The sequence below is a fragment of the Callospermophilus lateralis genome, chromosome 3 (assembly GCF_048772815.1).
Source record: "Callospermophilus lateralis isolate mCalLat2 chromosome 3, mCalLat2.hap1, whole genome shotgun sequence".
Classification (NCBI taxonomy): Eukaryota; Metazoa; Chordata; class Mammalia; order Rodentia; family Sciuridae; genus Callospermophilus; species Callospermophilus lateralis.
In genome coordinates, this window is record NC_135307.1 from 116,400,999 (window position 1) to 116,471,241 (window position 70,243).

At 50.4% G+C, this 70,243-nt stretch overlaps 2 protein-coding genes across 3 annotated transcripts; one reads left to right on the plus strand and one right to left on the minus strand.

Annotated features, from left to right (window-relative positions):
- Positions 1-7,118: 7,118 nt before the first annotated feature.
- Cd276 (CD276 molecule) lies at positions 7,119-34,323 on the plus strand. Its single transcript, XM_076848683.1, is given in 11 exon segments — positions 7,119-7,269; positions 20,171-20,308; positions 23,016-23,196; positions 23,198-23,346; positions 23,487-23,801; positions 24,332-24,670; positions 24,835-25,131; positions 29,225-29,359; positions 30,140-30,181; positions 31,591-31,626; positions 32,916-34,323. Coding segments are annotated over 10 exon segments (1,596 nt in total). The 5' UTR covers positions 7,119-7,269; positions 20,171-20,229; the 3' UTR covers positions 32,939-34,323.
- A 20,387-nt stretch (positions 34,324-54,710) lies between these two features.
- On the minus strand, positions 54,711-66,703 carry Insyn1 (inhibitory synaptic factor 1). 2 transcript variants are annotated; one of them, XM_076848685.1, is made up of 3 exons: positions 65,733-66,703; positions 64,601-65,326; positions 54,711-55,433 (listed from the first exon to the last, which is right to left on the minus strand). In XM_076848685.1, exons 2-3 carry the CDS (start codon positions 64,754-64,756, stop codon positions 54,711-54,713), a joined length of 879 nt encoding a protein of 292 aa, XP_076704800.1. In that variant the 5' UTR covers positions 64,757-65,326; positions 65,733-66,703. The 2 variants fall into 2 exon arrangements, with proteins under 2 accessions (XP_076704800.1, XP_076704801.1); XM_076848686.1 differs by lacking the exons at positions 64,601-65,326; positions 65,733-66,703 and having other exon boundaries at positions 54,711-55,263; positions 55,359-55,425.
- Positions 66,704-70,243: the final 3,540 nt, after the last annotated feature.

The following is a 70,243-nucleotide window of genomic DNA, read 5'->3' on the forward strand; positions in this document are numbered from 1 at the left end:
ATATATTTTGATCTCTGACATCTTGAAAGAAGCACAAACCACAGACTAGGAGAAAATATTTGCAAAATATATATCTGGTAAAGGACTGTTATCCAAAATATATTCTTATAACTCAATAATTAGAAAACAATCCAGTTTAAAAATGGATCAAAGGCCAGGCATGATGGCACACACCTATAATCCAAGCAGCTCAGGAGGCTGAGGTAGGAGAATCTCAAGTTCAAATCCAGCCTCAGCAAAAGTGAGGCACTAAACAACTCAGTGAGACTCTGTCTCTAAAAAAAATACAAAATAGGGCTGGGCATGTGGCTCAGTGGCCGAGTGCCCCTGGGTTTAATCCCTGGCACCCCATTCCCCCCAAAAAGTGGACCAAAGACCTTAACAGACACTTCACCAAGGAAGATATACAGATGGCAAATAAGTACAGGAAAATAAGTTTCACATCCCATGTCATTTCAGCAATACAAATTAAAGCAATGAGATGATACTACACATCTACTAGAATGGCCCAAATCCAGAATTTTGACAATATCAAATGCTGGTGAGGATGTGGAGCAATAGGAAGTCTTATTCATTTCTGGTAGAAAAGCAAAATGGTGCAGACACTTTGGGAGATAGTTTGGAAGTTTCTTACAAAATTAAACATACTATTACCATACAATCCAGAAATCAGCAAAGGGAAGAGTGGTAGGAAATGAGATCAGAGGATAGAAAGGGCCAGATCATGTAGGGCCTTGTAGGTCTCTGCTTTTACCCTGGAGAATTCTGATCAGAGAAATGACAGGATTTGCCTATATTTGAGAGTATTACTCTAGCTTCTATGTAGAAAGTAACTATAGAGTGTGAAAATGGAAGAAGAGAGATCAATTTGGAGGACACTATAGTTAGGGTGATGGTAGTGGAGACAGTGAAGGATTGCTCTCGTTCTTTCAAAGGCCAAGCCAGTAGGATTGCTCCTGTGGATTTTGCAAGAAAGAGAAAAATCAGAGATGACTGTAGAATATTTGCCTGAGCTATTTGAAGAGTGGGATTGTCATCACTTGAGATAGGGGAAAGCTACAGGACCAAACAGTTTGTTGTTTTGTTGGCATTGTGGTGGGGGTGGGATATTAGAGATATGTTGAGTGGAGATGTTGAGTTGGCAGTTGGATGCATCAAATTCAAGAATATGTTCCAAGCTGGAGATTTGAATTGGACAAGTCCCACTCAGCACATAGATGGCATTTAAAGGCATCAGCCTGGATGAGAGGACTAAGGGAATAGGCAAAAGACCCAGGAGGAGAAAGTTCTAAGTACTAAGTCCTGGGGTTCCCAGCATTAAAGGGTTGGGAAAAGGAGGACCTAATAGAGGAGACTAGAAAGAGCGTTCAGTGAGGTGAGAAGAAAAGCAAGAGAGGATAGTGTGGTAGAAGGCAGAAAGTGTTTCAAGAAAGAGAAGGGGTGATTCAGGGGACAGTGACTGAAGCAAAGACCTCCAATGAGTAAGAAAGTAGACCTCTTCAGCTTCACTTCCATCAACCACCAGGAGGGGGCTCAGTAGCAATTGCCCATAGCAACCTTGATGGGAAGCCCTTGGGAAAGGGTAGGCAAGACGGAGGCAAACTGTTAGTCCCTTCCTGGCTTTGCAGGGTGCTTGTCTGTAGGGATACCCTGCTTCATTAGAACTCCTGGTACAGGATGGAAGAGGAGATCCTTCTGGTTCTCTCTGAGAAATAGTCAGTGGCTCAGCGTCTGCTGAGGAGCCTGGGAAGGACTTTTTTGGAGGAGGATATCTGGGTCCAGCACAGTTAACACACTTCCCCAGGCCACACAGCTAGTTCTTGACAGGGCTGGGAGGTAAGCCTTGGTGCCCTGGTCTGCAGCCTGCTGTACTGTCTACATCCCACTTCCATCAGCTAGGGTTAAGGCCTTCCCTCCAGAGTTCAAACTCTCCTATGGTACAACATTGGTGGGGAATGGAAGAGCATGAGGAAGCTCTCAAAATGCTAAGGGAGATATGACACGAATAGCACAGGAGAGCAGAGAACACTGTGGGCAAGGTGCATATTAAAAGTTAAGTTGCCCTGTTTCTTAGAGGAGACTTTGGGCAGTGAGTGGATCTGTCTAGTTAGAGAGGAACCACTCTGATAGAACTGGACCGTGTGAACATTTATGGAGGGGCGTGAGGTGTGGAGGGGATGGACAGAGGCCACACTGTTATGAGGTTGAAAACTTTGCTGCTGCTAAAGTTTCTGTTAGAAAGCCCAAGGGCCACGGCCTGGCACTCCTGCCTGTGGAGTATCAGGTTTCCTATGAGAGACTGGTTGTAAGGATTTCTTAAGAAGTTATACTGTGATGATCTCATCATGGGAAATGAGGGAAGGAGAAGATGTGACAGATATGTTATTGTGCTGAAAGTCCTGTTTCAAGAAAACAAATGCAAGATTGTATTCATTAGCAATCACTAACCACAAAACATGGAAGAAGTAGTTAAGCCAATAAGAAATAATAATCCACATCTGATGTAGTAATCTTGGATGATTTGGGCCCCCCGGGTAGAAAGGATCACTTCTGGTAACAGAAACAGAATGGAAGGGAAATTATAAGAGGACTGACAGGTTCCCCTGACCCCCCATGCTGGGGATGGACCTGTAAACTTGCACATACTAACATGTGTTCTACCATTGAGCTACACCCTGGGCCCCAAGGGCTGGTGGATTCAGAGTGCCCCATTAGAAGAGGATGGGTACATTTCTCTCATCACTGCAGCAACTGAGCATTCTTTTGAGGGCTAAGACTATGGCAAGTTGCCCTGGAGATAACCAGGCAGTGCCGCAAGCCCGTCTGAAAACAAATGCCCAAGAGACCCTGTGACTCTGAAGACAGTAAGATTAGTAGTTAAGGTTCAGTATCTAAATTGAGATTATGATGTCTGGGTTTTATGGGGCTTATTTACTGTTTTCCATAAGGGTGTCAACCCTGCCAGCATCACATGCTGGACTCCCTGTTCTCCAAGCCAGGGCACTTGATCTTATTCTTCTGTCGTAACCCTTCGTCATTCTGATCTGTACTCACTTCTTGGAGCCTGTCATGGTCCAAATCTAAGAGCAGGGCCAGGACTAGAGGAGTGAGGCAGGAAAGGACCCTATGGTGCAAAATTAAGGGAGGTGCTCACTTTCAGGTGAGCACAAGTGTGAAACCTGATTTGAATAATCTAATTATTTGTATATGGGAGCTATTAGTAATCAACAACTCCCAATAAGATGGAAAGTTTACCCTTGTATAATGACATTACCTCCATTTTGATCTGTTGTTTGCCTTTTAACTGTCTCAGACCTCCTATTCGGAGAACACCACTGACTCACTAGCAGTGGGACACAAGCTCCGAGACAGATTCCTGGTATTGGGAATGTTGTCAGCCTGGGCTATGGAGAAGGAATAGGAAAGGGAGAGGAGCTGGGGCGGGGGAGAACAAAATGGGAAAGAGTGAACAATAAGAAGAGGGCACAGTGGGTCAGAAGGAGGCTGCTAATTATACAAGCTTGTTTATAGTTTGTTATTTCGTAGTGTATGGGTTGAAGTTGGGGTGGGGAGTTTCCTGGATGATCCTCCTTGGAGGATCTGTTCCTCTCTCTCTTTATGCTGCTCCTGTTATTTTGCCTGCCAGATGTTTCCAGATGTAAGCATTTGGATCTAGACATGTGAAGCCTATTTTAAGATTCAATTCCCAGGAGTAGGAAGATAGAAAGCAGGAACCTGCAGCGGTCACTGTGTCCCATACACAGCCCTATGCTGGATTCAGTCATCCGGCGGGAAATGTGGTTGCCTTAGACTAGACTGGATGGAATGACTCTGGATGGCAGCTCTGTGAGCCCTAAGTGAGTGGGCAGAGTCAGATGATGGGGGCAGTGGCCTTTGCCAAGATGTCAAGGACTGAAAATGCAAACAACTCAGGAAACCAATGCCAAATTAATTGGTTAAGTGTCAGAGCAACCCTCAAGAAAATGCCCAACTGGGACCTTAAGCCCAGGCATGGCCAAAAATTGATTTTTCTTTCTTAGAGAAGCAGACAAAATTAATAGATTTGAGTATCATTCTTAAGCAAGGCATCCCAATTTCTCTGAGCTGCTTTCTAAAAGATGGGTTGCTTTGCTGCTCTAAACAGTCAGGAATGTCTTTACAGCCCCCACTTTCAAGCTGTTAAGGGATCCAGTTTGTTTAAGTGCATTTAATAGGTGAGGGAAATACTTGTCCTTTTATATGTCAAAGGGAGCAAAGAGAAGTAATTTCTGATTTTTCACAGTAATCTTATAATTTCTGCCCTGATGTATTACTCAGCCTTCTGGTACTGTAAGAAATAAATTAGATAATCCACTTATATAGAGAAAAGTTTGGACTGGGGATGTGGCTCAGTGGTAAAGCATTTGCCTTGTATGAATGAGACCCTAGGTTTTATCTCCAATACTGAGAAAAGAAAGAGAGAAGGTTTATTTATTTATTTATTTATTTTTTCTCCCAACTCTGACCAGTGAGTTTCACTTTCATCTCATTGGCCACTCCAGCTGCAAGGGAATCTGAGAAAGGAAATATTTGCAGCTATGCGTAGAGCTTCTTAGAACAAAACTACTCTGTTGGTAAGGAAGATGAAAATAAATTTTAGGAGACCATTAATCTAAGGACAAATGAGAACAGTGGAAGGGCTTCAAGTGGCAGAGAGACAATATAGGAGGAGTCATAACTTTAGAAAAAGTTCTCTGGCAGCTGTGGACTGAGGAATTAGAAGAATAAGCAATCCTCACAGCAATCCAGTGAGGACTGATAGGACCCCAGATGAGGCTGGGGTGGTAACAGGATATTCAGAGAAGGGATGGTTTCCCAAGATATTCCTGTGCATCCCTTCATGCCAGTTTGGATATTGGCAGTGAAGGAGTAGGAGAAGTGTAGGCTGAATCCTGGTTTGGGGCTTGGGTTCTTCTGAGATATCTAGGAGGAAAAATGGTTTTAGGAGACAGGTGATAGTCCAATTTTGTACATGTTGAATTTAAGGAGACCAGAGGATGCCTATGTAGGGAAAGAAAGTGGGAAAAGGCCTGTCCCAATCTGGGTTTTCTAGTTTTTAACTTCTTTGGGGAAATTGAGGCAAAACTGGAGACAGACTGCTCTGAATCATCCATGTCTGTGCTGGCCTAGGAAGCAGGTGGGGAGAAGGGGGTGGAGGGTTGTCCAAAACAAATTTCCATCCTGAATATCTCTGCTTCTTATGGGAATCTCTGTGAAGCACCCCTACTCCCAATAGGCAACCAGAAAACATTCTGTGAACTAAGGAGACTCCTATGTGCTGGAATGATCATGCTAGCTGTCTATGTCCATGTGTCTGGCCCAGTGTCTGAGTGTCAGATGAGCTAGTCCTACAGACATACCATCGGTGCCTGGTGAAGCTGCTTCTCTTTCCTGAGGGGTGAGAGAGCCCTAAATTCTGTTTCCAGGAATGACAGCTGAGACCCCTTCCCTTCCTTCCTATCCTCTGCTCTCTGTCAGTACAGACTGCCCTTACTGTTCCTTCATTGTCCATCAAGGCTGAGTCACATCTTCCCTGCCAGATTCTAAATCTTCTAGGACAGGACCTGTGTCACTAATGCAGGGCCCAGACTGACTCTTTATGAAAGGAAGGAAAATTCCTTTAGATCAGTTCAAATGCAATCTCTAGGGTTCTGCTGCAGGGTTCTTGGGTCTCTCAGCCCAGGGACACCTCTGCCTGGGATACTTTGCCCCCAGGTTGCTGGGCCTACAGAGGACTACTCATTCTGAAACTTGTGAGGCCTAAGGGACAGTGGGAAGCAGTGTGGATTCATCCACAGTTCCTAGAGGTGATGACCATTATCAAATTCTATTCAGAAATACTTGTGCACATAGACACAAATACAGAGAGTTGCTTGAGTGTGTACACAAATATACACACCTGTGCCTCACTGCCCTACTCACACCTCAGGGATGAAGTTCAGTTTGACCACAGGCACATTTATCAAGGGACAAATCCTGTCTTCTCCCTAAAGAGCTGAGTGTCCTCAAGTAAATTACATAATCTTTGTGTCTGAATCTTCTTATCTGTAAAAATTAGAATAATGGCATTCACCTGAGTTGCCATGAAGATTAAATGAGATAAAATGATGAAGAGCTTAAAATAGTGGCTGACACATCAGACAGACACAACAGTTTCATGTATATTTTCTAAGTGCTCTTCAATATTGCTGCTGTTACTTGATGGCAAGTCTGGCAACAGAGCAAAATTGGAATCACTTCGCCCCTTTGAGCCTCAATTTTCTCATCTGTAAAATGGGAATGACATTATTTTCTTAATGGGGCTGTTTTGAGGATCTAAGAGGTCCAGCACAGAAAACTCCCAGCCTAGACTCTGGCCTACAGCAGTCCCTCTACATTTGAGCCTTTCCTGATTGTGTGAGGAAGAACAGATCCAAACACAGGTGTGGGGGCCAGATGCACAGAGGTAAAATCTGGTAGGGCCTGACTCCCATCTCCTCCCAGGCTGGAGCTGTAAGGGCAAAGCCAAAGGCAGAGGTGTCAGGTCTACTCTTTTGGAGCCTGGGCTGATCAGCAACCTGGCATGGGGTGGGGGGCAGGGCTGGTCTGATAGTCGTGGGTGGAAGGAAAAGAGGAAACCAATTCAGTAGAAATTGCCCTGCGGTTGGCTCAGGAGCCCACGACACTGTATTTATAGAGAGCTCCCAGCAGCTCTTAATTTCTGGCGGTCGAGTTAACCCTTTCCGAGCCGCTGTGCCTGCCTAGAGTCGAGGGAGAATAGAGGACTGGGATCGGACAGCTAGAATCGAGCTCTGCTCTGCCGCCAGCAGCCCGGAGGGTGGGAGTGGTCAACGGCCAGTCACCTGTCCTCTCTCACCGAAAAGAAACTTTGGCTTTTTGAAGCGTGGGATACGGGTGGGGGAAGGGCAGTGAGTAGACCGTAGACCAGCGCCACCTTCCCGGAGTCTTCCCCTCCAGGGTCGCGACTGGGGTCTGGGGCGGGGTCCAGGCCCGCGGCCCTGCCCAGCGGGCGGGCTCGCTCCAGCTTTTGCCCCAAACTGCTGCTGCAGGGCCAATCCGGCCTCTGGGGCTCACCCGGGCCGCCTTCCGGGCCCGCGGCTTCCTCCAGCCCGCTCCGCCCCTCGGACTCTCCGCCGCCCCCGGCCCTCATTCGGGCCGGGCCTCGCGGCGGCTGCGGCACCTCGGCTGCGCTCCGCCGCGTCCCCGAGTCCCGGGAGTCGGCAAAGCGCGGTGAGTGCTTGCGTGGCGCGGCGCGGTGCGGAGCGGCGCGGAGCGGGGTGGGGCGGCCTTTGTCTGCGGCGGGGCCCGGGCTGCGCGGCCTGTGGCAGGGTGGCCGGAGCGCAGCCGGCGCCCCCTCCCCCGCAGCGCCCCGCACCCCAGCGCTCCCCGGCCCCTCCGGCTCCGCACTTGTGAGCGCGCTGAAGCCGGGCCGCCGATCGGGCCCTGGCGCTCGGAGTCAGCTGCCGGCTCCAGGACGCACCGCACCCCTAACCTGGCTTTCCCTTCCCTGGGGCCGAAAGCCGGCTGGGGCACTGTCCGGCCCGCGTAGAGCCGCCGTGGGAGGCTGTGTGGGTGACTGTGATGACTGAAGTCCTGGGTGTGGAGCTGGGATGGGGGCAGATCTTGTCATTGTTGGCGGTTCTGGAAGCTTAACGAAGCGGCTGTCCGGGGCTGGGAGGGAAGCAATCTCTGGGGCCCTGCCGAGGCAAACACTCTGCCTGCCAGCTCTGAGGAGGGGGAGCCGCGGAGGAGCGCGGGTGTTAGGAGGGTCCACCGTGTTTGACCCTGAAGAATGAAGGAGTGGATCATTGAGGGACTTCCACTGGCTGCAGTAGGAATGAGAACAGATTCGGGGAAGGGCTGGTAGGGGCAGCTTAAGAGGACCAAGAATATTAGATGGTGATGCGGGAACGGGATGGGGCAGTTTGGGCTTGGAAAGTCCTAGAGAGATTGGGGTGAGGTAGGATGGAGAGGAGTTGGGGAAGACAGTGGAGGGAAGGTAGGGGTCCAGGGTGGACACACTAGAGCAGAGGGGGTTGAATCTCAGTGCCCCAGGGGCCCTCCATTGCTAAGGTTTACTCACCAGTTGGCCGATTGGGGAGCCTAAGGCAGTGAACTGGCAGAAAAGGGGATTTATTTCTAAGCCAAACCTGCCTAATGAGAAATGTGTGATGGATGACTCAGACATGGGATCTATCATTGAGGGAAAACATTAAGCAAATAGTAAAGCAAAGATTTCTGTGTGTACTTGGTGGGGGTGGGGTGTTTGATTTAATTGAGAAAACCTATTTATCCCCTTTAAAGTGATTGTGGATGATCTGTAAATGAGCCTGATCTCTTCATTGAATTAAGGCCCCAAGTCCTTTTCTTATGAGCATGAGTGTAGTAGTTACTTTCTATATTTGAAAGTAAGGAAGCTGTTTGAACTGTAAGAGAGCTCTTTATTTAGTTGAGCCTCCTCTCTAATTCCCTTGGGCCTCCCAGAAATCCCTAGGAAATCTGATGCTGGGCAGCAGTTTCCTTGTAGCTTGGGGGCCTGCAAATTGATGGGACATTTCTGAAAGCCAGGGAAATGGAAGTCTGTACTTGAAATTGAATTCTAAACCTGTGGGATGGGTTGGGTGGATCTGAGCAGCAGGCAGAGATGGAGGGCCCTGGGGCTGCTGGGTAGGAAGTGGTGGCTCAGGTTTCCAGTTTGCTTGGGAATGGGAGTATTGTGGATGTATGCATTTCCTTGATTGCTGGAGTTTCCCAGCTTAAGCGCTAATCCTTAGTTAACTGTGGGCCATGGGAATCGCCCCCCCCCATGTTGGCTGTGCCACAGTGAGCTTAAAGAGCGTCCTGATGTTAATGAAAAATTTCTACGTGATTTTTGGATCAGCCCTGTGAACATCAGTTTTGGCTCTAAGACATCATGTGGCAAGGAGATTCTTAAGGGAGAAGGCTTTTGCTGGTGCAGTAAGTGGCGTCAGCTGCATCATTTGTCCCATGACTGATCTCCAAAGTTCTATGCGCTCATGGCATCAGTGGGGTCTTCTGCACCCCTGCAGGGAGCTTTCTAATACACTATAGACTCCTGTGCTCTGAGAGATCAGACCATCAAGCTTGTGAGAGGAGAATCCTGAGCTAATGCAGCCTCAATGTGAGAAGAGGTGTTGGGATTTTGACCCAGTTTTCCTCTTGTCCTTGTCCTTTAGCTCTGTCCCCCCCATCTGATGGGGCAGGTTGACTGAATGTCCGAGATGCTCAGATGCCTGACAGCTGGGTTGGGTGCTTTAATGCTTTTGAGGGGAGTTATAGAAGTGGTGTTCTTTCAGAGTACTCCTTTAGGGAGTCTGTGTCATGATCCTAGTGAGGCTGGCTCTGAACCTTCCTGTGGGAATCCCCCTTCCTTAAACACTGGCCTTCTCTGCAGTAGGAAATCTTCATTATTTGGAGTAGGATTTGGATTTGATACTGAAGTGGGCAGTACTATTTGGGGTCAGAGATACAGTGTGATCCTAGAGCCATGAGTTATATTCCATACACTGGAAGAGACTGCTAGGAAGTATTGTACAAATGCCTGTTGCCAGATGATTCTTCGTTGGCATACAGGGCTTGGGCCATCTGCAGAAAAATGACCAAATCCAAGCAACCTCTGAGATTATTACTGCATGGGGGCTGCTGAGCTGTGGTTCTGAGTCACAGGGTCAGGGGAGAAGTAAGAAGGGAAGGATGACATCACTGCCCATTATCCTCTGAGTGGGTAGGACTTTTCATTGCTGTCCTTTTCCCATGTCCCTGGGCAGTAGGGTCAGGGAAGTCCACCAGCTAAAGAGAAGGGTATAGCCAGGACCTGGGGGTGTGATGGGGTCAGAATGGGGTCAGATGGGGTCAGAATGGATCACACTTCCGGGAGGGTCACAGATACTGTTAATGTAACCCTTGCCTGCCACCCTGGTTCAGCCACCCTGTAGTGTGCTGAATTGGAGCATTGGGTTTTCACATTTTGGGGACAGATCTATACTGGGTGTTTAATAGATGTAATCTGATGTGATTATCATAGCAGTCCTATGAGATTAGGGATCCTTAGCACCATTGCACAGACAAGGAAACCCCAGGCCCAGGGAGGGCAAGTCACGTGCCCAAAGACACACAGTTGGCAAATGGTGGAAGTGATCTATTGTCTGCCTAAAAACTGGCTCTTTCTGACACTCTGAAGGCAGCCGCCAGGTTTTATACTCATTTTGGAGCCTAGCAAACAGGTTAAGTAAAGGTCCCCTAGGGTGGAGAAGACTCATCTGGGGAGCTAGGGAGAAGGATGCCCCAACCTGGAGACCCAGAGACTAGTGTTCCTCACAGTGTGGTCAGGGCCATTGCTGCTAGTTCTTGCTGTCCCAGAGGCCTGGTGTTTGTCACAGTGGTGCCTCCAGGAGTCCCTCCTACAACATCTGCTTCTGACTTATGCTACCACCACAGCTGACTCCACCCTCCCTCTCATTCTCTTTGTGATCCAGAGAATAAATGCTCTCTCCACACCCTTAATGTCTTTGGATATCTGTCCTTCCCAGGGGAAATGCTGGAACAGGTGCTTATGGGTAAGACCCTGTCCTGGGAGAGCCAGAGGGGTTTGCAGCTTAAGTGGAGAGATGTCAGCAGAGTCGTTCTGCTAGACTGAGTCTCTTTCTGGGTAGAATCTGTAAGAATTTGGAGGCAGGGAGGCATTGAGCAGAATGTACCTGGGGAAAATGTGCCCTTCCTTGTGTAGAGTCTGGAAAGGCTTCTGAGAGGGGTGGGACTTGAAGGCCTGTTTAGGTGGACACCTGGCAGGGCTCTACAGATGCAGGTGCAGGTGCAGGTGCATGTGCTGAGGCCTGCTGGCATTTGACCTGGGATCTGCCCTCTGGTGTGGTCTCCTGTTCTCTCATCCCTTCTTGTCCCCTCTTGTTGTTCCCCTTGTGGCCATCCTTTCTTCTGGCTGGACCTCCTTTGGTGCTCAGTGTGGCTTTGACTTCTTTCAGGGCTCTGTGCCTTCAGGGGTGTGTGCATCCCTGTGCACATACAGGTCAGCTTCTTAGCCACTGCACAGATCTCTCTTCAAGATGACATCGCACCGGGCATGCCCATAATCCTAGCGGCTCAGGAGGCTAAAGCAGGAGGATTGTGCTTTCAAAGCCAGCCTCAGCAACTTAGTGAGGCCCTCAGCAACTCAGTGAGACCCTATCTCTAAATAAAGTATAGGGGCTGTGGCTGTGGCTCAGTGGTAGAGTGCTTGCCTAGCATGCCTGAGGTACTGGGTTTGATCTTAAGCACCACATAAAAATAAATAAATAAATAAATAAAATAAAGGCATTCTGTCCATCTACAACTACAAAAAAATTTAAAAAAAAATAAATAAAGTATATAAAAGGGCTGGGATGTGGCTCAGTGGTTAAGTTTCTCTGATTCAATCCCCGGTACCAAGGGAAAAAAAAAAAAAAAAAAAGATGGCATCACACTGCCTTGTCAAGTGGCTGTTGGTCCCTAGAAGATGCAAACACATTTTGGGGGAGCCCCCTGGCCAGAAGGGAGTGATGGAGGCAGACTCGCTGCTGTACATGAGTCTCCCCATGTGCTTAGGCCTGCTGAGGCCTATGGTTTTGCCCCCTCCAGGTTCTGAGCCTTGACCTCAGTGTGGAAAAGATGCTTTAGTGAGGACAGTGTGTTTGGGGAGGCCACTCACTCTTTCCAATGCTTGTTCTGTTCCCTTCTCTTCCTTGTGCTTCCTCCAGGCATGGGGGAAGCAGGTGGAGGATGCCAGGAAGACCTTGGGCTACTCTGCCTGGCAGCCCTGATGACAAGAGGCAGTCCTGACTCACACAGAAATCACTTGGAGAGGAAGACTGGATTGCTCTCTTGGGTGGGATCATGGGACTGGGGCGTGGTGCCCAGTGGACAGCCTTGGACAAAAAAGGCCCACACTGATTCAGATTATCAGGAAAAGGGAAGGGCAACAGAGGCGCTTCCCAGGCAACTCTGGAGACCCCACTTCTTTCTCCCCAGGGCCTCCACCCATTTATGGAGCCCCTAGTATTCATTAGGTCTGTTTAGATCTTTTTACTCAGTTGAGTCCTATAATTATCCCCTGAGGATAGGGTTTATTATTCCCATTTTACAAGTGAGCAAAATGAGGATCAGCATATTTCCCTTAAAGCCACCTGACTTTGGAGGTGGCAGTGTGAATTTGAACCTGGCTCTCTGACTCCAAAGTCATCTTCTTAATCAGTAGGGCTCATTTCTTGTGATGTCACCAGCCCAGCTTGTGATTATGATCATAGCAAGGGATGGTGGCTTGAGCTCTTCTTTGATGGTTGAGGGGATGAGGACCCAGAGAGGCCAGGGATTTGTCCTAGGGAATGGAGCAAGTGGGTGGTGGCACCTGGTCTGAAATCCATATAAATCGTCGATGTTGTGTTTTCCTTTTTATTTTTTCTTGTTAATTGCAAAAGAATTACATGTTTACTGCCAAAGTAGAAAGGAAATGTAGGCTCACCCCCACTCCCACATTCCAAGGTTGGGTTCATGGTCAGGTTTCTGGATCCTCTTCCCATATACAAACATCTGTCCATCCATCCGCTCTCCATCTGAACACACATGTACTCCTTCAGTGAGCAATGCACCAAGCTAGAATTAAGGACGTGATAGCTAAATAAAGCAGACACGGTTCCTACTCGGGGAGGTACCAGTATGACATGGGGACCACAAATGGAATGCAGTGGATAACAGGGACCTCCTTTGAGTGGCAGACCTCTGCCTTGGCTTTCCTGTCAAGGGCATCTTCAAGGTAAAGAGGTATTAGCCATGTCAACCTGGATGAAGGATGCATGTTGGCAGAAACCCTGTGAGGTTGGAAAGAGGGTCTTAGGATATAGGAGCTGGAAGCAGATCCCTGTCCATGCAAGGGGCAGGTAGGGAGAAGTGAGTACTGGGGGGTGGACAGGGCCAAGCCAGACCAGGCTCTGTAGAGGCTGAGATTTTAGCCCAAATAAAATGAGCAGCCCAGGGATTAACTGTTGAAGGTGGTTACTTGATGCAGTTTATTATTTTATAGCAGTTACTCTGGCTGCTGTGTAAAGCATAGGTCATATAGGTGGGGGAGACCAGTGAAGAGGCTTTGTAGTCCATCCAGGAAGAAATGATGGTGACTTGGAATAACCAGGAACAGAAGCAGAGGTGGAGAGAAACAAGATATATCCAAATATGTTCAAGGACTCCTAGTCAAATGGCCTTAAGAAAAAGAAAACATGGTACAAGTATTTATTAAATATTTGTGCAGCCTAGTTCAGGTATCAGAGCTTAAATCATGATATTAGGGTTCTGTGTCTCTCAAGTTTTCATCTCTGCCTCTACTTATTTGTTTGGATCTGTTCTTTAAATGTTTGGTACTGAATGGTTACTAACAGCCCCAGACCGTATCTTTCCCAGCAATCAGCAACAAAGAGCCTTTACTTCTGACTCTTGGCTCTTGCAGAAAAGCTCTGGGGAAGTCTCGATTGGGTGCAGCTTGGCTCACAACCCATTCCTGAACCAATCATCGAGAGGGGGTGGGGCAGGGGTTCTCCACTGAGTCAGATCTGGTCACATGCCCACGCTTGCTGCTGGTTGCAGGCTCCCTTTACCTTCCCCCCAGCATCCTATGGACTGGGTTCCTTGCAGGAAGGTGGACCCCTATTATCCAAAGGAGCTAGTCTGGAAGGAAAGGGGCATACTACTATGAAGAATACAGAGGAAAATAATTAATTGTTAAAGACTAGCTGCTAAGACACGGATGATCTGCCTGGCAGCTGTTTTGCTTCTTTGTCAAGGAAGTAAGGAGCAGATATTCAGAAGGAATGGGATGCAGGCCAGGTGGGGAGGTGAGAGTCTATTTTAACTGGATTTGTAATCTAGCCCTTGGGGTTACCTGTCCCAGTGCTGATTGAACTTGGAGATAATATCTGTGATAAGCTGTCAGGGATATTTCAGGACAGTCAGTAGAAAGTGGGAGAGGGGGCGGAGGAGTGGTCACTGCTTCTCACCATTCCTGCTTTTCACCATGTACAGAATCAATCAATCCTTCCAAAATCTTTAACTGACCCCTGAGTACTTCCCTTGCCTCATCTTTGACAGCCCCTCCCAGAGCCCTGTCTTCCTAGAATGTGATGTCATGTCCACTAGTTCATGCCTCTGTGACTGTTCACTTCCACCCTCTGCCAGGCAGCTGAGTGTCCCCCTCTCTGTGCAGTTGTTACCAAGCTTCCCAACTCCAGTGAGTTGCTTTACCCTGTGTGCCCAGATTACCTTGTATAAACCTAAACCTGTGTCAAAGATCTCATCACAGTTCTTTGTTTCCCAAACCCTTTCCCCTATTATTATTATGAAAATTTGGCATTTTAAATATTTATGCCACTTAGCAGCTTTGTACCCTTGAGCAACTTATTAAATCTCTCCATCCCTGAATTTTCTGTAAAATGATATAATAATAGTTCGTAGCATGAATGAATGAATGAATGCTGGAAGGCTTGAAATGGACAAATAACCAGTTTTAGAGGGAAGAAGGCAGATTGCAGGAACAGGAAATGAGTGATCTGTGCTTGATTCCTGGCAAAGTTCTGGAACCAGTTATCAAATAAGCTCTTGAGGAAGAGCCCGTCAGGAGGAGCTGGCAGGGCTTTACTAGGGTTTTGTAAATGAGCCTTTTTCCTTGTTCTACACTGTTTGATTGGTCCCCGGCCAGAAATAGTGAAACCACTCCTGACAGCCTTGGGGATGAGATGGATAGAGGGCACTGGGTGGCAGCACAGGAGGAAACTTCCTCTGTCTCAATGATGAATTGTGGATGGCCATTAATCTGGTGGCAGATAGTGCTTTGGGCCTTTCCTATTTCTGTCCTTTCCCTGAGGATCTTGATGACATATGACACAGCATGGAGGAGAGAACATCGTTTCTGGATGATATTTCTTCTTTTTTTAAAATTTATTCACCAGAAATTATTAAGCATCTTCTGTGCACCGGGAACTATCGAAAACAATACTTCAAAAGCTCAAGGCATGGCTACACACACTGTCTGTGCTTACTGCCACTGAATTGTTTCCTTAAACAAGGTTAAAATTGTAAACTTCATGTTACAGGTATTTTACTACATTAAATAAAGAGATCATGGTATGAAGGGATGGACTTGGTTTATCTGGGTAATTGTAATAATAACAAATGGAACATTCTATAAGCTCCACTCCCTCCCCAATTCTATCAGAGGAGGACAGCAGAGAGGTGAGACAGCAGCAATGAGTGCAGATGACTTCCACTTTGTTTTTTTGCTTTTGTGGTACTTGGGATTGAACCTAGGGCCTTGTGCATACTAGGCAAACTGTCTATCACTGAGCTACATCCCCAGTCCTGCAAATGACTTGTGATTGTAGGCCGCGGATTTTATAGCCTGTTAGTTTGGTGACCCATGTGACATGGCTCCCCGGTGGTGACTTTGTCAAGATCAAATGGTTTAGGTCTATAAGGAAGGAGGCATGCTTGTTCTTTGTGATCCAAGGGATTGAATGTGTGGTTCATGGGATTGAATGAGGTCAGTTGGACCATCGTAGACTATATTAGAAGACACACATTGGCTCAGAATAAGGAAGTGCTTTCCACTGAAGAGAGCTGCCTGAAAGCAAGTGGACTATGCTAGGAGGTAGTTGGCACTTGTCACTAAAGAGGGTGAATAGGTGGTAGGGGAGGGCAGAGAGGGGTCCTCTGTTTTCTGTCTCTGTCTTTCTGAGCCCTTGCTGTGTGTCCAGGAGTCCATGAGGTATTTTGGAGTGGAAGCTCATTAGCTTGAGTTCAGTAGGAATTGTTCTTCCCCTAAACGTGCTTCATCTCCAGGTTTTCCCATTCTATTCTGTGTATCTGGAATCATTTGTTCTTTTTCTTTTTAAATTTTTGGTACTGAGGATTGAACTCAGGGATACTCAACCACTGAGCCACATTCCCAGCCCTTTTTATATTTTATTTAGAGATAGGGTCTCGCTAAGTTGCTGAGGCTGGCTTTGAACTCACCATCCTCCTGCCTCTGGTATTACAGGCGTGAGCTGTTGTGCCTGTCTCGTTTGTTCTTGACTTCAGATCATTCTTGACTCTTCTCCTTTTCAAACAATCCCCAGGTCCCTTCACCCTTGAAATATCCCCTGAGCTGGGCTAAGTGACTATGATGAGACAGTCTCCAGTTCATATTTTGAGATCTTATTTTAGATGTGGTTTCCTTTTGTGGCTCTGAGCATGGCAATTTTCATAGCCTGGAGAGAGGGGGAGAAGAGAAGGGGGAAAGTAAGGGAGGGATGGCTCCCTAAATTAGTTAGTTCAGATGCTGTAAGAAAGACCCAAAATAACAGTGACTTATGCTAGAACAGATGCTTATTTCTCACCCATGTGACCGTCTGGGAATATCCAGGACTGATGCCGCAGCCCTGCAGGATCCTTCTGTCTTGCTGCTCTGCAGTGCCCAGAGTGTTGTCTTTGGCAGTGTGGCCCTGGAAGCCCCTGTCTGTGTGCCAGCCAGTGGGAAGCGGGAGGAGAAAGAAGAAGATAAGTTCCTCCTCTTCAAGGGCATGACCAGAAGTTGTACATATCTGCTTCTCTCAGATCCTGTTAGCCAGAAGATGGTCATGTGGCCACATCCGCCTGCAAGGGAGGCTGTGATCTGTAGTCTATCTGAGTGGCCCTGTGCCTAAGTAAAAATTCTACAGAAGGGGAAAATGGCTAGAAGGGAACTGCTACTGGTTTCTGCCAGTCACTATGTACATTTTAATGTGATGATGGCCGCTAATAGCCTGAAGTTTAAGGATGTAGTACATAAAGGCTTAAAATACTGATGAAGTGCTATCAGCTTCTAGCAAATATGTTCTTTTAGAATGGAAACATGGAGCTCAGACAGGGGAAGGCACCTCATTAAGACTGAAGAGCAAGGCTGGGCATGGTGGGTGGTTCTTGCCTGTAATCCCAGTGGCTCAGGAGGCTGAGGCAGGAGGATTTTGAGTTCAAAGCCAGCCTCAGCAACTTATAAAAAAAAAAAAAAAAGGGCTGGGGTTGTGGCTTAGTGGTTAAGCACACATGGGTTCAATCCTAGTATAAAAAAAAAAAAAAAAAGATTGAGTAGCAAACTATCAGAGCAGGAACTGGAGACCAAACTTTGGACTTACTTTCTGATATTTCAAGGAAGTCTGGTTGAGGGGGTGACAGAGCTAGGACTAGTCCCTTGAGGTCAGAGAAGGGGTGACTTTGTTTTTCTCCAGCCTTACCTGGGGAGCTACTCATTGTTCTTCAGGAGTCTTGGGGCTATTAGGACCCTGAGGAGCTTTTCAGGGGCCCTCACTATATCTTAAAGTGTATCCTGTACTGAACTGCACCAATTTATGTGCATATCCATCTTCCCTGTTGTAGTCTGCTCCTTGAGAATAGAGGAACTTGGTCGCCTCTGTCCCTACTGTCCCCCCCCCCCCCCCCGCCCCCGCCCCAGGCACTCGGTGAGTAGTTAAATGAATTTCTGAGTACATGAATGAATCTATATTGATGGACTTCTTCACTTGCAGATAATAGAAACTTGACTCAAATGGCCTTAAGGAAAAAAACAAAGATTGGCTTAAGTATTTGGCTTAAGTCTAGGCATGCAGCTTGTTCAGATATAGCTGGATCTAGGAGTTAAGATATTTTCAGAGCTCTGTGTCTCTCTGATCCTTCTCATCATTTTTGTGAGAAATTTGCCCAAGGAGCCCCTGCAGGGATTGGAAGGAGTTGGGGCTTGGGAGATTGAGTGATGCTGGTGGTCATGGAGGGGTTAAGCAGTTCTTATGGGGCATCCCAGGTTCAGGGCATTTTGACCCAGAGCCTAGTCTCAGCCCTGTTTGTTTTGGGTTCATGGGGATGCATCTTGGGTCCTCTCTTGGGAGCGTCCCTGTGGCACCTACTTCTGCTGGGCTCTCTTGGAGCTGTGGAATTCTCAGTTCTCTTTGATTCTGGGCTGTCAGGCCACAAGGGTGGGCTTCCTGGGTCTAGGAAAGGAACCCAAGGAAGCAGGCCAAGTGCCCACCCATGAAAGCCCCTCCTCCTTCCTCTGGAGGAAAGGACAACGTGGCCCTTTGGGGAGCCCTGATCAAGAGAGGTGCTTCCTGTGCTCCCCAAATGCACAGAGTCAGCAGACATGTCCTGGTGACCCTAGGTCAGCAATCACCTTGAGCAGTATGGACTACGTGTACGGACTAGCTTGTCATAAGAAGGGTCTTGAGAAGCAGCAGAGGAATGTGGGTTTCCTTCTGTAGTGAATAGGGAACCATGGGAGGTTCTTGAGCAGGGGAAGAATGTGAACAGATTCCTGTTTTGGATGCAGCTGAGAGAATGAGTTTGGAGGGGGAAAAAGTGGAGGTGGCAGGCACCCGCAGCAGTGGGGCGGTGGGGGATGCAGCCCAGGAAGAACAGATAGGACTTGGTTCTGTCTGGGGGTGAAAGAGAGGAAGGAATCTGGGAGCTCCTTCGTCCTTGGTGCTGGTGCTTCCTGCGGAGTGTGGGTAGGCACTGTGGAGGCAGCTGCTGAGGTTGTCCTGTGGGCTGCGGTGGCCCTTGTAGGGCAGGAAGTGGTGCCTGCCAAGGGTGCCTTTATGAATGGAGCACGGGAGGCTGCTGACTCAGCAGGCAGCAAGGCTTTGAGGCCACCAGATTTTGGACCGGAAGTGTCTGGAAAGGAAGTGGCTGCTCAGGGCTTCCCCACTGTGGGTGGCTGGGGCTGGCCAGGATGCACCCGGCTTAGCTGAGGGACTCCCTCAGCGCAGCTGCTGGAGATGGGGGAAATTTGGCAGGGATTGGAAGGGTTGAGCCTGGGCCTCTGTGACTGGAACCGATGCTTTGGCTCTAGGTGAGGTTTGTTGCGTGGACAGGCAGAGAGGTAGCAGGCCTGGCCTCAGCTGTGTTAACTGGCAATTGACACGACATTAACAAATTAATTTATCTGGGCTGGAATTTTTTTTTTTTTCTCCTGCACAAATACAACCAAGTCATGCAGCCTGTCTGCCAGGGTCATTAGGAGATGGGGACCATTCGTATTCTTGCTGATCGGCTGGCATAGATGGACACTGTTTACGTGGCTTGAGCAATCAAGCCTGTGGGACACAGGGAAGAGGCATGTGCAGCCTGCCTGAATTGGGCACCTTGGGGGAGATCAGACTGGAAGCAGGGCTGTACCCAGGAAGTCTAGGGTCCCCTGGCCCAGGCCTGATTTGTGGCCATAGATCCACTTCTCTCTCAGTCCTGACTTCAGCCTTAGATGTCACCCCCACTCCTGGCCTCTTTCATTTCTGATGGGTCTTGGTGACTCAGTACACATGTGCTTAACTAGCAAATAAGCGTCTGAAGCCCGACACTCACACACTCGGCTACCTCCTAGACTTCTCCCCTGGGGTTTCTATAAACTCCCACTTGCTTCACATGCCCATCACTGAACCCTTCCATGCTCTTTGCCTCAGTGAATGCCCCTCCCAGTCATTGGGGCTCACAGCCAACCAAGGACAGCCTTGCTACTTCCTTTCTCGGTCCCCACATTCTCGACTGCTGTCACTTTTACCCAGACCTGCTTTGTCATTTTGATCCAGGTCCCCTTGATCATTCTGCAGTACCTGTCAGGTTAAACTTTAGGAAGCTCAGCCCTGACCATGCCATTCCCACTCTTCAAGAACCTTCAGTGGCTCCCAGCTGCCTTTGGGGCAGAGTGCACACCAAGGGCTGATCCCCGAGTCTGGCTGCAGTCTGAGTTCCTACTGTCCCCAGCAGTTCTTGTCTAGAGTCAAGGTGATCTGTGCACAGCCTTGACCCACAGCAGGCTGGCCTTGCGTTCCTTGCTACCTGGCCACCTTCTCACATTTGGATGCTCACATTATAGGACTGAGAGTGGCTGCCAGCTGCCCCTGCCCACCTGTCCTGGTCCAGCCTCCCCACTGACTTCCTCCTGCAGCACCTCACCAGGCTCCCACAGCCAGGAGTCTTGCGGGTGGGGACAGTTGCAGCCTTCTTCCAAGCCAGTCCTGGGGAGCAGAGAAGAAAGGGTCTGGGTAGGACCTTTGCAGACAAAGACCTCATTTCCTTTTCCTCTTCTCCACAGGCAGGGGCAGGGCAGTCTTCCACCACGGAGCGCCCAGCTGTCGACTGCCTCACGGGAAAATGCTGCACAGACCGGTCAGCCCTGGCATGGGTGTACATGTGGGCACAGCCCTGGGGGTACTGTGCTTCTGCCTCACAGGTGAGGGGAGGGTCAGCCATCATGGCAGTGTGTGTGAGAGTACTCACTCCCACCTGGGCTCCAGCTAAGCTGGTCTGGCAGGGCCACACTCATTTCCACCTCTGGGGATCCAGGAGGCAACCTTCTTTACCTTTCTTAGCATCCACTATCTTGTCTGTAGAATGGGTATGTGAGCACTGTGCACTAATGTAGTGATAGTGCAGTTTCCTGAACGCACCGCGTGTTCCCTCCTCAGGTACCTTTGCTTGTACCATTTCCTCTGCTTGGAACTTTCTCCCCTAGACACCAGCATGACTCCATCCCTTATTTCATTCAAGTGTTTGCTCAAATGACATCTCCTTTGCAAGGTTTCTCTGGCTACCTTGAATAAAATAGCATGCCACCCTTTGTCCCTTCCCATCCCCTACCTTACTGCATTCTTCCAAGTGTTCACTTCCACCAGACATACTGTACTTGGTTATTGGGAGCTGCTACCTTGCTCAAAGAGCAGGGTATATCTCCAAGGTCAGGATGAGTATCTAACACATAGTTGGTACTCAGTAACCATATTGAAGGAATGATGTATACCACACAGTTCTTGGTACACGGTAAAGAAATGTCTGCCTCTGTGGGAAAAAGAGTCGTGTGTCTGGTGCCATCTTGTGGTCATAAGGAGGTAGTGCATGTCTCTACTGTGGCGAGTCTGATTCTCAAGACAGGGCTTTGTATGGGTGACTCCCCAGGGGCTGCTCCACATGTCCCTTAGAAGGGATACTCTGGTCCTGCTGGGAGGGGATGAGAATTTGCTCAAATTCTCATGGGTTTCAGTAAGAGATCCGGAGCTAGCTTAAGACCTTTTGAGATCTTAACACACTGCAAAGATTATGTGTGTAATTTACAGTAAAAATATTAACCATAAAATGCTGTTTTCCTAAACCGTCCATGGGTGCTATATTCAGTTAGCTTCATTTCAAGACCGAGCTTCACATATCTTGAGTGTGCCTACCCAGAGCCCTTGCCTAATGTAATTGTTACCTAAGGAACGGCAGTGCTAGCCTCCTGGAGAAAGGCAGCAGACCCTGCTCAGTCTTCCAGAGCAGTGGAGGAGAGCTACAGCGGAGGCAGAGGTGCCTGGGTTGGGAGACTGCAGGGGAACTCCAAGGGATAGTGGCAGGAATGGGAGAGAGAATCCTGCCCCTGTCTGGGAGATCTGGACATGTCCTGGGGCCTGCTCTAGGGCTGGAATTGACCTATGCTTCCAGGATTCAGGCTCCTGTCTTCCCCTCACCCCAACGCATCAGCATACTCATTATTCTCCCTCCTGAATCAACTTTGAATCTGGCCACTTCTCTCCATCTACTTCTACTCTCCAAAGCCAAGTCACCATCACTCCTTATAGGGACCACTGATGTCACCCCTAGCTGCTTTCCATCCTGCCCTTCTACCATCTAGTATCCCTTTGCAGTGGAGCCAGAGTGAATGTTAAGCATTATGCCTGATTAAGCATTATCCCTGACCCCATGACTTCCCATTACAGATAAAAAAAAAACAAGAATCAAGCAAACAAACAAAAGCCCCTAAATTCCTTATCTGGTCTCTCAAAATTCTCTGCATATGGTTCAGACAGGCCCTCTCCCATCAGGGTACCTTCTGGATGGTTTCATTCTGGGTCCTGCCTCAGAGCCTTCCCACCTGCTGTTCTACCTGGGACACTCTTATACCAGCTTTCTATCTCAGCTGAATATGGATTCTTTCAAGAGCTTGTGATTCACCACCACCATATTTAAAGGCATGGCTGTTCTTTTTTCTTGCATAAAAGCTAATGATATTTATTTAGGAAGAGAAGGAAAAAAAAAAAAGCACTTGTCATCCTCTTATCCAGAGAAAATCGCTATTAGCATCTTGGTGAATGCCATGTTAGGTTCCACTTCCCAAGTTTGTAAATAGAATGTGCTTAGGGAAAATGCAACTAGCCCAGCAGATGCAAAGTACCTGCCAGTGGTGCATGCCTGTAACCCAGTGACTTCATGGGCTGAGGCAGGAGGATCCTGAGTTCAAGGCCAGCCTGGGCAATTTAGCAAAACTCTGTATCAAAATAAAATATGAATAGGGCTGGGAATGGAGCTCATGGTAGAGCACCCCTGACCCTGGTTTTAATCCACAGTACTGCATACAAACACTTAAAACAGTACCCTCCAGATTTTGTAAAAAGCTACTTTCTTTCCATTCTAGGGGTAAACCTAGGAGTACTTTATCACTGAGTTACATTGTTATTTTATTTTGAGACAAGGTCCTGCTAAATTGCTGAGGCTGACCTTGAACTTGTGATCCTTCTGCTTCAGCCTCCCTAGTCACTGGGATTAAAGGTATGCATCACTGTGCCTGGCTACCACCTTGCTTTCTAATCCATCCTCTGCTTCTTTCTGTCTTTCATACTCTAATCACAGGCCTGTGAGCATTTGTATGCTACTTTGTCCCTCTCTCCCATTAAGATATACGCTCTGCAGAATGTAACCTTGGTCTTGTTCTCTGTTGCTTTCCTAACTCATGCTTCGCACATAGTAGGTGCTCATCATATTCTCCTTGACTGAATAAGGAACAAAGGCAATGAACTTACTTTGGGTCTCAGGCCTAAAAGCCAGGGTGGACAGAGCCTAGGGATAGCTGAGGAGAGAAGGAGGATTGGGGAGGCCTCTCCTCACCACCCACCCCTTAACCCTTTCCCCAGAAGCCATGGCAATCCAGGTTCCTGAAGACCTGGTAGTGGCCCTGGTGGGCACTGATGCCACCCTGCACTGCTCCTTCTCGCCTGAGGCAGGCTTCAGCCTGGCACAGCTCAACCTCATCTGGCAACTGATGAACACTGAACAGCTGGTGCATAGCTTTGCTGAGGGCTGGGACCAGGGCAGTGCTCTTCCCAGACCTGCTGGCACAGGGCAACGATTACCTGAGGCTGCAGGGTGTGTGTGTGGCTGACGAGGGCAGTTTCACCTGCTTAGTGGGCATCCAGGACTTTGGCAGCGCTGCTCTCAGCCTGCAGGAGTGGGTTGCCATCCTCTGCCCCATTGCCCCACCACTGATCCCAGGACCCTAGCCCCACTGCTGATCCCTGTGCTCACAGCCACACATGCCCTTGCTCTGCTCTGCATCCCCCTACCCTTATTGTGTTCTTGACTCCCTGCTCTCTGCCATTCTCCAGCCCCCTATTCAAAACCCAGCATGACCCTGGAGCCCAGCAAGGACCTATGGCCTGGATCCATGGTGACCATCACTTGCTCCAACCACTGGGGCTACCCCAAGGTCAAGGTGTTCTGGCAGGATGGGCAGGATACATCCTTGACTGGCAATGTGACCATGTTGCAGATGGCCAATGAGCAGGGCTTGTTCGATGTGTGCAGCATGCTGAGGGTGGTGCTGGGTGCTGATGGCACCTACAGCTGCCTGGTGTACAGCCCCATGCTGCCACAGGACGCACATAGCTCTGTCACCATCACATCCCACAGCAGCCCCACAGGTTTTTTTGTTTAAATATTCCTCTGAGGGAGGGGGCTTCTGGTTCTTTCTACAGGGGCTGGGAGGATCTAAATCTGCCTTCTATTACAATCTCCCAGAACAATGAGATGTCTGACAATGATGAGGAGAAAGCTGAGGGGACCCCAGGTGGTGGCATGGTATCAGTGTTTGTAGGCTTTCTTGACTCCAAGGCTTTTCAAACTTCAGGGTAGGATAGAGATGCATCCGATCAACAGAGAACCTTGGTATAGGAAGGGGAGCAGTCCTGCTCAGGAGGGGAGATTGCTAGCTGGAACCCCTGAGAATCACTCAGCCCCAGTCCTGGACCCCTGGGATGGATCTTGTCAGTCCAAGGCCAACCTGTTGTTTCCTCTCAGACTAGGGGGACTCCATATCTGAAAATCCTGTTTTGGGATCTAAAGAGAAAATAGGAAGATGGAACAGAGACTGGGGTTTGATGGTGGAGGAGGCTGTCGGGGGTATAGAGTCCCTGCCCCTCCTCACTGTCTACCCCTCCGGTCTTATCCTCAGGAGCTGTGGAGGTCCAGGTCCCTGAAGACCCGGTGGTGGCCCTGGTGGGCACTGATGCCACCCTGCACTGCTCCTTCTCACCTGAGCCTGGCTTCAGCCTGGCACAGCTCAACCTCATCTGGCAGCTGACGGACACCAAACAACTGGTGCATAGCTTTGCTGAGGGCCGGGACCAGGGCAGTGCCTATGCCAACCGTACCATGCTCTTCCCAGACCTGCTGGCACAGGGCAATGCGTCCCTGAGGCTGCAGGGTGTGCGTGTGGCTGATGAAGGCAGCTTCACCTGCTTCGTGAGCATTCAGGACTTCGGCAGCGCTGCTGTCAGCCTGCAGGTGGCAGGTGAGCACCAGGAGTGGGGTGCCATCCTTTGACCCACTGCCCGACCACTGATCCCAGGACCCTAGCCCCAGTGCTGACCCGTGTGCTCACAGCCACACGTGCCCTGCTCTGAATCCCCCTACCCTTATTGTGTCCTTGACTCACTGTTCTCTGCCACTCTCCAGCCCCCTATTCAAAACCCAGCATGACCCTGGAGCCCAGCAAGGACCTGCGGCCTGGGGACATGGTGACCATCACTTGCTTCAGTCACCGGGGCTACCCTGAGGCGGAGGTGATCTGGCAGGATGGGCAGGGTGCACCCTTAACTGGCAACGTGACCACATCGCAGATGGCCAACGAACAGGGCTTGTTTGACGTGCGCAGCGTGCTGAGGGTAGTGCTGGGTGCTGATGGCACCTACAGCTGCCTGGTGCGCAACCCCGTGCTGCAGCAGGACGCACATGGCTCTGTCACCATCACAGGTGAGGGGGCAGGATCAGTTGGGGAAGGACAGAGGGAGCAACTGCCTCTTTTTAAAGTAGAATCTCAAGGTGGTCAGAAAATTTTTTTAAAAAATCACTCAGATTTTGGGTGTCTCAAAATCTCCCAAACAAGAAGTCCTTAAGAGACTTGCTTTAATGAGCTGATAAGAATCATTTATAATATTTGCTCTCTTAAGCATACTTGAGATGGTGCTTATGTTTCTTACATACAGGAAAAGTGCCTGCCTGGAATCTGGAGGAGTGGGTAGGAATTCTGGGGCAGCCACAAGGCACACCCAGGGACTTGGTGAGGGTGCTTTCCTATAGGAACTTTTCGTGGTGATGTGAAGGCATTGCTGAGTCCATGGGCACCATTTGATTCTAAAGCTCTGGGAGACAGTGGGGCCTCCTCGGGTGGTCAGCCCCCTCACCTGGGTCAAGCTTAGCCCTTCTCCCTGCAGACTGGAGCTCCCTAAAGGCACCGATTGGATTGGCCAGGGCTGTCTCTGCTGCCCCCATGTGGTCAAGATGCCCACTAGACCCAAACTGCCTGTTGGGTGATCCCTTAATCTGTTTTTCAGGTCCCAGTTAGACCAGGTGCATACCCCTTGCATCTGGAGGTGCAAAGAGGGCTCAGATCCACCTTCAGGCCAAGGGAGGCCATCATCATCTGTCATTGGTCCTGAGAAGTCTCCGTCCAGTCCTTTCATAGCCTCTTTACTTAAGTCTGACTTCTCAGTTCCACAATCTGGGCCATCTGAGCTTTCCCAGGGACCTCCCACATCCCTGAGGTCAGGACAGCAGGTCCTGTGTATCTGCTTCTCTTTTTTTCTTTCCATGACTTCTGCTTGACCTTCCCAGCCCACCCAGCTTCTTATCTCCACTGGTCTCCTGTGTTTGCATAAACCTCAGGGCTCACTAACTTATTCCTGTCTTGCTTCTCCCCCTGGAATGTGCTGGGCCTTCTGTGGCCTTCACTTTTTTTTTTTTTTTTTTTTTTTTTGGCATAGGGGATTGAACCCAGAGGTGCTTAACCACTCAGCCACATCCCCAGCCCTTTTTAATATTTTTATTTAGAGACAGGATCTTGCTGAGTATTTCAGGGCCTTGCTAAGTTGCTGAGGCTGGGTTTGAACTCACAATCCTCCTGCCTCATCCTTCCCAGCTTCTGGGATTGCAGAGCTGCTGCACCCGGCCATGTGTCCTTTGCTTCTGAGGAATCCAGAGCCAATGCCCACCCTGCTAGTCTTCTAGGGGGCAGGCTTATTCTTCTGTTTCCCTTAGGCATTTCCTTTCTGCCAGCCTAACTTCCCGCTGCCCAGCCCCTCCCTAAGCCTGAGACCATCCTCTCCCTGGAGGCCCCAGCAGGTGCCTCGTGAGAGAGTCACTGTCTGTGTCCTAGGATGTTCTGAGCTATCTTGACCTTTCAGAGAACAGCATATGATCTGGAAGGGGAAAACAGTGTGTTCACAATAAAGACCCAAAAATGTAAGATAGAGTGAGGTGGACAGAGAACATGGAGCTCTCATTGGGGAGGAGGGAGGAATTTGAGATCATTTGCACGCTGGGTGCTGCTGTGTGCAGAAAGGGCTTTTGAGTTATAAATGTGATTGCAGGAAGAGCATTTACTCCACTGGAGATAAAATTCTGTATTTTACACTTTAGTAGCTAAGATTTAAAGGGGTTCATTTAGGTTAGTGTTGCCAAATATGTTCCACAAATGAGGAAGCCGAGGTCCAGAGAGAAGAGGGTACTTCTCCAGGACCACAGACCAGCACTGTGGCTCTGAATCTTTTGGAAGTCAGGCACCTCTTTAAAAATTGAGTAAATGATAATTGGGATAGTTTGCATATAATTCAGAGGGTTCATGGCCCCTCTAAACTTGTCGGCAGGGGGTCTGTGAATCTTGGCTCTCACACTCTGCAGCAAGCTGATGAACCAGGATCAGAATCCAGCTTTGGCCTCCCAGCCTAATTTTCCCTCCTCCCTGCCAGCCAACCTCCTGGTTTTGTTAGAGCAGGTCTGGCCTACTTTGGAGCCCTTGGCCTGCATTTTGTTCGGGCAGCTTTGTGCTTTGTAAAACATTCTGGGATTCAGACTCTCAGTCCTCCAGCTGGTCTCTCCCACACCTGATGGGGGTTAGCGATGTTGAGTGTGCCGTGCCAAGCCTCTCCACGGAGAGGACTTTCTGGACCAGGATCTGGACATGGGGCCTGAAGAGGAGAGTCTGGGCCCCAGCTGACTCTGTCCTTTACTAGGTGAATGAGGGCGAGTCTGATCTGTGTTCCGGGACCACCATTAGCTTATAGGTGAATGTAGAAAGAGACACTCCCTTTGAGGATTTCTGCAGCTCTCTCCCCTCCTTTGCTGCTGAAGCCCCATCCTGGGATTTCCAGATATATTTTCCTTTTCGGGGGGCAGTCCTAGGGATTGAACCCAAGGGTATTCTACCATTGAGCTACATCCCCAGCCTTTTTTAATGTTTTATTTTGAGTCAGGGTCAGGCTAAGTTGCTGAGCCTGGCCTTAAACTTGATATCCTCCTGCCTTAGCCTCCTGAGTCACTGGGATTACTGGGGTGTGCCACTGTACCCAACCAGGGTTTTTTTGTTTGTTTGTTTGTTTTTAATGTGTGCTCCTTGGACACATTACTGGGGTGTGCCACTGTACCCAACCAGGGTTTTTTTGTTTGTTTGTTTGTTTTTAATGTGTGCTCCTTGGACAGGCCCTCCTGGCTGGCCATGTCAGCTCCTGCTGACCTTGGTGTTGGGCTTCTTGGCTTACAATGTCCAGAGCAGCAGTTTTGCCAGCCATGCCCTCTGAAAGTAACATCTGCTGCAAGCAGATGCAGTGGGAACTTCCATGAGCTTTTTTACTGCTTATGATGCATCTGTCCGGGTGCCTCTGCAGCTGAACTATTAAGGACCCTGCTGGCTAAACTACTGGTGGCTTCTGAAGAAGCTGCTGGCCCCGTGCTGCTGATGCCATGGCCATGTGTCTTCAGAGAGTGAGGAAGGGAGCACTGTTTTTGTTAGATTTTTTTTCCCCAAGACTCTGCCCAGGACCCATAAAGGGACCTAGCTGGGGGATGGTGAAGGTGATAGGCTCATGGAGGACTGTGCTCCGAACAGCTTCTGATCCTAACCTGGCTTGGGGTATGCAACCCCTTCTCTTTTGACACAAGATATCTAACAGGAGGTGGGTGCCTCAGTGTTTCACGTGACTGTTCCCCTGGCAGGGCTCCCTCAGACCTGCATGAATCCTTGAGGAAACTCAATCCTCTCTCCAGGGCCCTCATCTGGCACAGAACTAAGAATACATTTTCTGAAAAGGACCAGAGAGTAGTAAATGCTTTATGGGTCACATACGCTCTTTGCCTCTGCTTCTTTTTCCTTCTGTTCTTCCTTCTCCTTCCTTTTTTTTTCTTTTTCTTTTTTTGTAACACTTTACAAATGTAAGAATGAGTAGTAGTAGCAGCTCAGGGGCTGTAGTAAAATAGGCCACAAGCCAGATTTGGCCCACAGGCTGTAGTACTGACTCCTGATTCATAGGATGGGGATATTGCCAGGTGGGGCCAGAGTGGAGAGGAGGCCTCCCTGGGGCATGACTCAAGCTAGGTGAAGAGTTTGGGAGCACTCTTTGGAAAGGGAAACTGGCAATGGTGTGGAGGCTGGAAGGAGCCAGGTGTCTCTGCAGAAGGTGGTTAAGATGCCAGTTTGGCTGGAGTCGAAGTTCCTGCAGTGAAACTAGAAGGAGAGGCTGGGAGAGGGTAAGCAGCAGCCAGATCATAGAGATCCTTGAATCATCCGGAGAAAATTGAAGCATTATTCTAAAATCAGTAGGGACCCTTAGAAGGCTCTTAAACATTACTCAACTGTAGATTTCCAGGTGGAGGCCTGTCTTCGACAGCTGTAGCCCTGTCAGGGTTTGGCAGGTGATTGGAGAAGAGGTAGCGGGAACTCAAGTGAGCTTCATTCATGGTGTTGGGGGCAGGGAGGGTGGGAGCTGCTGTTTGTACCTTGGAGTTAGGGGGTGCTGTCCTCAGGGATGTGGGGCCAGGGATAACAGTTTCCTTCTCCCCTCTTCCCTCTCAGGACAGCCCATGACATTCCCCCCTGAGGCCCTGTGGGTGACTGTGGGGCTCTCTGTCTGTCTCATTGCACTGCTGGTGGCCCTGGCCTTTGTGTGCTGGAGAAAGATCAAACAGAGCTGTGAGGAGGAGAATGCAGGTGAGCGAGGGGGTGCGTGTGTGTACACACATGCGGATCTTGGGATATGTTGCTGTCTTGATCCATTTTGTACTCTTATAACAATATCAGGGACCAGGTAAGGTAAAGAACAGAAGTGTATCAGCTCATGATTCTGGAGGACGGGAAGTCCAATATCAAGGTGCTAGTCTTGTTGTGTTGTCACTTGGCAGAAGGTAAGAGGGGACAGCACCAATCCAACTCATGATTATACATCATGGGGTAAGCGTGTGTCTGCCTTGGTGTGCAAAACCTTAAGCTGCTGCTGTTGTGGGCTGAGGATCAATACGAGTTGACTTTGGGGATTGGTATCTGGGCGAGTGGCCATTGGTGAGTGGTACATGGGCAAACAGACAGAGGCATGAGTGTCAGCAAGGAGAATGGGGAAGAAATGGGCCAGGTGCAGGTAGGTGGGTGCCTGTGCTATGGATGTCTGGGTGGGCTAGTGGAAGCCTGGTGGGTAGACAGAGCTGGGTGCTCATGTTGGAGGGTGGCGATTGACTGGGTTGGTAAGTGAGTGGGCAGGTAAGTGTGTGGGGTGGTTGGACAGGCGGAAGAGTCAGTGAATGGGACTTGGCTAGGTGAGTGGTGGGCTGCAGGCTGGGAGCTTGTTCACCCTGTCCCAGGATCAGCTCTGCTCTAATCTCAAGCCCCAACCCTGTGCCTGGCGTTTGGATTGTAGGTGATGTCCCAGGTGAACAGTGCAGGGATGAAAGCGGGGCTGAGAAAGTATTTTGTTTACTCTGAGTTCTTGTCTTCCAGGAGCTGAGGACCAGGATGGGGATGGGGAAGGATCCAAGACAGGTGAGTCTGAGCTTGGAGCTGGTCCTCTTGCTTAGGGGAACACAAGGGAAGGAGAGCAAACTTGGGGAGCTGAAGGGGCCAGATTTGCTTTGAGGTTTGAGTGAAGTGCATCCCTGGACTGAGGTCTACCATCCCAGAGTCAACTCTTTGCTCAGAGCTAGCTCTCCTGAACCCCTCCCTCAAACTGCTCCCTTTTTCCTGCCTACCTTGGCCCAGATGCCAGAGTTGATGCCACCTGATGAACTCTGCACTGTGCATTTTGGGGGCTTCTAAAGGGTGGGAGCATGGCCTCAGGAGACAGGGCAGAGTGGGCTGTGTCCTCCAAACAGTAGCCTTCGGCAAGCCACTGTGCCTCTCTGGCCTCATTTTCCTCTTGTGTAAAATGGGCATAACAACAGGTCCTTAGGTTTTCTGGGTTGATTTAAATGGGATAATACATATGGAAGAAAATGTAGTACATACCTGGTGCCTAGTAAGTGCTTAATACAGTGGAGTCCTGTTGCCATTAGGCAAAGAGCTGTGTAGCTTTGGGTGAGGTGCTTTGTTCCTCCAGGCTTTAGTTCCCCATCTATAAAATATCAACCTGGTCCTTCCCTGATGGCACCAGTGCTCTTTTGAAGCCTTCTCTAGTGACTTCATAGGAAAGTGCTTTTCAAAGGACATGGAGACCTGGAGACCTGCTTGGGGCGGGTGCTGAGGCCCTGGTGCCCCACAGCCACTGGAGGCCTCACTTCCAGGAACACCTGGGCTGGGGGCGGCAGGTTCTCGCTGAGCCGTTTGGAATGGTCCCAGTTGACACCACTTCCCTGCCCACCCCCGCACGAGGAAGGGCAGAAGATTGACACCTGGGGACTGCTATAAATTATGCCAATTAATTCTCCACGTGTTGGTGCCCATGTGGCAGGCTTGGAGACAGCCCTGGGATCAGGCCTCATTTTTCATGCTCAGAGGCAGATGTCATTGGCAGAGGGAGGGAGTGGGGAGAACAGGTGGGGCGGAGAGTTGGGCAGCCTCGGTTGCACATGATCCCAGGCTCCCCTGGGAACATCTGCAAATACACCAGCCTCCTTTTGCTCCTCACTGCACTGTCTGTACAGTGAGTTCAGTGCAGCTCCACTTCTCCAGCAGAGCAAGGTGTTTGTCCTCAGTCTGTAGATACAGAAAACTGACAGAAAGGGGAATGACAAGACACAGAGAGTGGAACTGGGACTTATGGACTGAAGCTTAAGATGGCTTCCTAGGGCTCCTCCCCTGGTGCAGTGATGGTGTCCCCATCCTGCCCACCTCTTCCTCCTGCCCCTTCCTCCAGCCTTTCCCTCTCTCACTTCTCCTGCTTCTCCCGCACCCCCATTTTCCATGGTTTCTCCCTCATCTTAGCCTCCTCCTGTTTTTTTTTTTTTTTTTTGCAGCCCTACGACCTCTGAAACACTCTGAGAGCAAAGAAGGTAAAGTCCTATGGTGCTGAGCCTGCCTGTCTGTGCATTCATGCATCTGCATAAAGGAGGGTGGTGGTCATCACCCTTCACTGGTGACCTGAGGCTTCCCCAGAAAGCAACCTTCCCCTGGTGAGATGGCAGAGGGCTGAGTAACCCAAGTCCTAGCTAGCTGCTCTGATAGGACCCATGTGACAGAGGCTCACCCAGGCCAGGTATTTCTTTCTCTCTTGTAATAGTCTGAGCATAATTAGTCATAAAGCAGCTGATGGGCTGGGCCAGTTTCCTCTTTCTAGGATTCTGTCCTCTTCAGCTTGAAGCTTCCATCCCTAGGTCCACAGGCCACTCCAGCTCCACACCCCTCCAGCTCCACACCCGCTCCAAAGGCAAGAGGGGAAAAGGAGGGAGGGAAGTGTGTCTTTCTAGGGCGTGGCTAGAAATAGCTCCCTTTGCTTCTGCTTACATCCCATTGGGCAGGACATAGTCATGTGATCTGTAACTCAGGTGAGACTGGAAATAAAGTTCCCAGCCAGGCATTCACATTCCTGGTGTTTAGTACTTGGTTAGTCAATATCGATTGTTGTTAAACATATTATTTTAACCTCAATAGTTATCTTAGGGAATGTAGGGAAAAAGTTGTCTTCCTCCTTGTTGTTTGGAACCAAATGAGCATAGAAGACTCGAGCAGATGGGGAGAGGGTGCCTGCTTGGTGCCTGAAGACAGCCGCGGGGAATGTGGCCCTGTGGATGAAGCAGTGGGCTTCCTGATCCCGTCTCGCAGGGAGGCAGCCTGCCTGCCCTCCCCAGGTGTCTGGCCAAACTGGATAACCACAGAACAGTGCCCGGATGGGAGAACTACTTTTCCTGGGGACACACAGAGAGGGAGGGGCAGGGTGACACATGCCCCTGAGGTTTTCTTCTAAACACTCTGCTCAGGCCAAGGTGTGGACAGAGGCCAAGTGGGAGTTGTCGCTCCACAGGGAGGTCAGAAGCCAGAGTGGAGGAGGTTCCTCTCAGCTGTGTTCTTAGGAGCATCCATGTGGGATGGGGAAATTGAGGAGGGGCTTCCTGCTGGAGGAGGGGGAATCGAGCCAGGCCTTGGAGGGCAAGGCAGAGGGGCCCTCAGGAGGGAGCTGTGCCAGGTGAGTGGGCTGGTGGGGATTGAGAGGTGGTCTCCCTCAGGGCCCTTCCTCGTCATGCCTACAACCCAACTCCTGTGTCCATGTCTGGGCCTCTAGCACAGAAGGCTGTCAGCCTTAATGCCCGCCCCCCCTGTTTTTTTCTTCCCTCATGAAATGCAGATGATGGACAAGAAATAGCCTGACCAGGAGCTGCTGCCCCTGCCTGGGGGCTCCCACCCTCTGGCTGCATTGGGGCCTCCGTGTGAGCCTTTCCTCAATAGATGAGTCCTGCTCTGACAAGTTTGCCTGTTCTTCAAAGGATGCGGTACACAGACTACCCTGCAGCCTTATTTCTCTCATGGACACGATTCCCAAGTCATCCTGCTGCCTTAGAACTCCAGCAACACAACACCAAATCTTCCTGCTGCTTTTTCTAAAGGACACAATACACAGACCACCCCACGTCCTTAATCCCTCCAAAGCCACATGGGCCATCCGGCTGCCATTTTTCTCCAAAGGACACAATATTCAGACTAACCTCATGCCTTATTTCTCCAAAGACACACTACACAGTCACCCATCTTGTTTCCCCATGGCTCTGCTACACTAGTTACCATTTCTTAGCCCTTTTCCCATCCTGTGTGTAATCATATCTTCTTGAGTCTTGAAACTCTCTCCTGCCTCCTTTTGCTCTGGCCCTGGCCTTGGCCTTTTCCCACCCCCACTGAGACTGGGCATACTCCCAGCCACACACACAGGTGTGCAGAGGCCTACAGCAGCACGTGCTGGACCACGTGTCATTCCCCCACCCACCTGGTCTTCCCTGTGCCGCCCTGGGCTGTGCCCTCTCCTCTGCCAACCTTCTGGTAGGAAGCTGGCATTGGTCACACTGGTTCTCTGGGGGTCTGTAGAGGGCTCCCTGGGGGTCAGCTTTTATTCCTCTGCTTTTCCCGCCTTTGGAGGTTTTGTTCCTTTTATTTACCCTGTAAATTAATGTTTGTTGAGCAACCACAGGGATCAGCACTGTCTTGGATGCTGACGGCCTGTGTGGGAGGCTGAGTCCCTCCTGCAGGATGTCTTCCTCCTGCTGGGAAACAGCTCACTGTGTTGTGGCCTGCTACTCCTGCCCTGCTCCCTGCTGTGCCCTCTGTGCCCACAGCTTCTGAGATACCTCACCCCCATCCCATCCGTGTCCCTCACCCAGAACCTGGGATGGGACAGAACCCTGGAGAGAGAGACGCCCCCTTGCCACACTGGAGAAGCTGGTGGTTTTGGAGGGTCTTCCCAGGTGCAAGCTGCAGGCAGGAGGCTGAGGCCTCTGGACCTTGGGTAACAGCCTCACAGGCAAAGTGGGACACCTCTTCTCACTGACTGGAGCCCAGGGAAAGAAGGGACTGCTTCCTCATCATGGTGCTATTCTGAAGCCAGTGCAGACACCTCCTGGCTCGTCTCTGGCCAGCCCCTGGCCTGCAGTAGAGTAGAGCTTCACATGTTCTGGTCCTCCTGATACCATCTCTCCTTACCTTGGGAATGGAAGACGCGAGGATTTCTAATTTAAATGTGGGACTCTGTAAACTGGGGATGTACTTTGGGAAAAATAAATGCCTTGGTCAAAAGCCTTTCCTCTGTGACGTGTCTGGATGCTGTGGCAAGGGCCTCAGGTCTCAGCAGGAAGGAGCCCTCCTGGACATTTCAGGCTAGAGTCGGGTCTCCATGGCCCTGTAACCCTGTCAGTTTTCTGGCCTTGTTTCCTTCTTGAAAAAGTGAAGTTGACCCACCAGGAGGCCAGGCTCTTTGTGAGGGGCTCATCCCACTTATGGGAGCGTCACCAATTTCTTTGCCTCAGAAAAGTAATCCTAGGCTTATTTAGGGCCTCTGCTAAAGTCCCCATTTTACAGATGGGGGAGCTGGGTCCCAGGAAGATGCTGACACCAGGAAAAGGGGTTCTACATGATATTGTCTAACCCAGTGGAATGGGTACCAGGCTGGGACTCAGAGGCCCAGGCTCAGGCCCTACTTTTTTTTTTTTTTTTTTTTAATATACAAAAGATTGAACCCAGGGGTACTGACCCACATCCCCAGCCCTTTTTAATTTTTTATTTTGAGATAGAGTCTCACTAAATTACTGAGGCTGGCTTTGAACCCATGATCCTTCCTCAGCATCCTGAGCTGCTGGGATTATAGACATGCATCACTGTACCCAGCCCTAGGCCCTACTCCTGCCCTGGGATGCTGAGCTGGACACTGACCTTTTCTGCGCCTTGGTTTTCTTGGATGAGAAATCTACTGAAGTTTTGATCATTGTCCACGCAGGAAATCTAAGAGGGGGGATGAATGTGGCAGGTTTCCAGAACCAGATTCAGGGATGTGTGAGCCTGCAAGGTGTACTGCATTCCTTTACCTCTGGATGACAGTCTCTCTGTACTGGACCAGTGTCAATTTCAGAGCTTTGAAGGTCCTGGGGCAGCAGGAGGAGCCTAGGTGGGGGGTCAGAATGCTTGGCTTTTAACCCTGACTCAGCTACTAATTTGTGACCATATTCCTCATATCCCTGAACCTTAATTTCTTCATTGAACCGATGACAAGTCCTCTCCCTAAAAGCATGTGACATTTCTTATAAACTGGAGGTTTTGGTGTAAAGCTAATGTCTCTGTAACATAAGCCATCTTGCTCAAAGTCCCACTGGTGCTCTGGGTAGATTTTAGAATCAAAAGACTAATGGAGGAAGATTGGCCTTTGCCCCTAAACACACCCTCATGCCCTTGAATGTGTTACTTCACCTCATGGAGCTTGGATCTCCTCCTGAAGTGGGTAGGCAATAAAGTGCTTGTTTCAAAGGATAAGAAGTTCCAGCAGAGTGTGGAGTGCTGTGTACCTGTGTGGATGGGTTCTTCCCCTTTCTGCACCCAGGGCTACACACTGTGCTCTCTAGGTGATTTTGTAGATTGGACACAGTAACCCAGAGCTGTCTGGACCTCTTGGCCTATCTGTAAAACAGGCATAATGACCAATGCTTTTTCTTTCTGTCAGGGCTGGAGTAAGACTCAGACATGTTGTATCAAGGGCTTGAAGGAGGGACCCAGCAGCTGTGGGATTTGCCTGTGAGCTGAGGGGTGAGGAGAGTGGCCACCAAGTTCCCCAGTGACGAGTGCCCTCAAGAGCAGTATTTTTAGCTGCCCTTCCTGGGCAAAGCTCCAACTCCTGCATTTTAATGGAGAAATAATTCTCACAGTGCGACAAGCTGTAGCCTGCAGGTGTCACATTCATATTAAAGAGGGGACAGAGTGAGGGTTCATTTGCCTGGCTCCAGGTGTGACCGGAATTCGCCTCCAGGACCATTTGTAACCAGGACTGTGAAGACCAATTAGTGGGCCTGACCACTCACCACATGTAGGGAGGAGATGGGGGAGGGATGAAGGTGGTGTCCTGGGGACCCCGTGTCGTCCTGCTTCTTTTACTTGCTTGTTACAGAGTGCACGGTCTACACACACACAAACAAAGGATGCCTACATGCCTGCCCTTGCCTTGTCCCAGGATGCAGTTCCCGTGTGGGCCATTGAACAGAGACCCTAGTGCCTTCTGAACAGGGCAATGTAAAAAGATCCAGGTGCAAAGTCCAAGTTTTAAACAGAGACATGAATCTAAGTTTGCCCTGAGTAGCCAAAATGCCTGTCCTCCAAATGCAAGGGACTAGGAGAAGCAGGAGCTGGAGGAGGTTGGGGGACTGGGGTTGGGGTGGGCATGGAGTGGAGCCGGTGGGCAGCAGATCCGAACAACACATGCAGACCACACGGAAATGTAGAAGATGGTTGTCCTCACCTCTAGTTCTCCCACTCAGAGGGAAGTGTTCTTTAGGATTTGCTATCCTTCCAGACTTTTCTCCAGGCTTCCACATTTACAAAAATGCAATCATACATATTATCTTGCAACTTTTTCTGTTTTTCTTTACCATTTTCCTAAGTCATGTCTAGAGTGCCCTCCTCGCTTCAGTCCTTATATTGATGTGTAACTCACATCTAGTGTTTAAAAGATGCTAATTCCCAGTGTGTGGTTCTATGAGTTTTCACACAAGCTTCTACTACTCAGATAGGGATGTAAAATAATTCTGGAATTCCAGAAAGTTCCCTTGCATCCCTCTCCAGTCAGTGTTGTTATCTGGAGATACTCTTCTGGCTGCTTTCCCCTTGGATTAGTTTTGCTTGCTCTTGAACTTCACATAAATGGAATCCTACAGTGCCTGCTATTTTGTATCTAGCTTCTTTCAAAGACCTTCTTTATTCCTTTTAAGTGGCTACGTAGCATCTCAGTGCTGCTGTTCTAGAATGTATTTTGCCAGTTCCTATGGTTTGGATATAAATAATGCAGCCTTGTACGTCCATTTCCACAATATGGAGTCGTAGAAGTGGGATCTCTGGATGCATTTTAAATGCTGGTAGAGTTGCCAATTATTTGGGCTGCCTTTTTACTGCCAGTCCCACATAAGAAAGTGCCTGCAAAGAACACAGGGCCGCGAGCAAAACTGATTCTAGACAGGGCAAGAACTGTGCTTGGAATTAATGCTCTGGCCGGGCTCTCAGGGATTCTCAGGGGTGGACAGGGCCTGTGGTCATCCCATCCTCACATCTCCTCTGTCTTTATGTCTGAGGACCCCGGTCCCTGGGTGAATATGTCTGCCTCCTGCTGGACGGTGTGGGTGCTGCACCACAGTCTGAGTATGTGCCAGGGTTGGACTGAACTCTGTGCCCAGGAGAGTGGCCATAATTGATGGAGGAAGTTCATCAGCATATTGCTGATATAGGTGCCTCAGGGCAATAGAAATCTTCTGCACTTGTGTCTGAAGGTATTCATGACATACCTTTGACTCCACCAGCTCCAGGGAATTATGGTGACACCATTTTATCATTAATGAAGCAGTGCTCTGGGAGAGCAGAGAAAAGCCTGGGTTTCATGGAAGAAGGTCTGTGATCTTTGCCACCAGCCTTTCCCCAGTATCTGAGCAGCATAATATCCCTCTCCCCTCCACCTCCCTGGAGGTATCTCCACCCCCATAACCCTCCTCTGGACATGTTCACAATTGTTCCTTTTAAATTGAGGCCCTGACTTGGATCATAATATTTCTGCTCATAATTGGCCAGCCCCTCACCTCCTCAATCCTGTTTACTATGCTCCTAGTGATACAGTTCCAGATCTTATTAGTCCAATAGTTTCAACTCTGGCTACTCATTAAAATCACTTAGGGGTTTTTAATAATGCTGGTGTCCTGGCTGCTTCTCCAGAAGTAATGATGCAATTGGTTGAGATCATTGCTAAATATTTGATGTGCATACCCCAGGGGCTCCAGCCTGGCTTTCAAGTTAATGCAAAATAGAATTCAGAGGGACAAACCTTTGAGATTAGGCACTTGAGAAAAGTCAGCTGTTCTTAGTGATCACTGTATCAGACCAAAAAAGGTGAGTTTAGCATGGAGAAGAGGAGGGCTCTATTCACAACATGGGTCCAGGAGACAGCAGGAACCCCAAGTTTCTGCCATCAGACCAGACACCAGGCTCCAGGAGAGCAAGGATAGGGTGCCACAGGTGACAGCTAAATTCCTTTCACCTCGTGTATAGGAAATTAGGGTCCCTCCCTACTCCTGAGTGTCACCTCCTCCCTCTTCCACTGCTTCCCTTTCTTCCTCTATGCCACTCTCTTGTCGCCCTTGGGCTTCCAGATGTGCACAGTCACGTGGCTGGTTCAGGCTCCCTCCTCCCTCCAGCACTATGTGCTCCACAGAGGGAAGGACCATCTGTCCTGCTCCCCTTAGCTGTCAGTCTGTGCATTTGTGCCAACCTCAGAGGGAAACAGCTTTCTCTGTCTTCCTGCCCCTTCCCCATATCATAGGTGTGCTCCCCCCAGGGTATCCTGGGTTCTCCACTATCCCAAAGACCCGTAGTCTCCTGAGTGACCAAGCGCAGCATCTGGAGCTCCTCTACCCCTGTCTCCTACCCCCACAACCTCCTGCAGGTCTCTGGCCCCTAGTTCTTCCTGTTTCAAGACTTACCTACCTGGAGTCTACCTCCCGAGTCCCAGGCCTCGCGTTCCCTGTTTCTGAGTCTGCATCCTGTTCTGTTTCCTTCCTGCCCTTGTGTCAGCATCCTCTCAGAAAAAGCCCCTGCTCAGCGTGACCCCACTCCGCCCCCACTGTTGGGGGTGGGAGAGGGCATCATGTCTCTGCAGAATGCCAACCACTGATCTGATGTTTTGCCTTACTGGCTAAGATAATTGAGTATAATTTGCTGCTAATGAATGAACGCACTTCTTGTTCCTATTGCTTTTGTAATTGCATCAAGGTCCATGTGCTTGCCGATGGCAGTTTAGTGGACATTCTTGGAACTGAAGCTGGTCAGGTTACTTAGGTTGCTCAGCCTCCTTAGATGACCTGGTCAGGGGCCTTGGTGACCTGGGAAGCATGGCCAGGGAGCTGATTTCCTTGGTGCCTATGCATGCTGTTCTTCTGAGAGTCCTACAGTCTGCGGAGCCAGGAGGATCTGGGTCAGCCCAACGGGAGATCATGCTGGCAGCTGGACTTCCGGACCTAGGACATGGGTGGAATGGACTCTGCAGGGCTGGGAAAGGAGAGTGCCTTTGGAGGACAGGGGATGGGGAAGTCAGGGTGGTATGAAGAAAGAGATGGAGAGGACTGACTGAGTGGCATAAGTTGCACGTCCCATGTTCAACTGTGTCTCCAAGCCGGTGCTCAAGTTCTCCCTTCCTCCGGGGCCGGCCCTCTCCTCTCTGCCTGTGCTCATCCTTTACTCTCCCTCCCCTTGCCCCCAGATCACAGCCACCTGAAACACTTGCTCCTTCATAGCTCCCTAGGAGGGCCTCTCCCTCTCCCTAGAGAGTGTCAGGTTGGAGCTCTCTCTCCAGCTCCGTCCTGGGCACAGAGCAGCCCATCCTCAGATTCACTGCAGGCAGGGAAGGAGCAGAACCACATTAATTCAGGTCTCTGAATGCAACTAAATATGGCTGGAGTTTACTTCTGCACTAGCCATGAAAAAAGGATTTCCCAGCAAATGAATAATGTAAATGAGGCTGCCAAAGGGTGCTTAACCTATTTAAAGGCATAATCTATTTTAAAAATCTTTTAGAAGCCCCTATTTACCCAGAAACAATTGATATGGTAATTGCAAGTCATTCTTTTTCTTTTTCTTTTTTTTTTTTCCTTTTATTTACCAGAGAAGGCTCCTAGGGCTCTGTTGGCCCACTCCCACGCTCTGTGGCTCCTTGGGGGGAACACTACCTGCCAACCCACAGAAAGCTGGTTTTGAATACTGTGTGTCCTCACAGCCTGCAGGTATAAAATAGGGTCAAGAGTAGCCAGCCCCCTTTCCTGGTTGACTAAAGGGGAGAGAGATTGCCCAAAGGACAGAGCCTTCATGGGGCCACCTCACTTGCATTCCGCAGGTCTGTGCAGATGGCCCTAGACTCGGCTAGGACAAAGGGGCAAGATTTGACCTGAGCTTGACAGTAGGGGATGAATGGTCAGATGGTGTGTGTGTGTTGAGGGGCAGGATGGAGATGGAGGCAGAGATTGCCCATTGTTGGCTCAAGATGGCACTCGAAGGAGCCTCAGGCACCCCAAGGGAAGCAGCCATGGCCCCCTGAGTGCCAGTACTGCAGATCAATGTAATTTCTTGGCCTATAGATCGAAGCTCCTTTCTTAGAGTTTAATTGGCTTGTTGGCTTTGGCTCCGGGAAGAGAAAGAAGCTCTTTCTCAAGGAGAGGAGCTGAATTAGAAGTGGCCATGGTGTTTCCATCCCTGCTACAGTCCCCCCAGAGGCATGACGGTTCAACAGACAGAACATCCATCCGTCTTATCCCTCCCCAGACCCCAGCCAGTGCGCTACCTGCCTGGTGGTGTGGGACGAGGCCCACCAAGCTGGCTTGGCTGAGGGGCTCCTAAGGATGGTAGTCTAGCCCTGTCGCCTGCTCTGCCTCTCCTGCTCCTGATGGCCCTGGATGGTGGGTGGCCTCTGATGTATGTGTGATTGGGCAGCAGGGAGGGAAGGGAGGGCGTAAGAGTAGGAGGACAAAGGACACCATCCACAAATCTAGAAATGTCAGCCTACTGTGGAAGGGATCCCCTAGTCTCTTTTCTACTGTATTGTTGAACTCAGATGAGGAGGAATTGCCCAGCAATTGAGGATTAAGCCCAGAGTCTCACCCAGGAGGCATCTGCCCCAGCTTAGTGCCATGTCCTAAGAATTCTGCTGTATACCTCCATGGGGTTCCATCTGAGGACAAGAGTGTGAGTACAGGAGGTGCCACTTCCCCGGAGGGAGAGGGATCTCAACAAACTCAAAACAAACATCTCCTCTTTACATGCACAAGACCAGTCACTCCAAGTGGGTAAATGTGTTATTGGTGGCAGTAGGGGTAGCGGTGGTGGCAGCTGAAACCTTACAGGGCACCTTTCCTCCCAGCCTCACTAACCTCCTCTCTGCTCCTGTGGTTTTCCTAATAAACATCTCTAAAATATTAATGGAGGCAACTTCAATGAAGTAGCACAACATTGCTTTAAAATGATTTTCTTCCAATAGGAAGTTTGAGCATGAACTCAAATTCCCAAGCTTCTCAGGGCAGCCCCTTCAGGGTGGGGCAAGCCCCAGGTGGGCACTCAGGTTAATGAGCTTAGTATGGGGATCCCTTTCCTTTCTCAGGGAAGAGGGGTCCAGGCCTGATGGTAGGGGTGGAAGTATGGCCCTGTGACAGGGGTCAGCAACTAGACTCTGGAGTCGGTGATGAGGTGGTCGGGGAGGCAGGTGAGCATTCTGGAAGAATTTCTGACAAGGGAGAGAGCCGAAGATGGAGTTGCTATAGAACCATGGACAGCACCTCCAAACTCTGCCCCTGGGAAACAGAAGCCCAGGAGATTGGGAGCACATATTCCTGGACCCAAGCCCCACCTTGTTGATAGGAATGGGGAAGGGCCATACTATAGCAGAAAGTGATGGATATCATGGGTTGTGGGAAGGAACCTGGGGTACCTTGACTTCCAAAGAGTTGGAGGCTGAACAGAGCTGCAAGAGGTCATGATAGCAAAGCTTTGTATGCACATGTTGTGGGAGTAGTTTCTTTTTCCTTTTTCTTTTCTTTCTTTCTTCTTCTTCATCTTTTGTGTGTGTGTGTGTGTGTGTGTGTATGTGTGTGTTATTTGGGATTGAACCCAGGCGTACTTGACCACTGAGCCATATCCCCAGTCCTTTTTTTTTATATATATATTTTATCTACAAATAGGTCTTGCTGAATTGATTCACTAAGTTGCTGAGGCTGTCTTTGAGCTTGCGATCCTCCTGCCTCAGCTTCCCCAGCAGCTGGGTTTACAGGTGTGCAGCACCACGCCCAGCAAGTAGTTTCAAATATGCATATGGACCCCAGTTTGTTTCTCTGGGCTGTGAAAGTCCAAGCAACTCTTTCCGGCCCTCCCTGCACAAACTCCTGAGCTGTCCTCTCCTGTCCAGCTAGGATGGCACCTAGTCCAACCTCCACTTGGCATAGATGGGGAAATCGAGGTTCCTCCCCACCCCTGCCTCTTCCCAGCCAGAAGGAAAACCTTGCCCATATCTCTGTGGCAGGCAGAGAGACAGAAGGCCTTGATGGAGAAATCTGAGAAGAAGGGCTCTACCCTCACCCCGCTGGTCCCCAGCAAAGTCTCTTTCTAATAAGAGCTGTTTTCATCCCCATCACCTAAAGCCCAGAGCTGCTCTAATTACGTGTCAGCCTGGAATCTGACAGGAAGCATTTTAATTATTAATTTGAAGTGTGCTGAGCATCAGGATGGAGGAGGGCTGGTTCTCTGAGCTCACACCAGCTCTGTCTGCTGGGATCTCATTAGTGACACCTCACGCCTCCCGGCCTTCCCTCCCCAGCCGGGGCCTCTTTCCTGCCCCTGCCCAGCATCCTATTGCCTCTCCCTTGACCTTCCCTGCCTCTCCCTTTGCACTGCCCATTCTTACTTTCTGTTTTTCCTTATGCTCTTTGGCACAGAGTCTTCCCATTAATGGATGGAGGAGACTGAGACCCCAGAAACAAAGGGGTCTGCCCAATGTCATAGTGTGTACTAGTCCCAGTCAAGGTGTGTCCTTGGGTTTTCTGATTTGGAACTCTTTGGTTCTTGCCTGCCAGTGAAGGTGGACTTCTGCAGGGCTGTCCCTAACCTATTGGGTGCCATCTTCATAGCACATCATCAAAAGTGACAAAGTTTCTCCATTTTTTGTTTGTTGTTGTTCATTTGTTTCTTCAATGTATCTGACATTTTAAGGAACAGTTTTCTTGCTCCATTTCCACCCATGCCCTCTGAGTTCTGGGGTCCCACTGCTTGTCCTGTCCCATGAGAGGTAGAGTCAGGGCCTGTTGAGGACTAAGGACATTGATGCCTGTTTCCTTTCCTGCCTCCAATCAAAAAAGATTTTTGATTGGTTGTCAGCTCACTGATTGTTTTCTGGATTTAATTCCTGACACTCTCCTGTGGGGATCTGACTCTTCTGTCACAAGTCATTGTTTCTGCATTCTGGATTCTGGGCCACAAATCCCCAGCTAGAATGTAGCCCAGGGGCTAAAGAATGCCTGGTTTCACTTGTGTCCAGCTTTGATGTGGCTGGTGAGGTTGAGGTGACTTTCCTATCCCTGGTTTCCCTCCTTGTGTGGTTGGCAGATCCTCCGCCTTCCCAGGGTGTCCCTGCCTCTGCTTGTATCCAAGATTTCATGCTTAGCAACCTATACTCAGCAGAGGGCCCCTAGTTTGTTTCTTTGGGCAGCCTTCCTCAATGTTAGTTTTCGTGCTGTAGTGCATGAGAAGTCATAACCCACTAGTAGGGATAAACACTTATGCTAATTTGATCTAGGAGGACCTGTGGGATCCAGAGGAGGAAGCAAGGAACCTTGGAGAAACTGGAGAAGACTTTGCAGACATGGTGACATTTGAGTTGTGCCTTGGAGAAAGAAGTCTTGGCATATCAGTCATAGTGCAATAAATGGAAGACACTGTATTTTAAGCAGAAAGGAATTGAAATTAGGGTATTGGATGCTTACAACATTGTTGGATGGGCCAAAGGAGCCACCTTGAAGCTCGGTCTCTAGCAATAATTTCCAGAATATAGACTATTATATTCTGGAACTAACTAGAACTGACAGGCCATGGAGCAAATTCCTTGGCAGTAGTAACCTGAATAGTGGCCCCCAAAGATGTCCATGTCCGATACTTGGAGACTGTGAATGTTACCTTATGGCAAAAAGGACTTTGCAGATGTGATTAGGTTAAGAATCTTGAGCTGGGGATTATTCCAGATTATCTAGGTGGGCCTCATAGCATCACAAGTGTCCTTATAAGAGGGGGGCATGAAAGCAGAGTCAGAAAACCAAACAAAACAAAAATTGGAGATGGGATGAGAAAGCCAGAGCTGCCCTGAAGAGAAAGAAAGGGGCCAGGAGGCAAGGAACCTTGAGAAGGAGCACAGTGCTGCCCACCTTGACTTCAGCCCAGTGAAATTGTTCTGAACTTCTGGTCAGCAGAATTGTAAAAGATAGGTTTGTGTTGTTATAAGTCTCAAAGTTCATGGCAATTAGTTACAGTAGCCAAAAGAACATGGGGTGTGGGGAAGGAATCACTGGAACCATTGGGTTCAAGAACACGCTTCCAGAGCCTGATCCATTGCTGCTTCCTCTCTACACCTGGGAATCAGAAAACTCAACATGGAATCACTGCTGCATTTCCATGGTGAGTTTTGCTGGCTGAAAATAGTCAAACACAGCCTCTAGCTCTCTTCCACGTCTTGCCAAAGTGCCTATAATTGCTGGAACCTGATTCACATACAGAGCCTCAGCTGAAAGGCACCCACATTTTTAGCTTTCCAGTCACCACAGTCTAACCAGGCTCGAGGACATGGTAGGAATGGAATGTTGAGTGTTAGTCAAAGGTGTCAAACACAGTGGGAAATAGCTCATGATTAAAATGAGCAACTGCGTGTTCACACCTGTCCAGGGTATCACAGTGGAGAGATGGCACCGGCTGAGGCACAGGAGCTGGAACAACCTTCCATGTCAAGGTGAGGCTAAACTATTTGCCCAAAGTCCCCCAGCAAGGAAGTGACGGGTTTGAATCCAACTTTGGTTGACTTTAGAGCTTGGGCTTCTAAGTAATCACAGTACTGAGGAGGGGCAGGGACAGGGGAAGTCATGGAGAATACAAGAGCACAAAGGAACTGGGTGCTTCAGAGAATGTGGGCAGCTTGTATACCTTGAACAAGAGTTTCATGGCAGGAGTGTCAAGGAGTAGGGAGGCTATCAGACACCAGGTGAGAGAGGATTGAAAGTGCCCTGATAAATGCTGTAATAAAGGCCACAAAGAACTACTGAGATTTCATTTTCTTTTTCTCTTCTCTCTCTCTTTATTTTTTCTCCCTCCCTCCTTCTCTCCCTCCCTCCCTTCCTTCCTTCCTTTTCTTCTTGTTCCATAGAAGTTTTGCATTTTGTAGTGAAGAATGATTTACAGTAGAGATCGGGAAGCTAAGATGGGGAGAGAAGACTGAATCCTGACCCTGGTCATACACTGAGTCCCACTCTTGCCCTAGTCTGAATCCTATCCTTGGCCTCTGCCTGGGCACTAACTCTGGTTGTAGTCTGGGCAAGTCCCATAGCAGAATCCTTCTCTCATGCATCCTGGGAAGGCAATCAGACAAAAGAATGGTTCATTCAAGGCAGCCCTTCTCTATTGCTGTCTGCAGCCCAGAGTTTACATCCTTAAAAAGCTTAAAAAGTGTTAGTTTCTAGGATGTGAAGGATGACTGGACAATGCTTGCTTAGCACTTGATGAATGGAGGAGGAGGAAGAAAAGAAGGAAGTGGGGGACAAGAGGAGGAGGAAGAGGGTGGGCCCAGGAGAGAGACCATAGGAAGGTGAGACCCTAGAACACTTGGCACCCTTTTCTACAATGAAGGGGGCTCTCATTACAGACCTGAGCTCCCTGACAACCAGATGTGGGTAGGGGAGGGTGTAGTGACAATCTGCTGGGCCTCTAGGAGAGAGTTCAGATCCCAGGCCCTGCCATAGCCATAGGTCAGTGGGGTCTTAGTGAGAGGAGGGCTGGAGAAGCCTGTTAAGCAGTCCCTCCCTGTCCCTCCCTGTCATCCACTGGCAAGGCACAGGCCGGCTGTGGATGGAGGCAGCAGGCAGAGTTGAACCCTGGGGCTGAGCCCTAGGGAAACAGCCCATTTTTCTGAAGTGAGGTGGGGACAGGTCCTCACAACTCTAGGGTCAGCCAAGGTGGTCAGAGATGAGGTGATTCTCCCAGGTGCTGAAGCCTTGCATGGCCTCTCTGTGTCCCACCTTTCCTATTGTCCCTTCCAGCTCTAAGAGTCATTTTGGCCATGCCTCCCTGTCCCCATGCAGATTTCTTGTTTTACTTCTGGTGTAGGGGAATTCTGTCCTTCTAGGACCTTTCTCCTGAGCTCAGGACATTTCCCAGAGCCAGTGGGACAGGAAGCAGAGAGCCTTTTAGAAGGAAGGACACATATTACTGGTTGCATCCTGCCATCTGGGCTTTGCACAGATGTCACTGAGCCTTCACAGCAGTGCTGTGGGTAGGTCTGACACCCTTAAGAAAGGGAAGTTCCAAGAGTAGGAGACAGAGCCCCAATTCAGATGTAGTCTCTGGCTCCAAAGACTGAGACCTCACAATGTGTCACTTGTAGGCTAGTTTCATCACCTTCTACAGGCAGCTTCTAAATTTGGCAGAGGAGTCAGTGATTATGAATCTCCAAGCTCTGGGACCCTGTCTGCCTGTCTGAGCTACCATGAACCTGTTCTCTGCATCTGGAATTTTGGAATGAGCTTTCTGCCATGGGTAAGGGGCAGTGAGGTGAGAATGATGGCTCTCTGGGATCAGCCTGGGTTAGGGCAGGGACCCTTTCAGTAGACACACCTGCCTCCTGTTCTGTTCCTTGAGGAATCTCTCCGGACCACAGTGCATGGGATGAAGGTATTCAGGACAGGTGGAGTTCAGAAAGATGAGCTAAGAGGAGGCTCTGAACCTGGACCAGTAGGCCCCAGTAGTCTCAGCTCAGAATCAGGACCATGTGTCCTTGTGGTCCTGTGCAGATGTGAGCATCACTATGTTTACCAACTGCAGGTGGCATCCTTCCTGTGGTGTCCTCTGGGGAGCTGTGCTGAGGGGCCATGCCCATGAAGTACAACATGAATGGTGTTCCTGGCAGATACCCTCAGCACCTCCCAGTGAAGGACATTCTGATAGGCTTGGGGCAGAGTCAGTGGGTGTCTTAGAGGACTTCTGGAATAGCACCCAACCCCAAGGCACCAGCAGCAGGGAAGCTGGGGGACACAGTGCTGATATGGTCAGCTAGACCTATCTTGTCTGGAGCTTGGCTGGGACTTCAGAATAGAGATGAGAATCACCTCTATCTCTGACCACCTTGGCTGATCCTGCCCTTACGGGGTTTGCAGTCTGCTAGGGGAGACAGCTGGATGTATATGTATGTGTGTGGAGGCGGGGGTGGGGGGACTTAGGGCAAAGGCACTTGTTAAGCAAAAATTCACTTAGCTAACACTTCACAATATCCCATCCAATACTTGAACAATGGCAGTTACTTAGTGAATGCGTTGTTTCTGTGGCTGATACTCTGGTGGATTGATGGAATAGCAATGAGAGCTACTTGATTTGAAGATCCCTTTATTAAAAAATGTGAAATCATTCCTCAGCTATGAAACAATGTTTTGATTTTTAAAAAAATGGCAAAAATAAAAACAAACAAACAAAAAGAACCCCCAAAACAAACCAAAACAGGGTGAGTGCTTCTGAAATTCCAGCAGAGGCCAGTGACCACAAAGAGTAAGAGGTTCTAGCAAAGTGGCCGCTCAGGCCTCCGCTTCCCCAAGACCCAGCATGACATCCTCTCCTTTCCCATAAGTCTTCAGGAATCATGACTCCCCTATACCTGGAACCAGAAGAGACATTTAAATCCTGAGGGCCAAGGAGGTGCTATAGAGAGCTGGAGTGGAGGCAAGAAGTACATCACTGAGAACTTGCCATGTGAAGCACATCAATTGTTCCTGCCCTCATGGGGTTTGCAGTCTGCTAGAGGAGACAGCTGGATGTATATGTGTGTGTGTGTGGAAGAGGGATGGGGGGACTTAGGGCAGAGGCAACTGGGCTTCATGGGGCACGTCTGTAATCCCAGAAGCTCTGGAGACTGAAGCAGGAGGATCATGAATTCAAAGCTAGCCTCAACAACTTAGCAAAGGTCTAAGCAACTCAGCAAGACCCTGTCTCTAAATAAGTCATAAGCTGGGTCCCCACCCCACCCAGACGTTCTTCTGTTCAGCTCTTGCTGACTTGTTCAGTGAGTGAGTGCCAGCTCTGTGTTCTCATATCTACTGATTTTTTTCCTAAAAAATCTAGATATTTATGTAAAATCTTTTTTGAACAATGTGGGAAGCAAAGCAGGTGTGCAGGCTGCCAATTTGCAATCTCTGAATGAGAGGAAGAGAAATGCCCAGGAAACTTCAGGGTGGGTAGGGTCAACTTGACCTGAGGGAACCTCTAGGCTCCAGAAGTTTTCAGAGTTCTCTACCCTGGGGCAGAACCCTGACGCTACTCTACCCTGAAGCTACCTCAGCCTCTAGCAGAGTACAAGGAGCCCCTTTATTAGGAAGCCCAAGGAAAGGGTCTTCCTCAAGGAAGGTCACAACCTTGGGGAGACTCACATGCTAAATAGGCAAAACTGGACTTTATATGGTGACCCACCCCAAGAAAGTTATCTTCTTTTGACTATACCAGCTCTAGAATGGAGTCTGTTTTGACAGAGGCTGGCACCCTACTCTCAGGTACCAGAGACATTACAATGTGACCACATTTCAGTGATACCAGGCAGAATTTCCCGGGGAATAGTACTAGAGATGTCTGAGTTTGCCAAACTAAGCAGCTTTCTCATTCTCCTGGCCAATAAATAGCCCAGGAACCTCCCGGTGCTCCCCTGGTATATCTGGGATCACAGGCCAACCCTGCCCATCCTCACCCTAAGAGTGCTGTGTTTAGCACTCCTGGGATGCATCTGCCTTTATTGGTGATTTTCTGGATTTAACCCTTTACACTCCCTGCTGAGTTGTGGAGGCAGATGTGCCTCCTCCTAGCAATGACCTAGCAGTCATTATCTGGGGGGCAACGGGGAAAGATGGTACTCAGTTCCTTGACTATGAGGGGTTCCATAGTTCTGTAACTCTCCCTGAACTCCTGGGTCACTACCTATTAGTGAACCTCCTCCCCCTTCCCCATTTCCCCAAAGTGCACTCAGCTCTGGCTACCTCCTTCTAGAAGCCTTCCACAATCAGTCTACTGTTTAGTTCAGGACAAATTCTCCACTCTCAAGGGATCTCCTGGGAGGGCTCCACCACTGGGCCAGAAAGAGTCAAGGAAACACCACAAAGATCAGGTCCTCCAGGCCTCTTTCCTTGGTTCCTCCACAGGCTGTACCTTATCGTGAGCTCCACCCTGTCCTGCTTTCTTGAGGGTGGAGGACAGGTGTGGTAAGGCCTGGACACTGGTTTTCTGTGGCTTTTCTAAAATGGCCGCAGGGGAGGATGCCAAGGTGGGTCTGTTCCATTGTGGGTGGCTCCTGACCTCTGCACATCCCAGCAGGAACAGGAGGGAGAGTAGAGCTGCAGGCAGGTATGTGAGCTTGAGTGTTCCTGGCAGGGAGTCAGATCTGATCAGCACAGGGCCTGGGCTGTGGGCAGCATCAGCCTGAGGTTACCCATCAAGACCCCTTGGTTTCCTTGGCTGCTTGGCTGGATGCAGGTAAAAGGGAGAGGTGTGTGGTGATGACAGCTCTGTCGGGGTGCAGGGCAGGCAGATGGGATAAATCAGGTCACATTGGAGTCCCAGCTAGTTTACATGTACAGAGGCGATGAGGTCCCGATGTCCCACCCTACTGACCTGAAAGGTTGGGAATGCATTGTAGGAGGGATGTTTAACTTGCTGTGCAGGATGAAATTATTTTCAAGGGTTCTAACATTATCACACTACTTACCAATGTGCTTATTTGCTGTTCTATCTTTTAAAGGGGTCCCTATCTCGTTAGTCTCTATGGATCTATCTAGTCTATCAGACTAGACAGGCCCACAGCCTCCTTCCCTCTCAGTCAGGAGGATGGAGTCCCTCCAAGGAGGCTGGAGGGTTCTGAAGTTGCTTGCTGACAGTGCTCTCTGCTTTCTCCGTTTGCACCAATGTGCACCCTTTGTTCAAACAAGTCCTCGATACTGTCCACCATATGGGTCACCTCAGTCATCTTCATCTAAAAGTCCTACCAGCTCCAAATGCCCTGCATTCCCCTTTCCCCCATTCAAGGAAGCTTCATTTCAAGTCCTTTCTTTTCTCAGAATCCTCTCCTGAACACCCCAGCGTTCCCTTCCTGCTCTCAGAGCCCCAAAAGCCCAGACTAGTATGACCTCGGCATTTACAGTGTAGATGGCAGGCTGGTCTTCTGGCTGTGCCTGAGACAGAAGAGGAAAGGGCACTTTGGACCTGAAGCTGTTTTTCTCTGGGTCACCTAGTTAGTGCCCCAGGGTCACTGGCAACTGGGGGTAGGGCTCTAGGGCTCCTGCCCAAGCTGAATTGATGAAGGTGGGCCTGACCCCTGCTGAGCCTCATACAGAAAATCACATGACAGGCACTTCATAGACACTAGCTCTCGATATATAGTGTGAATTATAATAGCTGTGTCAAGTTCCAGCTCTGCCAATCTCTGCCTGTGCGACTTTGAGAAAAGTCCTTATTTGTTCACCAGTTTCCTCACCTGACTTGTAAAATGAAGACCATGGTTAATCCATTTACTCAATAAATGATTATTGAACAACCTATTCTGTACTGGGCCCAACTAAATCTGCCGTTTAGTGTTAGTTAAAATGTGTGATCCGGAGCCTGACATTTGCTAAGCTGTCAATAAGTGACAGTTTTCTTACACAAGTCTCAGCAGAACAGTCAGTAGGAGCTGAGTGTGGTGGCGCATGCCTATAATCCCAGCTGCTCAAAGCCAGCCTCAGCAAAAAGCGAGGTGCTGAGCAACTCGTTGAGACCCTGTCTAAATAAAATGAAAAATAGGGCTGGGATGTGGCTCCGTGGTTGAGTGCCCCTGAGTTCAATCCCTGGTACACACACACACACACACACACACACACACACACAAAGAATGGTCAGGAGGTTGGAGTAGGTTGGGTAGGAGGGGTTGGGGCAGGAGAAGGGGAACTCAGAGGGAGGATTGCAGGGCTGGGCCTAACTGCCTCTTATTTTCCCAGCATGCTCTTCTTTTCCTTCTTGTTAACATACTCATGCTTTGTCTCTAACAGGGGCTGGTTCTGGAGTCTCTGAATAATATGCCTTCCTTTCTGTCCCTTGGTTTCACCAGACCATGTCTGTAGGCTGCATTATCTGTCCCTTGTCTATAAAGTGGATACAGGGATGCCTCGTCATTCTTAGACACTTGGGACACTGCAATGTGCCCACCCTATAGAAGTGGCTAGGATCCTCTATCCCTGCAGAACATGCCCCAGAGTGGCCAGCTCACCCACCTGGTCCCCTGCCTCATGCTCTTGGCCCCCTTTTTTCTGGCATCACAGGTTGGACCCAGTGTCATTTCTGGCTTTTCCGTGCTGAAACCCCAAACCCTTCAGTTTTGACTTTGCCTAGTCCCTGATCACAAACCTTCACAGGAGAGGGGGATGGGTGTATGTGTGTGCTTAAGTGACCCAAGACCTGGCACATAGGTGATCCTCAATAAAGGTTGATTGAATTAATGCACAATGGATATTTCCTCTGCAAATGGGGTTCATTCATTCATTCAACAAACATTTATTGAACCCAAGACCCATTCTGAGTCAGGGGTTGTGATATTCAGGCTGATGATAGCCAAGTTCTCCAAACTCTGCTCATAGACTTTTCCCTCTCAACTCACTTCCCAAGGTCCCCCTGGCTCTCAGGCCACTCAGCCCTCATCCTTTACCCCCAGAGACCAAAGCACTGGTTCCATCATGCATTTGAACTGCAGCAGATGTTTGACTGCTAAGTCACTGAGTTTGGGGTTGAATCCTGATCCATAACTTATCCCGTGACTTAACTTTTCAGAACCTCAGGGTCCTCATTAAAAAATAGGCATAAGTAAAATGGCTTATCTCATAATTTACTATGAGGAATAAATGAGATAAGGCATATGCTTAGGACAGTCCTCAATCCTAGTGCATGATCAATGACTCAGAGCTATTGATGACAACTCCTTTGTGTCACCAGCGCCTGGCTCCCTCCTGCCTCTTCCACAGAACCATGTAGCACAAGACTGTGAACACAGTAGGTGGTTAGTGGACTCAGACCTCCTGGAAGCAGACCCCGTGGGCCATTCTGGAGAGGAAACCCAGGCACCAGGGAAGGTTCAGAGGCGGGGAAGAGCAGGAAGCACTGCACCTGGCTGGAGCTGGAAGGTCTGGAGGAGGGTCCAGGGATGGCTGGACAGGGAGTTCACTCCCTGGAGACACCCATTCTGTGGCTCAACAGCTTATTATGATAGTTATAATTTTCTTACAGTGGACACATTCTCTATTTCAAGTTATGAGAAGCGGTAGGGATCCCACCTGAGCGGGCCACTGGGTATGGCAGCCAAATACTTTCTGGGCTTTCAGCAAAGTGAACTTGTATCCATTTCAAAATCCACTCCACACTTTTAGGACACACTTGCTCCATTTGGGTACAAGTGACAGACACTAGCCAAAACCACATACAGTCTTAATAGAGCCAGGGCGGGGGGCGGGGGGAACATATCCTTACTTAGGGCTCTCTCAGAGACCCCTGGCTCCAACCCTCAGTTTTTTCCTTTGTGAGATGGAAACTATTCTATTGGATTTTTTTCCGACTGTTGGAAAGATCAGCACCACCTGCCTGGGGCTTCCTGGGGCTGATAGAGGGACTCTGCCTGCTGGCTCACAGACCTGGATTGACTCACCCCATCTTTGGATTTCCACTCTGTAGGGCGCTGACCTCACCATGGCCTAAGGAGCGAACCCACACTACAGAACACTCTAGATGTGCCGATAGCCTCCCAATTCTATCCCCTCATCACTCCAGACTGGCCTGCACAATCTCACTGGTTCTCCGTGGCCTGGGCTGGTAGTACCCCTCCAGGCAGGGGCAGGGGTGCTGCTGAGCCTGCTAGTCAGACCCTCCTTAGCCCTCACATGGGGTCCCCTCTGGAAAGGCCCTGGAGTGCTCTCTAACCACCTTAATTGAAATATGCAGCAGGGAGGCTTCCAGGAGCCAGGTCCTTGCTGTGCCATTGACCCCACCTCTCTGCTCTTGGTGAGGAGCAGTAAATTAGGTGGTGGCCATCTCCTGACTGACAGCTGCTTTGAGGGACAAAGCAATGTGGTGCTTGTGACTGAGCGATGGCCTCTGGTTGGAAGGGAGCAGCTTCTTTTCTCCACCCACTGACTCCTCTACCCAGGATATCATTGAAATGTGGGATGGGGGGTCACACTGACCTCACTCCATCCAGTGCCTATAGTTTATCAAGTCTTTTCACATTTACCATCTTGCTGGAGCCCCATAGCAGCCACTGAGGTAGATGAAGACTATCAGACCCACTTGACAGATGAGGTAGAAAGGCTCAGAGAGGCAAATGAACTTGCCCAAGGTTACACAGCTGCTAGGTAGCAGAGTCATGAACAGTCTGGAAACCACTTGCTCATTGGGATAGGATGGCTAGGTTCTATAACCTAAGGCCAGTTACTTAACTTCTCTGAACCTCAGTATGCTCAGTTGAAAAAATGGGAATAATAGCTATCTAGTTGGGTTGTTATGAAGATTAAATGAGATAATGCTATAAAATGTATTTGGCATAGTAGTAACACAGAGACCTGCTCAATAAATGTGAGCAATGATAGTGACTATCATCCCAAGGATATTCAGATGCTGTCCCTGTTAGCAGGTCATGCCCTGAGTGAAGCCCTGATGCCTCTTGGCTTTTCCCTTGTCTCTGCTCAAGACTTGTTAATGTGGGCGTGGGAGTTGGGTGCGGAGAAGCAGGGGCCAAGGAGGACCATTGCACTCCCCTCCTAGATGGCTGCCTGGCAAAGGTGGCTGGGGGCTGGTCTGTAGCCCCGGTTCACAGCCTTGTCATGACTGCTGCCTATACACAACTCAGTTCTGCCCAGGGATAAGCCAGAGGCTCTGTTCTGAGGCTCTAATCCTCAGATGAGCTGAAAATGGGAACTGAAAGGATCAGAATGATCCAGGCCCTCCACAAGCCCCTGCCCTGCCCAGCCCAGTCCAGTCCTGCAACTTCTGTGGAAGCCCAGCTTCCTAGCCCCTTGGGAGCAATTTTCCCTTCCTCTATGTCCTGGGAAACCCTAAGATGCAAGGGAGTAGAGTGGGGTTGTATCAATCCAGGAAACTTTTTCTTTGAGGAGAGGCCTTGGAGTAGAAAGATGGGGGTGCAAGTGATCCAGGGCCCAGCTGGAGCAATGCCACCCTTGGGCCCTGAGTCCTGCAGTCTCTCGACCATCATCAGACACTGCTCTCTTAGAGCCTGCCTTCTGCAGATGGGTCTCCTCCAAGACATGGCCCAGCCAGCAGCCACCTAGTACCACTGTGCTTACTGCCTGCCAGGTTAGACCACCCCCATCTCACTCACATACTTTTAGATACCTCCTCAGGGGCCCTGCAATGAGAAGGGATGGAAGGTGGGCTCTGACCATGCTTCCTTGGACTGAGGAGGTAAGTGGGCATCTGTGTCTAAGATGAGCTCTGTAAAAGCTTTGGGGCCTGCGGGGCCGGATCCTTAGCATTTTTAAATTTTATTATGACTGTGTTTGTTTAAATATATATATATATATATATTTATAGCTCTATATGCCAACCCCCCCACCCCCTTCCCCAGCCCCTAGTTTTTCCCCCTGGCTTTCTGTCTGGTGGCCGTGTAGGGCAGCACTGTCTGCGTGCTCTTGTCTGACACTGTCTGGGTGCTGCTGTTCCTTGTGACCCTTCGGGTCTGTTCTGGGGCCAATGTGGGCCCTGAGTGACGGCCAGTCAGTGGAGAGCGCCTTGTCTTGTGGGGGGCTGGGGAGGGCTTGAGGGGGGTCACATGGGTCTCCGTATGGGGCAGCTCAGGGGGCAGGCCCACCTCCTCCTCCTCTGCCTCCTCCTCACCGTCCCCCTCCTCGTCATCGCAGCACAGAGCGTGGTAAAGCACTTTGTCACTGAACCGTACCCTCTCTCGTGTCCCTGGAGTCCGTTGGGGCAGCTGGCCCTTAGTAGGGCCAGCACTGAAAGCCTCCTCGCTGGAGGAGTCGGGGGTCTCCACTCGTGGCCCATTGGGGATGGGCATGCCTCCATTCATGAGCCGGTAGTCAGGGCCAGCCCCTGGCCGCGTTGACTCGGGGCCGTCCACAGAATCTGAGGGTGTGGAGACGTCCAGGAAGGAGCAGAACTCCCAGCTGTCCGAGAGGATATCAGCTGTCATGAAGTCCAGATGGCCCAGGTCAAAGGGGCCACCCACGCCCGCCTTGTCGCTACTAGAGGTGCTGCTCACAGTGGCCGTGGTCCAGTCGTCTGGCTCCAGTTCAAAGTCGAAGTCAGAGGTTAGCTTGTCAATCTGGCTCACCACCTAGCCAGGGAAGGGGAGAGGAGATGAGAGGCGCCAGGTGGGGGCCTAGTACCACCTGGATATGAGTGTACCTTGCCCTGCCCTGCTAGACTCCCTGGCTGGTAACCCTAAAGGAAAAGACTGGACTTGAAGTCATAGGTTTATGTGTCCTGTTGAGGTCCCAAAGGGCCAGAATTGGACTGGGATGTACAGAAGTTGTTCTGGCCATTCCCAAAGGTCAGTTTACAAGTCTTCAGTCCCTTGGGGGGAAGGGGAGACTGCTTTCCAGCCCTGTAATCCATCCATTTACACATTCTTGTCCCAAACAAAGCTGCTTCTGGGGAGCTGTTCTGTTCAGGGCTTGATCCTCATTTGATTTGAGAGGAGGCCATTTAAGAGGGTTGAGAGAGTCCAGCAAGCCTATTCAGAGGCCCATCCATCCTCAGAGAGGAAATGATAGAGGGTGGCCATGAGAAGGACCCTGTTCAGGCTTCTTAAAGCATCCTGGACATTCCTGCTGCTGGTCAGGGACTTTCCCTTGGCTACCCACCAGCCCTTCCAGATAAGAACAGAGGTGTGTGGCAGTGGCTGAGTTAGTTACCCCTATGCCCCCAGAGCTTCCTCCCTCCTTGCCTTTCCTGTTCACCAATGAGCAGAGATCCATCCTGGCTTGTTGGGAAAAGGAATAAAGTGAGCATTATTTGGTAAGCAATAAAGAAACCATCCATCTTGGGCCCAGAGCTGCTGGTTAAATGCACTCAGGAGGCAGTTTCGGTTGTGGAGGTCACTGCACATCCTGCCCTGCCCTGCATAAAGTGAAACCCTGAGCTCCATGCAGGTGGCCCTGCCTTAGGACATCCCCTTGCCTGGGCCTCTGTCAGCACATCAATCAGGGTGGAAGACTGTGAGGGAAAGAGAAAGGTCCAGTCAGAGACCTAGGGAGAGGACAGAGCACAAGAAAGGAGAGAAGATTCAGTCCCAAAACAAAATAGCTAAACAATAAAACAAAGCAGAGGGACCCAGGGTCAGAGATAAAGAGACACAGCAAGTCATCTGGACGAGAATCCAGCGCCCAATGCCAGTTGGTGCTCTTTACCTGGAGTCACAGCAGTCAATTAATTAACTAGGTCCTTAATTCAACAAACATGTATTGAAGACTACTGCTGTCAAGAAATGTGCTAGATGCTTGGCAAGGGGTGGGGTGGCGAGTGGCTAAGGTGAAAGAGGCAGTGGGCAAAAATGCTGTCAAAAGTAGCTGGGGCCTGTGAGAAGACTGCTCCATCAAAAATTGGAGGTCAGGGGCAGGTGACCTGGTTGGCCCTTTTCCTCTCTGGGTCTTTCTCAATTTGTAAAGAGAGAGAGGAGATGAACTAGTTTTATCTCCGAGATTCCTCTCCTTTGGGATTCTAGGAGACTGTGTTTGTAGAAGTGAGTTTAAGTTGTTTTGGGTGTCACTGCCTAGGAAGGTCCACTCACCACAGCCCCAGACCAGGAGTGGCTGAGGCCTACAGAAAAGCTGGAGGAGTCAAGACATCAGACTTAGCTTAGACATTGCTGTGTGTCTTTGAGCAAGTCACATAAACTCTCTGCACGTCAGCTTCATTCACCACCAAGTGGGTGTGAGATTCCCAGCCCTGCCAACCTCAGCAGAGTGTCAGGAGGAACAATGAGAAGGGCAGTGGAAGGACTTCAAGGAGCTTTGGAATAAATGACATCATCTCCCACCTCTGACCACCTACTATGTGCCAGGCTTTCCTACCCTTCCTATTCCTGAGTGTCACCTCCACCCATGAGATCATTATGCTCCCTGCTGCTGCTGCTGGTTCAGGGACATATTTTGAAGACCACTAGTCTGGGTACTGGGGATTTACTCCAGGTGAAAACACAAGCTGGGCAGCTCTACCCATCCCCCAACCCCCAGGGCTCTTGAGAAGCTGCTGCAGCCTGAGGGGTGGGGGGTGGTGCTGCCAGGAGGGATCTGGAGTGCAATGACTTGGCTGTGACCTCTCAGACTTCACAGAGACTAAGAGGAAGCCAGGCTCCCTGATGCTCAGTGAGGATGACACCAATGGGCCTCAGGCCTAGACACGCTCTTTCCATCCAGGAAGCTGAAGCTGGCCACCTGCTCAGAAGGCCTTCCTTTTGGCCCTTCCCTTCTTTAATTTGCCCCTCTTGAGTTCCACTTTGGAAGTATGGAGGAAAAGCAGAGAGGCACCTGGGTTCAAGTCCTAAATCTGCCTCCTCTTGGCTGTGGGAACTTAAGCAGATATGATAATACACCTCCAAGCTTTGGTCTCAGGCCTATAAAAAGGGATGACACTCCTCTTCTTGCTTGGTTGATGAAGATTAAACAGATTAAACTGCAGAGTTAGGATAGCCAAAAACTTAAGAACCTGTGCTCTGGCCAGGCGGCTGTAATCCCAGCAGCTTTCGAGGCTGAGGTTGGAGGATCCTAAGTTCAAAACCAGCCTCAGCAAAAGTGAGGTGCTAAGCAACTCAGTGAGACCCTGTGTCTAAATAAAATACGAAATAGGGCTGGGGGTGTGGCTCAGTGGTCAAGTGCCCTTGGGTTCAATTCCTGGTACCAAAAAAAAAGAAAGAAAGAAAAAGAACCTGAGCTCTGGAGCCCGACCTGTAATGCTGGCCAAGTTACTTGACTTTTCTGTGCCTCTGTTTCTTTGTCAAAGGAGAATTCTAGTAGTACCTACTTGATAGGGCTGCTGTGAGGACTTAATGACCTAATGCTCTTGGGAAAGCATGTAGAAAAATGTAGCCTACCAATATCTGCTATGTACCACTGGGCAGGAGTGCATGTCCAGGTCCCTGGCACTAGGCCCAAAAGTGAATGGGAATCAGTTCTTCACCAAAGGAATGACACTCCAATAGGGAAATTTCCAAGCCTGGGGAAGAACACTGGAATATGGTGGGCCTTACACTACCTTGACATGAGTAGTACCAATTTTGCCTAAAGCAGGTCTCTCTCTAGGCTGAATAGAACCAGAAGGCTTTGAGGTTTGCAGGCAAATATGGCCAGTCTATTAGGTGGGGCAGGTCACATCCACTTAATCAATGATATAAATTTGGATCAGAAAGGAAAGCCATGTGCCCAAGGGTACCTGGTTTCTATGCAGGGACCTGAGTCAGTCCCTAAACCTTGCTGCCCTTCCCTTGTGCTTCATCTCATGGGCCTCAGGGAGGGCAGGCATGGGGCAGGCCTTGCGCTACCTGCCTCTCTGCTTCAGATGTCTTGAAATCTGTGATTTCTCTCTGTGATTTAATAATAATTTTGCCTGCATGTAATTTGGGTTTGTCTTGGAGTACAGGGAAATAATTATATACACAGAAGGAAACAGAGGGGGAGAGAAAAAAGTGGAAGCATAAAAATCACAGAATCACAGAACCTCAAAGTCACAAGGCTGGAGAGGCACTGTTGAGTCCACCTGTCTCATTGTGCTTGCTGATGGGAAACTTAGGCCCAGAGACTAGAAGGAGTGGCGCTGAGAACAGAAGTCAACTCCTGACTTCAGGGCCTTGCACCTTAAGACCAGGAATGACCTACTCAGGAGGGACCAAGAGCAAGCACTAGAGAGGAAGGGCAGGGCTGAAGGGTGTGATAGAACTCACTGGGGACCCCAGGCATAGCCCAGGCCCCTGTCCCAGGGGTGTCTCCAACCTCTGTTCTGATCACAGCTTTAGTTTCCCTCTCCTGAACAACTGTATCCACCTAATTTTCCCACTGACAGCCTTCTCCATGCTATTGCATGCAGAGAATTTTCTGGTCACCCAACAGGACCACGTCACCCCTCTGCTTGCAGCCTTTCCCTGCTCCCCAAACTCCTGAGCCTCCCAAACACAATCCCTAATGTTCCCTTTCCTGTCCAGCAAGCAGGCTCCACCTTCCCAGGCCTGCCCTCTCAGTACCCCTCCGCACTCCACTGATCTCACATCTGCCTCTGGGCCCTCCCTCCTCTCCGACACCCTAGTCTATCCACACTTCCATGAGGAAGCCTTGCAGTTGAGGGCAATATTTGACACTGGTATAACTCTGTGCATACATGGTATGATACAGTTGATATCTGTCTCCCCGTGAGAGGCAGGTCTGGATGGGTTTGTTTTGCCCACACAGCTACAGACTGGTGACTAAAGGCTTCATAAGAACTGCTGGGGGCTTCTTTGTTAAGGAGGAGTTCCACAGTCTTAGGCACCTCTGTATTGCTTGGTCCAGTCTTCCTTCCAGCTTTGGCTTGAACCCTCTCTTTAAGGAAGGTACCTCTGTGCTCCCTAAGGCCCTACAGCCTAGACTGAGGACCCAGGAATGCCAGACCCAGCAAACCCCACCCCCACCTCCCCTGATAAGCTGCTGTCTCCTTCCCTCTCTTCCAGCTCCCCGGGCAGCTGGTTACATAACTGGAGACTCTGCATTATTTATGACCACTGATTATTTTTTAATTCTGTGATTACGTTGTTTATTATCTTCCTGGGGGGCTGTGGAGTTGGGGAGAGACAGAGTGAGCTGACGTGATTCATGGCTCTCATCCTGCAATTTGGCCTAATTGGCCAGGGAGCTTTAGTGAATCTGTCCGAGTAGGAGAAAACAAAGGGAAAAGGGAGAAGAGGCAGGCAAGAAAAAAAAATAATAATAAAAAATCTGCTCGATTTGTGCTGAGCTGTGGGTGATGCAGCTGACCCACTTTGACATGGCCCTGTGGTCCCCAGCCTCTCCTTCTCCAGCTGCTTCCTGGCTGGGCCACATTTATTTATCTCAGGCTCGCAAGGCCCTTGGCTTTCCCTGCCACCTTCATACACAGCTCCTTGCCAACGGGACTGCACATTGGGCCACCAGGAAACAGGCTGCCACTATGCCTGCTTCCTGTGAAAATCAGGTGGGAGAGCCCTCTACTGCCACCCCAGGTTGAGGAAAGACTATGCTCACCCCTTCACCCTCGGACCAAGGTAGGCAACTGCGCCTTTAAGTTATGTCTGTCCCAAGAATTGCTGATGATGTGGGGGATACAGGTGGTCAGCACAAGGATCCCCTTTGATCCCCCAGGGAGGAAGAAGCCAAGTACTTGCTCAAGGGGTGCTCAATATCTGGCAGGCCAAGGACAGAAGGATCCTGAACCCTGCCCTTGGGAGGTTTGGGTTGGTGGGTAACAGGAAGCAGCAGGGAAGCAGGTTCCCTCCCAGAAACACAACAGGAAGTTCTTAAAGACAGTATGTGATTCTCAATGAGGACAAATCCAAATTCCAGACCATGCTCAGCAAGAGGCCTTGGAGTTCACCCCTCACACCCGGTGTAACCTTAGCTTCTGCTCTCTTCCCTGCTCCTTCTGCTCTAGCTGCAGGCTTCCTTGATGATCTTGAACATGCTGGGCACCTCTGCCAAGACCTGGCCCAGAGCTCCTGCTGCATGCCACGTTCTTCCCCTGGGTAGTCATTCACCTCCCTACCCTCTCCCCCACTTCCTTTGTTTTCTCTTCTTATTAGAGACTCCCTTCTTACCCTGTCACTGTCTCTATCCCCTTTTCTTGCTGGTCAAAAATGGTAATGCAGGCAACACCAACAGGCCCAGGCCAGGAGGTCAGGACCTGGTGGTGACCCTGCTCCTGGCTAAGAAACTGGTGTGGCTCCAGAAAACCAAGTTATACATGGAAATGAGGAGCACATCAGTGCTAGGATCATTAGTAATAATACCTAACAGAGGGCCAGGTGTGCCTCCCTGGTGGAGCACTTGCCTAGCACGCACAAGGCCCTGGGTTCTATCCTGTGCACCCCCAAAACAAAAACATAACAAATATGGAGCTGGCTTTGGGCCCATTGATGGCTAAGCACTTTATGTATAATATCTCCTTTAATTCTCACAACAACCCTGGGACAGGGGGTGGGGGTGGTGTAAAATTTGGAACACAGAAGCACAGAAAGGTAAAGTAACTTTCCCAAGTTCACACAGGATGGAGCTCACATCTGAAGCAAAGACACTTGGTATATGACCTGTGCTCCTAGTCCCTGGGCTGTGCTACATCTCTAAATTAAGATCCATGGAATTTTGAGGAGCTTAGAAAGCCTGCTGGGACTGGCCTGGTATCCTGGAGTATTGGGGAACGTAGGAGAAGTGAAGGCTAATTAATGTTTGACTGTCATATCCCTCTGTGGTACAATTTTAGCTTTCAAAGCACTTTTGCATTTCTTACCTCACTTATGTCTTTTAAATGACTTTCCCCACCCATGGGATTGAATTTGCTCCCTGTTACCAGGGGAGCTGGTGGCAGAGCTAGAGCAGGGGTTAGGGAGAGAGAGGGAGGTACAGGCTAGGGAACTCCAAATCCTCTAGGAGTGTGAGTAGTGTTGGCTCCCCTCTCCCACATGCTAAGCCCCTTGCAATATCCTTGCAATATCACTATGAGGTACAAATCATCATTGTCCCCATTTCAGAAGTGAGCAAACTGTGGCTCAGGAGCTTGGGGAAGAAGTGCCTTGGTATCTCTCATCCTACAGTGAATTTCAGGATGTATACTCAAGAGGATAAGAAGGGTATGCAATGATAGGGGTGTCTGGGGGCCAAGGGGCCCAGGACCTGCAGACAGGAGGAGGCTGGCAGAGGGGAATCAAGCTGAATCTTCCTCTCTGCTGCCTTGTTCCCCCATCAAGCATCCTGTGCAGCTCCCCTGAATCCTTTGTATGAGTTTTGCCTCCATATCCAAGTGCCCTGCCTTCCTGATATAAGAGCAGAGCTGGTGGGGACTGAGCAGATACCACCCAGGGAGTGGGATGTGATGAGGGAACAAATGCCTGGTCCCTTCTTGACCTTGGGTCTGCCCAGATCCCCAAAGAAAAAATACCACACAAAAATACTGTGGAGAGCCAGGAAGATCAGCTGTACAGTCCCTTTGGAGGACCTAGAGCGAAGATGACAGGCTCCAAGGAATGAATTCCAAACCAGAGCCTGGTTACCCCACTTGGTAACCCCATTCTTGACATTCCATCCCATAGGAGGACAGGCATAGCATGTCTTCTGCCTGGGCCTCCCTGAGTCTCACCTATTTTCCTCTGCCAATCACTCCATGTCCAGACCCTGCCTGGGGGATGAAGGAGCTTTGAGCCCCCCCACCCCCACAGATGGGTGCCATTGGCAGCAGGCAGGCAGTGGCATACGGGGTAGACTCTGGTTGCCATAGCAACCTGCCAAAGTCTTGGGTGGAGGCACATGGTCTACAGGGTGTATGGGGGGAGGGGACTCATCTTCCTCTGTCCTGTCTCAGGCCTCTGGGCTGCATAGTCCATGCCTGGAAGCTCTGGTGTGGGAGGCACGGGAGTAGGTGAGTGTGACAAGGGAAGGGGAACATCTAGACACTCTGCAAATAAATCCCAATGCCATAGCATCAAAGCACAAGAAGTCCCCTGTCAAAATGCAAAGAGATCACCCAGTAACCCACCTGCTGAAGACCCAGAATAGGTATCAGGAACTTGAATTCTAGACTCAGTTCTGCCCCTGGTAGCTGCATGGTCTTGAACAAACCCCTATCACTCTCTGGTCCTCAGTTTCTTCAACAGTAAATGTACAGGGCTTGTCTGGATTACCTGCAAGATCCCTTCAAGATCTGGATGACTATGCTAGAGAGAGAGGGGATACAGGCACCTGGAAGATGCTCAGTTGGGAGTAAGCCAAGTTGTATCAAGGTTGAGACGAAAGATTAGAGTCAATCTTGGGTCCTTCTGCATGGGCCTGCTGGGGCGTGGGTCCCAGGCTCCTGACCAAGATTGAAACTCTGAATAGGTCCCACGGCCCTGATAGAATTAAAGTAGCCAAAGAGGGTGGGAGAAGTTATTATAATCCTTTGGACCCATAAGGTTAGAGGAGAAGGGACTGCTTGGGGGGCCTCTAGTCTTTGACTTTCTAATTGTATTACCAAAGATATTCAGCCCACACCATGGCCAGCTTAGTCCATGGGCAGAAGAACCTCTGCTTCTGTCTACCTGAGGCAGCAGTCATTCCTACCTCCTGAGTCAGGATTTTCTGGCAGGCTCTATGAGGCTGAACCTGGACAGAGGGGCTGCCCAGCCCAATAGTAGTTCCAGGAATCTCTGCAAACCCACCCCCTCCCCAACTCTGAACATAGTTTCTTCCAAAAAAACTCCTGTTCCTTGGCTCAGACCAGTCTGGAATGCTATGTTGACAGTCTGGGATTGGTACCCATCATCACTCCGCTTCCTCAGCCCTCCTAGAGCCCCTCTCCTCCCTGCGCCATAACTCCAGCTCAATCACTCTCCCTGCTATCTCTGTAGGGGCCCTGGTTACAAGGAGTTGAAATTTGCCTAAAGCCCACCTGGCTGGTGTAATGGTACCCAGCAGGCAAATTCAGGCCAGCGGCTCAGAACGCTGGTCATGCATTTTGGGCTTGAACACAGCCCAGGGGGCAGGGCCGACGACTTGTGTACCTCATTACCCCAGTGATGTGGGAAGCAGTAATTAAACCGGGTTCCACTCAGAGAGACAGAAAGGGACATACACATTCCCAGCATTTCTCAGTGACTTTTCAGCCTTGGCAAAACCATTCAAAAACATCCCTCGTGGCAGGGGAACACATCTCCTTAGAGGAGATCATTGCCCCCGCCATTTTACACAAGGAACCCTGATGTCCTCTAGTGCCTAGGCCCATTCTTACCCCAGGACAGGGAGGGCATGGCTGGTTTAATTTTTCTCCAATCAGGTGCTCTGAACATCTGTGTGATATCTGAGGTGATGCTTTCAGCAGAGCCTCAAGCAGTGGGAACTGACTAAGTAGAGTCATCCACACTCTAGCAGGGCCTCTATGACCAGCTCAGTCTATGAGGTAGATGGTAAAGTCAAGAGTCAGCTCAAGTCCCAGAAGAATATCTCCCTCTAAGAAGCTATGGTGGAATTAGTTCTTACTGGCCACTTTGGCGACCCTAAATACTAACCATGGGGCTGGGCCCACTGACATGCTGCCCAAGCAATCTCTGCAGCACTAAGACCCTACACCTCTAGGGCATGGTAAGAGTTTTGGCAAAGTAGATTTGAGGAAAGGAGAATGAGAAGAAAAGAGGTCCCCAGAAGAGTGATACATGTGCACATGGCTTGGCACACTCAAACACACATACATGTTTTGGTGCCAAGCCCAGGAAGGTTGGTCTAAGGTCTGTGTGGCTCCTGTACACCCCTGGCTTACCTCCCTCAGCTCCTTGGCCACCTCCTTGAGCTCCCGCAGGATGCCTTCAAGTTGCCCGATGACCATCTTCATGCGCTGTCGAATCCTCTCTCGCTCACCACCACTGCTGGGGTCGTCACTGGGCTGCCCGAGGTCCGGGGTGCCCCGAATGTTCATCCTTCACCACGTGGCCGCAGGCCTGCCCATACTCCCCCCAGTCGGGCACACACTGTGTCTTCCTCGAAGGAGCCCCCCTCAGTCGGGCAGAGCTCCACATCTTAACGGCCCCCCAGCCCACCCTGGTACTGGGCAGCCCTCACCCAGTCCCTGCTCCCTGCCACTCCGCCTGCTCTTCCTCTGGGTGGGAAATGAACACCCAGAGGGAGACAGAGTCTAACAGAGAGGGTCAAGGTGAGGGCACAAGAGGGCAAGGGGAGGGGCCTTGGGTCCCAGGAGTGGCCTCCAGGACTTGAGAGGCCTGTGGGTGTGCAGAGCTGTTCTCTGCCTGAGCCTAGACACCAAGGCAGGGGGATGACTCTGCAGGGACTAAGGGTAAGGGATGCCCTTGGGATGGGGGAAGGCAGCAGCAATCCCCTCACAACTCCTAGGCAGTTGCAAAGGCAGAGGTCTCTGGATGCAACTGACACCTGCAGAGGGATGAGCGCCCGCTGGGGTCTTCCAGATGTGGAGGGGGTTCCAGATGTGGGCGGCTCTGGAAAGGGAGCTGGATTGGAGGAGGGCAGCCCCCTGCAGAGAGAGAGCCTGGCGTCAGCCCTCCCAGGCTGCAGCACCAACCAGCAATGCTGCTTCCTCCTTCCTCTCCCCTGTCTGCATCTTCCTCGCTGGGGATTTATTTATTTTTTCTTTGTGGGTAGGGGTGGTAGAAGCAAAGGCTTTTCAGCACACCCCTTCTCTGGCATGGGATGGGGGAGCCCCTGCTTTAGAGGCATAAGTCCTCAGCTTCCTTTAGGGCACCCTCCTGGCCTGGGTTTCCCCAACCCCCACTCCCTTAGTCAAGCCTGACTCCGCTGGTACACCAGAGGGCCTCTCCCGTCCTCCGTCCTCCTCTCAGTGCCCCCAGGGTGCCCTCGTTCCCAGCGGACCCTCCCTCCCCTAGCGCCGCCTTCCCTCAGAAGCCCAGCTCCAGACTCACCAAGGGTGGGGGCACCGGCCTTCCCTCCAAGCAGCGTCGGGGGCCAAGCCCCAAGACGAGGTTGGGGGGCCCCCAAGGCTCCCTAGGGCGGACTTCTCTCTCTGGACCCTTCGGCCCTTGGCCTCAGGGAGGTTCTCCGAGCCTCGGCCGGAGACATCTGGGCGGTGGGAGGGGGCGGGGCCTCGGCGCTCCAGGAAAGGGGGCCGGCAAAATCCCCCACAGCACCCGCCAGGCTCCGGGTCCGGAAAGAGCGAGGGTCCGGCGGGCTCGGGGCTCCCAGGCCACAGGTGACTCGGGTGCAGGGCGGCCGAGACGACGCCGGGCCGGTCCGAGCGCGCGAGCCAAAGTCAGAGGGCTGGGAGGGCGCCGGGATCCCCTCAGCCCACGCCCGGCATTCTCCGGGCTCGGCACTGTCCGAGATGCACTCTGTCCAGTCCAGATGGGCCGGGGCCGGGCTCCGCCGTGGTCTGCCCTGCCCTTAGTGAGCGGCACTACCAGGCGCCCTGGACGCGCTCAGCCTGGACACACAATGTCCGCGCTCCGGCACCCGCGTCGCCCTGGGCGGCCGCGAGGATCCGATCAGCCCAGCCCCGCGGTCTTCCCGGAGCGAGAACGCTCCCAGGGCTCAGGCCACGATCCGAAAGGTCCGGAATCCGCCGGGTCCCCGGGAAGGGGCGGCGTCTGCCGCTGGGACCCCGTCTTCCCTCGGCGCGGCAGAGAGCGCGCGAGGCTGGGGGCCTGGCCCGGCTGGGTTCGGCGGCCCGGGCGCGGGCTGGAGCGGCGCCCGGCGGAGAAGAGAGGAGGCAAGAGGCGGCGAGAGGAGGCGAGGGGAGGAGGCGAGGCGAGGGGATGAGGGGAGGGGCGCCCGGAGGGCCGGGCCGCACCGGGGCGCACGGGGCTCGCAGCCTCCGCTGGGCTCCCGCTGCCTCCTGCCCGCTCCCTCTCGGCTTCCTGCCTCGCAGCCCCGGGGCGCCGGGTCGCTGCAGGTGGGACAAACAGGCGCCGGGTCCGGGCTGGGCCTCTCTCCACTGCCTCGCTCTGCCCTGCCCCAGCGGGCTCCGAGGGCCTGGGCCCGCTCCCGAGCGCCGGCGCCGCGCCCGGCCGCCCCCGGCCCGCCCCGCCCCGCCGCCCCCCGCCGGACTGGCCGCCCGGGCGGGCGCTGGCTCCCTCAGAGGCCGCCGGGCTCGCTCGGCTCCGCTCGCCTCGGCGCTGACAGTGAAGGGGCCGGCCCGGCGCGCCGGGAGGGAGCTTTTAAAGCGACACACACGCCTCCCAGCGCACAGCGCACAGTGCGCGAGCCGGGGGTCTCGTCACCCCAGAGAGGCGAAAGGGGCCAGAGCTTGTAAGGCTGGAGGCGGGCTAGCCTGGCCGGACGCTCACCGACCTGGGGCGCTGAGGGGCGGGGACTAGGGACTTAGTTCCTTCCCACCTTTCAAGACACTTCATCAGCCTCCTTCCCTCTTTGCGGTGTACCCCAAGCTTCGCTTTTGACTGTTTTCTGCATCCAGACCCCAATTACCTCCGTCATACCTCAAACTACCCCAGACCTTAGCTTAAATTATACTAATTCAGAAAATAGAATACAGCGAACCTTTACTGAGCACCTACTGTGTGCCACTGCTCTGGGGTGTGTGGGGCGGGTTTGGAGACAACCGCCAGTATCAGGTATTTCCTTCGGCTTTTCACCCATTTCCTCAACATTTAATCATTACCTTCTATGTACTGGGTCCCATTCTAGGTTCTGAAATCACCGGAGAGAAAAAGTAGCACTTAGGAAGACCACAGCTTACAACACCATTCCTGAGCAAAATGAGGGGTGATACATGCAGGACAGAGGCAAGTTCTAGAAAGTTCTAGAAGCAATGGTAACATCGGTGGGGAAGGTAGAAGGAGTATAGGCCAGTCTGGCACGTTCTCTCAGGAAGACAACCTTTGTACTGCATCTCAAAGGAGAAGTAGGAGTTACCCAAGTGACTGTCAGTGTGGAGGAGGTGGGGATGGCATTCCAAGCAGGGAGGAGGGTGGGAGCAAGGGCTCCAAAGCAGAAGCCAGGGAGGGGGAGTTTAAGTCAAAGGTGGCCTTTTAGTTCCTGTTTTGACTGCTCTGTGGGAAGTGGATTAGAGGAACACCAGATCGGGGGAGGCTAGGAGGGCCATGTTAGGAGCTTGGATTTTATCCTGGGGCAGAGGGGACCGAGGATGCTCAGCCGCAAGCTAATCCCCTTTGCCTTCCTAGGAGATCCCTCTGGGTCTCCCTGGATGGTGGATTGGAAGAATAGACCACAGGCTAGCAGATTCAGAGGCTGTTTAAAGTCCTTAGTTGAGGGAGGCAGGCCAGAGTGGCAACAGGGATAGAGAAGGAGGCTGCTTGGAGAAATCTTTTAGAGCATGGAGGCACTTAGAGACTCACTGAACTTTGAGATGTGCCGCGGGTACAGAATGCCTCCGGCTTCTGATTTGTGAGACTGGATAGGTGGTGGTGCCACCATCTGAGTCAGAGAGCAGAGAGGAATCCCAGGTCTGGGGTGAAGAGGAGGAGTTTGGAACAGGTGGAATGATACTGAAGAGGGTCTATAGATCCAAGCTCATGGCAGGGGCTGGGCTCCAGAGTAAATAGTGTTTTGTTTGGGACTCCTCATTAGAGGGGTGAGATTAAGCAGGCTGATTGTGTAACAAAAGCAGTAGGTCAAGCTGGGAGAGGTGTCCATGAGCAAGATGGAGAAGGAGCCATCAGGAGGCAGAGGAACCAAGAGAGTGGAGAGTCCTATGGACCTAGGAGGAGGGGTTTGGAGGAAGTAGGACTCAGTGCTGTCCAAGACTGCAGAGGAAGTGAGAGAAGGAATGGAAAGTGTTCACTATCCTTGGTACTTAGGAGGCTACTAGTGATGAGTCAGGGGCAATTTGGTGTGTGTGTGGTGGGGTGAGAGGAGCTAAATTGTTGGGCACTAAGGACTGAATGGCTGGTGGGGAACAGAAGTTGGTGAGTGCAGGTGACATTCTCAGAAGTTCAGGTGACAGGGAAGTAGTGCTCCTGAGCTAGAAACAAATGAGGACTTGAGGGATGGGACTGGAGGTGGCTTGAGACTGACCCATAGCAGGCTTGGATTTCAGGATAATGATGATGATAATGATGATGTGGGTACTAAGGGTTTCATTTGACCTTTGAGTTCTCTCAGACGTGTATTTATGGGGGTCTTGTGCAGGCACTGGGTAACTCCTACATCTTTGAGGGTCAGTGAAGGAGGACCAGAGTTGTATAGATGGAAATCCAGCTACCAGGGTGGGGGTAGATATTCTCCTGAGGAAGTAGATTCACAGGGTCCATCAGTCACTTTATTTTAAATTGTGGTAAAATACACATAGCATAAAATTTACCTTTTTAACTATTTTTGAGAGCACGGTTCAGTGGCATTAAGTATTGATGTGGGTGGCACTGGAAAGGGGGCTGGATGAGAGGAGTGGAATCATTCCTACTAATCACTTTTGTGGAAGCTGTAATGTTAAGGGATAACCAACATCAAAAATGGACTAAGCTTGAAAAAAATAAAATAAGTTGCTAGTCCTAGGTCTGGAACTCTCGTCCTCATCCAGAATGGGGGATATGTGTCTGAACTGCGAGTGTTAGGAGTCAGTGAGCTTGTTTTAAGAGTAATACCTAATTATTCATCAATGAGAGCTTGAGTCTCATTAATGGAAGAGTGGTTCTTAGAAAAAAGGAGGTGATATTTCTTCTATCATCTGTGTGGCTCAAACTATGCCTACCACCTCATTTCACAGGCTGTGTGCACAGGAGGGCAGCCAGGATGGAAAGGGAACTGGTATATAGTACCCTGAAGAATGGTTGGACTGGTCAGGCAGACTGAAGACTCTCAGAGAAGTCTCTGATTTAGATCTCCAGAGGGCTGCCATAGGCAAGAGGAATAGGCAGGATCTGGGGGTTTTCAGGCTTGCCTTCCTGAGTGTTTAGGATTGACCCATCTTACTTTCCCTCAGTCTCCCTGCCCAGATGTTCCATTCTTCAGATCTCTGCTTATATGTCAGGTAGGTTTCCCTAATCCTTCAGGCTGGAGAGAGAAATGGAAGCACTCTTTTGGCTCTTAACCAAATACTTCCCAGGATGTTTATTTAATGTTTTAGCTGTGTGACCTTGAGCAAGTCACTTAACATCTCTGAGCAGGCATGAGGAACCCATAAACATTTCTGTTTTTCTGAATTGGCTATCTTGCCAAAAAAAAAAAAAAAAGTCATTTCTACTGTGTCTTGGACTCAGAGAAATAGAGATGATAATAGTACCTTCTTTCCAGGGTCATTGTGGAGCATGGAAAAAGATAATGCACATGGAAGTATTTGACCAGTGCCTGGCCCCTGGTAGGTGCTCCATAGGTAGTGGCTGCTATCAGCTTTTTTTTAAGAAATGTCTTTTATTTTTTTATCTTTATTTATTTATTTATTTTATGTGGTGCTGAGGATGGACCCTAGTGCCTCACCGTGCTTGGCAAGCACTCTACCACT

Excerpts from the sequence above, each read along its gene's own strand:
- Insyn1 (XM_076848685.1), bottom strand. The coding sequence starts at position 64,756 with ATGAACATTCGGGGCACCCCGGACCTCGGGCAGCCCAGTGACGACCCC. Across the intron at positions 55,434-64,600 it reads TGGCCAAGGAGCTGAGGGAG|GTGGTGAGCCAGATTGACAA; the intron begins GTAAGCCAGGGG and ends TTCCCTGGCTAG.